This window comes from Eulemur rufifrons, chromosome 7 (assembly GCF_041146395.1).
Source record: "Eulemur rufifrons isolate Redbay chromosome 7, OSU_ERuf_1, whole genome shotgun sequence".
NCBI lineage: Eukaryota > Metazoa > Chordata > Mammalia > Primates > Lemuridae > Eulemur > Eulemur rufifrons.
Genome location: NC_090989.1, coordinates 261,767,073 through 261,839,161, shown reverse-complemented (window position 1 = coordinate 261,839,161; position 72,089 = coordinate 261,767,073).

The following is a 72,089-nucleotide window of genomic DNA, read 5'->3' as shown; positions in this document are numbered from 1 at the left end:
CTGAGTTAAATAATTTGCCTAACGTCACAAAACTAGGATGTGATAGAAATCAGATTTGACTCATTTGCGGCTCCAGAGCCTGCCTGCATTCGTTGTACCAGGAACATTTTGTCTGGCCAGTGTCTGGCTGGCCTTGTGTTACAGGCCTTGCAGCAGTGCCCCGGGGCAGCATGAACACTGAGGGACCCTGTCAGGTCAAAGCACTTCCTCTTTTAGGCAACAGTGGTCAAACTCCACGGGTCCACCTTGGTCCACTCGCTTTCTGAGGTTTCTTGGTCCCTGCGGCTTTACCTCAACCACTTCATCAGTTTTTTTTTTTTTTTGTCTTTTTTTTTTCCTACTATGGGGCTCCAGGACCAGCGATCCTTAACCTTCAAACTTTTGCTTGCTTTTCAGCAGACAGCTATCTTTCCTGAGCCCATCCAGTTTATTTTTCTGACATTTATTTCAATAAAATTCAATGCATTTGGTTCCATTATTCAGACTAAGCTCTAGGCCACTGATAGCAGACTGTTTTCACTTCAGATTTTCTCTCCAATCAATTGACAGTGGCTGCCTGGAGCGCAGCGGTTAGAGGGATTGTGAGGCACAGTCGCTCAGAGGTAGAGCCTGCTGCACTTGATTAATAATGTCTGATGTGAGCACAGGTTGGGAGGGACAGGGAGAGGCAACTCACACACCACATATTGGTCTCTATTGCTCTGTGCTCTGGACACTGCTCACTTTCACCCACTCCTCGATTTTTTTTTTAAAGGATGAAATGTGTTTGGTTTTGAAATTCCTTTCTGGTAGCAGTTCCACAAGGAGAGATGTCCTGCTGGTCATGTTAGGATTCTTTTAAACATGATGCTTAGAGAGAGAGGTTCAGCTGCTTGATCTGACAAAAGAATTTTTTTCCTGAACTGTGACTATTTTTATATGAGAAGCCTAGCAAGGTTACAAAAATGGAATCACATTTAGTTACACATTTAATGAATCTCCATCTTTATTGAAAATAATCAGGTTACACAAAATCAGGATGGTCCCTGAACACCAAGAACATGTCTTTTGCATAAAAAAAGATGTGTGAAAAAGAAAAGTGACTTACATCACTCACTCAACAGTGGCTGTAGGCACATTGAATCAGTTTTTCCTTCTTTTTCTGCCTCTGAGTTGCCTTCATACAAGTCTCCCTCCCTCCCTGCCTTCAAGTTCCTTTTAACAAATTTCTCCTACGTGCTCACTTTTACTTTCTGTGTAACTTCAATTGCTTCCCTCTTGGTGAGGAGTTTCAATCAAATTTACAACTTCTAGTTCTGGAACTTCCAGAAAAGCAGTTTAATGTCTATGAACTTACTTCTTCTTCTAAACCAGGAAAATGTAGTTATTCATTTACCTACACTACGTGGTATCATACATGTTAATCTATGGAAAAATGAAGACGTGTGAAGAGTGGGTGTTATAAGCATACCGAGAATGAGAAAGCCTCGGAACACTGGAACGGGAAGGAAGCATCAGGGGCATATCATTTACCCACCTTTAGGTGAGAGCACAGCGAGTGAGACTTGGAGTCAGGCAGAATGTTAATGTCACCTGGCCAGAAAGTGGCAGGAGTGGGATTCAAGCCGGGCCCCCCATCCAGGTCCAAGGGGCTTTCCTCTGTTGTCATTCTGTCTGTTACAACCGCTGACATTGTTCATTATAGAATATACATCACAAATATGTATTTACTTTTAGATTTATAGGTAAATACTGCTGTCTGGGGATTAGGTTGAGCTATGAGTACCAATAAACAATGGTCCAAAGAACACAGACCTTTATTGCTCTCAAATTTGAAGAAATCTGGAAGTGGCAGTAGAAGGCTGACTTGGCTGCTTCATCTAATTGGCTGTTTCGTCATCTTCAGAAACCCTGGCTGCTTCCAGCTCACTGCTCCACCCACCCTAAGGAGTGGTACTCGTCTTCATGGGCAAAGATGGCTGCTAGAACTCCAGTCATCACATCTACACTCTGGGCCAGATATCTTTTAAGGAGGTTTCCAGAAGCTGCCACATGTCATTGGCACCTCCACTTACACATCACTGGCAAGAATTTAGTCACAGGTCTATGACTACCTTTAAGGGAGTCTGAGAAACATGGTCTTTATTCTATAGATGCCATTTATCCAGCTAGAAATTAGGGGCTCAAGTGCTAAGGGGTGAAAGAAATAAACATTTGAGGAGGCAATCAGCAGTCTGTTTCCACATCAAAGCTCACTCACTGCTTAAATAAGATTTAATAGGTGAAATATATACTATACATACAGATCTTCAATTTACTGAGATTGCTTAAAGCTGATGCTGCATTTAATCCTCAGATCAAGCTTATGAGGTAGGTACTCTAATTTATCACCTTACCTCAGTCAGAATGGTTTTTGTTAAAAGTCCAAAAACAATAGATGCTGGCATAGATGCAGAGAGAAAGGAATGCTTATACACTGTTGGTGGGACTGCACATTAGTATAACCTCTATGAAAAACAGTATGGAGATTCCTCAAAGAACTAAAGTAGACCTACCATTTGATCCAGCAATCCCATAACTGGGTATTTTACCCAAAGGAAAATAAGTCATTTTATCAAAAAGAAACCTGCACTTGAATGTTTATTGCAGTACAATTCACAATTGCAAGGATGTGGAAACAACCCAAGTGGCCACTAATACATAAGTGGATTAATAAAATGTGGTATATGTATACCATGGAATACTACTCAGCTATGAAGAAGGATTATTTAATGCTTTTTGCAACAACCTGGATGGAACTGGAGATCATTACCCTATGTGAAATATATAAAGAATGGAAAAGCAAATACAACATGTACTCACTATTAAATTGGAACTAAGTGATGAGCACACATGTTCATAGAGTGAAGCATATCTCAATGGAAATCAAACAGTGGGGAGAGGAGAGGAAAGGCAAAAATCTACCTGTCAGGTATGATGAACACCATCTTGGTGATTGGCACACTTTAAACCCTGAATCAAGCATTACAAAAGCAACCCATGTAACCAAAAACATTTGTACCCCCATAATATTTTGAAATAAAAATAAGAGTAATATAAATTATAGGTTTTTTGTAGATATTCATTGTCAAGTTGAAACAGTGCCTCTCTATTCTCTGTTTGCTGAGAGTTGTGTTCATAATTGGGTATCAGATTTTATCAAATGCTTTTTCTGAATTAATTGATAAAATCATGTGATTTTTTTTGCCTGTTAATATAATGATTATGTTCATTGATTTTTGAATATTGAACCATCCTTTTATCTCCAAATAAACCTCTTTTAGTCATGATGTGTAATTATTTTTATATATTGCTGAATTCTATTTACTAATATTTTGTTAAGGATTTTTGCCTCTGTATTCATGAGAGATATTTTTCTGTGCCTTTTTTTGGTATCATCTTGGTCTGATTTTGGTGTTAGGGTAATACTAATAATACTAATTTCATAAAGTGAATTGGGCAGTATTTCCTCCTCTTCTATTATCTGGAAAAGATTGTGTAGAATTGGTGTTAATTCTTCTTTAAATATTTGGTAGAATTCTCTGGGCTTAGAGATTTCTTATTGGGAAATTTTTAAATTCAAAATTCAATTTCCTTGAGAGATAAAATGCTACTCAAATTGTGTATTTCATACTGGGTGAGTTGTGATAGTTTGTGTATATTAAGGAATTGGCCCAGTTTTTTCTAAGTTTTCAAATTTATGTTTGTAAAGTTCTTCATAGTATTCTCTTTTTTCAGTCAAAAATTGAATTTATTTCTAAAAAATTAAGAGTTTTCATATAACTTAAGCATGAGCTTAAGAGTGACTGTTCATGACATGCATTGGATACATGTTTTGCTGTTTACTTTGGCTTTTAAAGTGACAACTAATTTGTATTTACATGACACTTTTACCAGTGGCCTGTAAAATATAGAAAAAGCAAAGAAAGCTTTTGATTTAGAATAAAAAGCCTGGGTTTAATTTCTAGAAATGTTATTTCAATGAACAAAAAATAAATTGCATGATATTCTTTTATTATCTTTTTGATGTGTGCAGGGTATGTAGTGATACACACAGTTTTATTTCTTATATTGGTAATTTATGTCTTCTCCCTTTTTTTCTTTGTCAATCTTGCTAAAGGTTTATCAATTTTATTGATATTTTCATAAGGCCAGATATTTATTTCACTGTTTTCTCTATTGTTTTCTATTAATAGTTTCATTTTCATTGATTTGTCCCCTTACTTTTATTAATATTATTTTTGTCTTTCTGTTTACTATGGATATATTTTGCTCTACATTTCCAAAGTTCTTGATGTGGGAGCTTAGATTATTGATTTGAGACATTTTTCTTTTCTAATGTAAATATTTACTACTATAAATCTTCCTCTAAGCACTGCTTTAGCTATGTTCCATGAATTTTAGTATTTTTTATGTTTATTCAGTTTAATGTATTTCTTTTATTTTCCCTGAGACTCTGACTCATGGCCTATTTAGATGTATGTTGTTTGGTTTTCAAGTGTTTGGAGATTTTTCTGTCATCTTTCTGTTGTTGATTTTTTATTTGATTCCAGTGTGATCAGAGAACACACTCTGTAATTTCAATTTCTTTAAATTTATTAAGGTTTGTTTTATGGCCTATAATGTAGTCTACCTTGGTGAATGTTCCATGGGTGCTTGAAGAAAATGTACATTCTGCTGTTGCCAGTGGAATGTTCTATATATATATCAATTAGAATATACATAGATTGATTGGTTGTGTTGCTCAGTTATATATTTTTTGCTGATTTTAGATTTGTTCTGTCAATTTTTTGAGAGTGGGGAGTTGAAGTCCCTGCCTTTAATTGTGGATTTGTCCTATCAATTTTATCAGTTTTTGCTTCAAGCTATTCTCTTAAGTTTTTATACGCAGAAAAATGTTTAATTTACTTTGGGGTTTTTTTTTTTTTGGTATCACTTCTTTTCCTTTATGGTTTCTCTGTTTAATGATTATGAAGTCCCTTTATGACCTCATCTGTTAAACATTTCTCTAATTTTAGAATTATCTTATCAAACTTGATACAAAACACATGTACATTTTCATGAATTTTAGAAGAATGGCATTAATTCTATTGCTTCACATGGAAAACTTAAAATCTTACTAGAATTTGAAAACGTATATTCTCCTCTCTCTAGATAGATAGTTAGATGGATAGATAGATAGAAAGACAATTGATAGGTAGGTAGTTAGGGAGGTAGATAGATATCCATATCAATATAGATATTACCTCTTGATAATATTTTGAAGTTTTTCTTCTGAAAACTCTAAAAATTTCTTGCTGAATAACTTCTAAGCATTTAATATTTTATGCCATTCTTGTGCATACCTTTTTTTCCTCATTATATCTTTTCTTTGGCTGTCAGGAAAAGAGTTATTGATTTTATATATTTATCTTAACTCTAAAACTCTTTTTTTTTTTTAACTTTAAGAGTATTTCAGGAGATACTCTTGGGGTTTCTAGCTTTACAATAACATACATCCTTACTAGCATGAAATAGTTTAAATATAACTAGTTTATAAATTTGATCCTATCAAAGAGGGGCAGCATAGCAAGTATAAGAGACAGAACATAGATTTTGCATTCACGCAGACCTTGATTGCTGCATTTTCTACCATAAACTATTTTTATGTAAGGCAATTAACTTCTCTGAACCAGCTCAGTGATATGGTTTGAATGTGTCCCCTCCAAAATTCAGGTGTTAGCAATGTGACAGTGTTAAGAAGTGGGGTCTTTAAGGGGTGATTAGGGAATGAAGGCTCCTTCCTCATGAATGGGATTAATGCCCTTATAAAAGAGGCTTTCTCAGCATTCAGCTAACTGGCCATCTTGCTTTCTGCCTTCTGCCATGTGAGGACACAGCATTTTGCCCTTTTGGCAGATTCAGCCCTCACCAGGCAACCAAACTTACTGGCACCTTGATCTCAGACTTTGCAGTCTCCAGACTGTGAAAAAATTAATTTCTTTTCTTTATATGTTACCCAGACTCAGGTATTTTGTTATGGCAGCACAAACAGACCGAGATGCTCAGTATCCTTAGCTGTTAAAAAAAGTTTACCTCATAGAGTAATTATGATGATTAAATAAAGTAATCAGTGTAAAGTACCTACCATAGCACTCATAAAGCCGGAATGCTTGGTAAACATTTATTATTCTCTCTTACACCATTTAGCCTCATACATTTTGTTTGTGTAAAATGTATCAGACTGAATGTATATTACAGAGAATTTTGGTATTGGCAGTTAGGAAAATTGTTTATTTGCTGGCTCTTTTACTGGAATGTAGGTTCCTGGAGGGCAGGATTATGTCAGGAATGGCAAATAGCATCAGCTCACACAGCAGCTCTGACTGATTGTGATTTTCTGTCTAGAGATCTGGGTTAACAAGAATGTGTGTTTAATAGATTAGTGATGTCTGCGATAGTATGTATTGGGAAGGTGAAGGGACATGTCCCACATATATCTGGCTTTATGCTTTGTCTGATTCACCTTTAGCAAATGATAAGCACAGAGATTGTCCTTAACAATACTGAATAAAGGCAAGAATGAATGAATCTCCTCCATTCTGGCACAAAACAAATAACAAACATAAATTCATACATGATCAGGGTTAAACAAAAGGAGAGGCTAATCCTCAACTTTAACAAAGACTATTTATTTTCACACATGGACTTTATAAGAAGCAGTATCATGGGAAGAATATGAGTTCTGGCAGTAAACAAATGTGAGTTTAAATTTCATCTTCACTGCTTTATAGCTGTGTGTCCTTGGTACAAAATAACTCTCTGAACTTTAGTTTCTTCTTATTAAAAGAGTTGCAATGTCCAAATTCTCTTAGTTTTCTTTTATTTGAAAATTTCTTGATTTCTCCTTCGTTACTGGAGGATTTTTTTCTTTTATTTATTTTTGGTTTTTGGATATACGATTCTAAATTGACAACTCTTTTCTTTTTGCAAAAAATCACAATCGATCTGAAGATTCCTCAATAGAAAAATGAACAAATTGCATATATTTAAAAATATAATGTAACAGTTAAAATAATGATATATATTACTAAAACTATATAGTATTATTATTCAATAACATATATACAAATGAAGCTTAGAAAAAGAGCAAGTTGCAAAGAGGCATACCTGTATTCCTGTATTTTCTATTTATAACTTTTAAAACATAGAGAATACTATTTCTGTTATTGGTTCATTCATATATAGTTAACAATAAGAGAAGTATTGGAGAATATATACTAAGTTGAGTCATTTACTTAGGAAGGATGACAGAAAAGTACTAAGGTAGAGTACAGTTTTGTCTGTCCTATTTATTTTTAATTTTGTTTCTCAAAAAACTTACTGTTTTACATTTTAAAAGGAGAAATGAATTATTTATTTTAGAAAAATGTAAAAGGTACTTTAACCGCATTCTTTCAATAATGCATATATTTGGATATATAACACTCATGTAGTTTTTTAAAAAAATTTGTAAATTTTAGAATATTACAGGGATACAAACATTTTGTTCACATAAATTACTTTTGTACCATTTGAGTCAAAATTACAAGTATGCCCATCACCCAGATAGTGTGCACTGTACCCATTAGGTGTGAATTTACCTGTCCCCTCCATCCCCCTGCACCTGCTTGATTTCCAATGAATATTATTTTCACATGTGCACATAGGTATTAATCAGTTAGTTCTAATTTAATGGTGAGTAAATGTGATATTTGTTTTCCCATTCTTGTGATACTTCTCTTAGAAGAATGATCTCCAGTTCCATCCAGGTTAATATAAGAGGTATTAGTTCACCATTTTTTATGGCTGAGTAATACTTCATGGTATACATACACCACATTTTATTAATCCACTTATGTATTGATGGCCACTTGGGTTGTTTCCACATCCTTGCAATTGTGAATTACACTGCTATAAACATTCGAGTGCAGGTGTCTTTTTTATAGAATATATTTTTTTCCTTTGGGTAAATACCCAGTAGGGGGATTGCTGGATCAAATGATAGTTCTACTTTTAGTTCTCTGAGGTATCTCCATACTACTTTCCATAGAGGTTGCGCTAGTTTGCAGTCTTACCAGCAATGTATGAGTATTCCTATTTCTCTGCATACATACCAGCATTTGTTGTTTTGGGGACTTTTTGATAAAACCCATTCTCACTGGAGTTAAGTGATATTTCATTGTGGTTTTGATTTGCACTTCCCTGATGATTAGAGATGTTGAGAATTTTTTCATATGTTTGTTGGCCATTAGTCTATCTTCTTTTGAAAAGTTTCTGTTCATATCTTTTATACATCTTTTAATGGGGTTGTTTGATTTTTTTCTTGCTTATTTGCTTGAGTTATTTATAGATTCTAGTTATCAGCCCTTTACCAGCTGTATATCATGAAAATATTTTCTCCCACTCTGTAGGTTGTCTATTTGCTCTAATGATTATTTCCTTGGGTGTGTAGAAGCTTTTTAACTTGATCAGGTCCCATTTATTTATTTTTGTTATTTCTGTGGTTGCTTTTGGGGTCTTTTTCATAAATTCTTTGCCTAGACCAATGTCTATAAGAGTTTTTCCAACATTTTCTTCTAGAATTCTTATAATTTCATGCCTTAGGTTTAAGCCTGTTATCCATCATGAGTTGATTTTTGTGAGTGGTGAGAGGTATAGATCCTTTGCTGTCTTCTATATGTGGCTATCCAATTTTCCCAGCACCATTTATCGAAGAGAGATTCTTTTTTCCTCAGTGTACGTTTTTGTCTGCTTTGTTAAAATTCAGGTGGCAATATGAGGATGGTTTTTATCTGGGTTCTCTGTTATGACCCATTAGTCTATGTCTCTGTTCTTTTGCTAAAAACTTATTATTTTTTTTGAATGGTTAAGCTATTTCTGAGAGAGAGAGAGAGAGAATTTCACAATTGCGGTTCCCCAAAGATAAAACATGAAAATCTGTCAGTTTGGGCAGGAGCTAGTTGGGCAGGAATTTTTTGATGCATACTTTTTTTTTTTGTAGAATAATTCATTTATTTAATCTCTCATCCAGCACAGTCACAGAAACATAGAGCTCTGCCCTGTTCCAGAGGACCACATAACACATTAGCAACTGAAGCTCACCTTTATAAGCCTTCTGTCCAGGGTGGTGTGGGTACCTTTTCCTTCACCTTAAGACAAACTTCACCATTGATTTCCAGTGCGATTTATTAGGAAAATGGCTTACATTTTTTGGTAGGCTTTGAAAAGCTCTCCCTTTCTTTTATTAACTCCTTTCCCTTTTTGTAATCTCTGCTTTTTCACCTTCTTGAGTGTCCTGCCTACTAGTGCAAAACCAAAGTAATTTGATGAGCTCTATTCCTGTCCCTTCCACTTCCTTTTTGGTTAGTTCTTGAGACTAATGGGAGAGTGTTTGAGAAGCCACATCAGCTATTTTTAGATTTTTGAAATTGTGTTCATGTATGCCACCCACATATAGACACGGAGACATGCACGAATCTGTTTTAGCAGGGACTCTAGAAAGCTCATAACCAGAAGTTTTTAGATGAACAGCCATGCATGGTATATCGAGTCCATCACAGCCTGTGGTTGTGATGCTTCTTCAGAGCCTGCACAGACCCTCTTTTCTATAGAAATATGGTATTTCTGGCTGCTACAATCCAGTGCAGCTGAACTGTTGAATGCCAAGCTCCAAGGTAGCAACAAGGGTGGAGAATCAAAGAAGCAAATGTCTTCTGATAGGATTGCCATACATCTATTCCACTTCAGTTGCCAACCAATACAGAAATCATCTCCACAGTCTACACTTATGGAATTTTAGATTCAGCCCAATCCTCTCATTTCATAAGGGAAGATATTGAGTCTCAAATAAGGGGAAATGGCATATTTCAGGTCACCTGATGTGACAGTGGGAGACTTGAGGACAACACACAGGGTTCCCAACTTTAATTCTGGAACTCTTCCCTTGGACCATGACATGTACCCCACAGTCCCAACTTAGATAAGTTCTCATCACTGAAATGTGATGCTATATAACAAAGCCAAACTGCTGTAGGAGGGGATTTTGCAGATCTAGTCAGTGCTAGCTAAGATCAGACATACAGAAGTGAAATAGTGCCTACTTCCTTTCTTTGGGCCATGTCACAGCCATGCTGGCCCAGAAATGGGAAGCAGCACACTTCTTAGGCATCAGACAGTGGAAAGAACCCAAGCAAGCATTATCCTCTCAGTTGCATTTACTACAGAATAAGCATGGCCTCATTGTCTCAAGAATAGGAATCTGCCTAGGACTGAGGCTCAAAAGACCTGGGCCTTCATCCCAACTGTGCTGCTTGCATGCTGTGAAGTCTCAGATGATACCACTTCCCCTTTCTATTTCTCAAAGTCTCCATCTGTTGTAGGCAGAATAATGATCTCCAAAGATGTCCACATCCCAATCACTGGAATCTATGACTATGTCACGTTACACAACGCAAGGGGCTTTGCAGATGTGATTAAGAGATGGTGAGATTATCCAAGTGGGCCCAACCTAATCTCTTGGGCCCTTAAAAACAGAGAACCTTTCCCAGCTGTGGTCAGGGGGAGATGTGACTATGGAACAATGGTCAGAGCGAGGCAGTGCTCCTGGTTTCCAAGAAGGAGGAAGAAGGCACAAGCCAAGGAATGGGAGTGGCCTCTAAAAGCTGGAGAGGACAAGTAAACAATTTGCCTCTAGAGCTTCCAGAAACGAACACAGCCCTGCTGACACCCTCATGGTGGACTTCTGAGACCTATAGAACTATAAGATAATATATTTGTGTTATTTTAAGCCACTTAGTTTGTGGTAACTTGTTACAGCAGCAGTAGTAATCTAATACACCATCTTCAAGTCTGAAAGTAATAAAAATATGTGACTTTCAAAGTCAATTATTTAAGGGCTCCACTCTTCAACCACTGGCACTGTCTTTGTTCATCTTCACCATCTCTCACCTGGTCTAGTACAGCATCCCTCCCACGGTCTACCTGCCTCCAACTCCACTCCCCTGTGCATCCTCCACACTAGCTCTGGAAAGAACAGTCTTAAAGATGTTTCTGAGCTCACCACCTCCTTCTTAAAATCCTCCAGTAATTTATTATTTCCTAGGCTGCTGGTTTTAAATGTCATGTGTGTTTTAGGAGGGTGTGGTGTCAAGGATGTAGTGAGAATAAGTAAATATGAAGATATACCTGCCTTCTCGGTAACATTTACATACACATAGACACACAAAATGCATGTATAATTTCCAGAGGTTTGTGGATCCCTTGAAGTGCATCCATGAACTCAAATATAAGACACTTTGGCCATAAAGATAAAATATGAATTTCTTCATCTGAAGTCATAAGGACTTTGTTTCCCTCTTCCCAGTATCCTTCTCAATCCCCACCGTGCCCTATGCCACACCAAACTCCTTTCAATTGCCCTAATGTGCCAGGCTGACTTAGGCCTCTATGCTATTCTAGCTGCTGGAAAAATTTTCCCCTCCACTCTCATTGCCTAACAGGCAAACAGCCATTTATTTTTGCAGATTTTTTAAAAGTTTGCACTTTTCCTAGCTGCCTTGTTACTCTCTCCCCACACACCCCACAGGTATGACAGGCCACACCTATTGTCACGCCCACACAGCATACTGCCATCAGTCTAGCCAGCCCAGCCCTTCCCTGTGCTGTCTGTTGAAGCCTCTCACCTCTTCTCAACTAGATGGCATGCCCTGGGTTGGGGAGGGAGGAGGCAGAGACCACACCTCACTCTCTCAGCAGTTTCTAGCATAAAACATGGCTCACACTAAGAGTACCAAGCATGAGTGAGTGAATGACTGATTCTGGAATCGACATTTCTTTAATTTACCCAACCTCTTCTCTTTGCAATGCATCGCCTTACAGGCCACCTGGCTTTGTCAAGTTTCCTAAGTATTTATCTTGCTGAACAAAGCCATTTAATTTCAGCACGGGGGCACTAGCTGATGGGAATCCATTTGCTTCTCTTCGAGTTTGATTCACTCAGAGAAACTAAAACCACCTTGACCAATATTGCAAGTTTGTTCTCAATTCATGGCTCCTCACTGAGGATTATCTCCCCATTGACCAGAGTGTCTATTTTCTGCCAGGAACAGATCTGTTATCTGGAACACAACACTGTGCTCTAGATTGTAAAATCATCTTTCATTAACAGTGTTCATTCCATTTGAGGATCTCAAAAGGTGGCCTCAAGAACACTGAACTGATGGCCGAGGGGTCCAGATCTGGTCCGGATGGTCTTAGACAGATCACACACATTTTCTTAGCCTCAATTTCTTCATCTGTACAATGGAAGAATTTGGACTCAATCACTGTAGGGACCCTCTGGGCTGAAATTATACAATATGTATAAAGTCTTATGAGTTCCTAACCCTCACTGTATGTTTACTAGTCTAATATGTTTTTCCTACTGCTAATTAGGAAATGAGTTCTGAAGGTGATGTGACTTGTCCAAAATTATTCAGGACACCAGAGTATAACTTAAATTTTGTACCTAAATCACTCACTCATGTAGTCAGTCAACATGTATTTTCTGAGTGTCTGTTATATGACTGGCACCATGCTGGGGGCAGATAATCCAAAAATGGATGGGAGGAGACCCTTGCTTTGAAGGGCCTGGCAGTCTATTATGAGAATCAGTCCTGTAAACAAGTCCCCTGCAGTGAGATAAACATTGTGTCAGAGGGAAGCTCAGGGGCTTTGGGAGCAGAGGAGAAAGCCACTACGTGCCTGAGTAAGTGGCAGATGGAGTCTGCTGTTTACAAAATCCTTTCACATGCACAATTCTCTTGATTATCATAAACCCCCATGAAGTAGAGGTTTTGTTTCCTTTCTTAAATCAGGAAACTGAAGGTGAAAAGTAAAGTGACTTCCTGGAGAGTACAGAGCTGGTAAGGAGCAGATCCAAGACATGGAAAAGATCTCCTTGCATTCCAGGTGTGCTGGTGTCTCCATCACACTAAATTGCTGCTTCTTTCTGGCCAGCTGCCCCAACCCTCAGACTTTTTGTAACACAACAGAAATTCATCTAGGGTCCAGCAGATGCTTTGGTAAGTATAACCAGGTCTTATTTATCTTTGTATTGAGGAGTTCTAGTGGGACAACAGGTCTCCACCAGAATTTGAGTGGGTTGAGACATTTGTGGTGGGCTGGTGACAATTTGCAGGAGCATATTGAAGAAGGACAGAGAAGTACACGTGCTGGTGAGGACAGCAATTAGGAGAGCCTGAGGTTTGTCCCATAGGTTGCCACTCCAACACCTCCCCAGGAACGATCACCAGGAGCCTGCCATAAGGAGGTGAAGGAACTATTTTTAGCTACAACTCCATGAAATTTCTTTGGATTCTAGGTTACAAAAGTGTGGCAAAAGATGGCTATGGAGTGGGACATTTGTCAACCTTTTATGTGGAAACCATTGGCTTTGGCACGCTGTGGGCTCCAGAAAACATGATCCTTTTAGGAAATTCAAGAGACATCTCCCAGCAGTAGAGGAAATGCTACTATTCAGGAGCAGTTATGACCAAGTCTTGTGGGGTCACTCAATGGTGGGCTTGGGAGGCAGAAGATACAGATGCTCCTTGAGTTGTGATGGGGTTACATCCAGATAAACCCATTATAAGTTGAAAAATATCATAAATTGAAAAATGAACTGAATATACCTAACGTGCTCTACACCATAGCTTAGCCTAGCCTCCCTTACACATGCTCAGAACACTTAACATTAGCCTACAGCTGGACAAAATCACCCGGCAACACAGAACACTACAGAGCATTGGTTGTTTGCCTTCATGGTCACGTGGCTGACAGGGAGCTCCAGTTCACTTCCATTGCCCAGAATCACAAGAAAGTATTGCACCACATATCACTAGCTGGGAAAAAGATCAAAATTCGAAATTCAAAGTAGGGTTTCTATTTAATGCATAGCACTTTCTCACCATCTTAAAGTCAAAAAATTATAATTTGAACCATCATAAGTTAGGGACCATCTGTACTTCTCACAAGGTAGCAGGTGGAGGAGGTCTTGGGAAAACATTTCACTGAGATGGGCCAGTGTAAGACATGTTCATGAGCCTCTGTGTGGTACCACCTGGGTGCCCAGAAAGACTAAGGTAGAATTAGTCGGTGACTAGAGGCTAGTGAAGCACAGGTTACATTTTGTGTCCTCAGCACCTACCACAGGCCTAGTACACAGCAGGAGCTCAATGAATGTCTTTTTTACTTAAAGGAGGTGTCTTTTCACCATAGCCTGAACCTCCACTTGACCACACGCCACCCTGCACATGCTTCCCAGGGTCTTTTCTCTTCCACAGGGTAAAGTTCAACCCTTTTCATTCTCATTTCTCTCAGGTATTAGGACCATCACCCTCTTCATACATCAGTTTAGAATTTTGAATTCAAACGCCATTTGAGCCCCAGTGGTTAATTTTGAATTCAGTAAATGCATGATGCTGAATCTTAGCCTGACTGTTACAGACTTGAAATATCCCAAGTGCCAATGTCACCAGCTTACTTTATCGTCTTCATGTCTTCCACACCCTTCCTTGCTCCCTAAATCAGCAAACATGGAAAACACATACGGTTGTCTGAAGCAGACACCCTTTGAGTTTTTGGACAATCACTTAGAGGAGTTCACTGAATATAAGAGTAACCAGGGGACTTGATGACTTAGTGCGATTCTTGTTTGTTTGGTTTTTAACAGACATTTATTGAGCCTCAGTTGTGCACCAGGTTCTCTGCTGTAATACTTGACTGTGCTGACTGGTTTACCTGTTGTTCTCTCACCTCCTCCCATGCCCGTTCCTCTGAGTCTTTCCCCAACTTTGTGACTGCAATGCCTTCCCATGGCACGAGCAGGTGATTAGGTCTTGACTTCTCTAATTCAGAAGTGACTAAGCTTCTGGAAAGCTCTTCAGAAGTTTTATGACCTCTAAATTCTTCCTCTGTAAAAAGACCCGTGATTACCATGATTCACCTTTTGTGTTAGACAATGACCTTCAGAAAGTATTTCAGTTCTTCTTTTACATTTAATTCAAGAATTTTTTTTTGATTCTCCTCCTCCTTCATTTGAGGTTCTAAGGATTAAAGAGGAAAGGACTTCTGCTTAAAGGAAGTTGAGCTCTTTTCATCTTGCTTTTCCTACATAGCTCTGATCTAACAAGTCTAACAATGCATGTAAACTATTATTGATTGAATTTTTCCTAAAAGATGACTGACAGAGACCATGCCCTAAGATAGGGGCATCAAAATCTAGAGACAAGCAACCTGGATTTGAATTCTGGTTCTGCCACTTGATAGCTGGGAGATTTTGAACAGTTAAACTTTTCCTGCCTCATTTTCCCCAACTAAAAACCAAGGAAGATAATAAAAGTATTGAGGATTGAGTTCATATATGGAAAGGTATTAGTACAGTAGCAGGAGTAACTCCTATATCTGCTTGCTGTATTAGTTATAGCATTACTAATCATAGAAGATATAGAAATATTAATACAAATCAGATATACATTTTATACAGTAATAATGCAAAATTAAAAATTAAATAATTCACGTTCAATACAAACTAAATTTTAGTCTGCATAGAAGCATTAATTGTGTGGCAATTTCTTTGCAAATGAAAATGTTCAAACTCTCTCTCTGTGTTCACTATGTTTCCATGCCCTCCAAGCAATCTTCTGAGGACTAATTCAACGTTCCAGGTAGCTCAGTACTGGAAAAGCAATGCAGTCGACAGAGAACAGGATGACTCTGGTCACAGAGAAGTGGGAAATTAGCATTCCAAAATCAGTTGTGTGTGAAATTAGCATCAGCATGTCACTGAAAATCTCTCCTCTGGAGGAGAATTGATAAGGTCATTTTCTGGACCTCCAAGACTGTGGCTCCAAGACTCTAGACCATGGTGAATTTATTTAAATGACGCTCTAGTGGGGGTTTGTTGTCAGCCTTGCTTGGGAACCATTGCTTCTGCCTCAACATGTGCTGTGCCTCTTCATTGCATTCTGGCTTCAGTAGGCTACATACACATTAGCCCTAGTGGAATCTCTAAACTCTCTAATCCACAATGAAATAATACTTTTCCATGAAAGGGATGCTTCAGGCAGTAGAACTGGAAGCTCCCCAAGATTAGAGTATGCGTCTGTCTTATATACCTGGCACAGTAGGAGGCTTGTAGCAGGCACTCATTTAACATTTGTCATACAATTTCATGCACTTCCAACAATCTTAAGACCTTCTAGGAAGAATTACCCTTTCCTTCTTTTATAAATAATATGAGCAAAATGTAATTAAACAATCTACACATTCTAACGTGTTGCATACAATTCTTCACTCAGAAAACCCATTTAAACTCCCAGTCTGTAAAAAAATAACTAAAATAAAGACACTCACTCCTTTGCACATATCCCATTTCCAACACTTTCAAATTATTTTAAATCTACCACTAGGAGTGGAGAAGGTCATGAAATTTCTCATTCCACGAAGGCAATTTAAAAGAAAGGAAAGCTAGATAGTGTATTCAGAATGAGGGATATTCTGATGTCTGTTTTGAGGAGAATGTCAACTCAAGGTTAGAAGATAATGTAAGGAATTGCCAAAAATGAGAGACTACACTTCCTGCACTTTAGGGATTATGGCAAAACTCTGACCTGCTTGAGATGCCCTTAGAAGTCTGGGACCTCCGGTTCAGCTGATCAAGTGCAGTGTTCAGTTAAAAGATGCCATTTGTGCAACACAGACCACAAAGCAGCTACCCAGATCCATTAGCAAGTCCCAGACACTACCTGGGAAAACCAGCGAGAGCAACGGGCGGGTTTTCTCTTTCATTAATATCTGCTTCTATCCTTATGAATTCTTTCTTTATGCATTTGTAAAAATATGTTTCAAAATTTGTTTTATTGGAGATTTTTTGCACTTAATCAGTTAAATTAAAATCTTCCATTTTGATTTCTTATTAATAAAAAAATTGTATAGAAATAAGTGTATGGGAGGCTTGTTTTTTTATTTGGATGCCTATTTCATTTTGGCTTGTTTGCTTTTAGGCATCTGTCTTTTAGCTGTTAACTTCTAATTTTATTGCATAATGGTTAGTCAGTTTTGCATATATAATTAATTTTTTGAAGTTTGCTAATATTTCATTTGTGCCCTTGTTGATGGGCAAATTGTATGACTGCTGCATATGTGTTTCAAAGTGATATAGAGTCTGTGTTTACTGGGTACCAAGTTTTCTATATATTACATCAAACCTATTGATATAGTGCTAAAATAAATACCTTTATTTTTTGGCTGCTTGATTTTGTTTCTGAGAGGTTTGTTCAAATTTTCAACAGCAATTTTGTTGCTTTCAGTTTTCTCTTATAATTCTCTCAATTTTTGATTCAACTATTTGTAGCTATAGTTTAGGTTTCTAACAGTTAATTCTTCTTGGCTGCATTTATCAATAGGATGTGCACTTCTTTGTTTCTTTCAATTACTTTTACCTTGAATCCTATTTTTTTATACTTTTTAATTCTGTTTTTTAATTGACATAATGTACATATTTATGGGGTACATAGTGGTGTTTTAATACGTATAATGACTAGTGATCAGATCAGATTAGTACAGCCATCATCTCAAACATTTACCATATTTTTGTGTTGGGAACATTTACTATTCTCCTTCTAGCTATTTGAAACTGTATAATGTTATTGTTAACTATAGCCATCCTACAGTGGTATAGAACACTGGAACTTATTCCTCCTGTCTAGCAGTACTTTTATATCCTTTAACAAATCTTTCCCTATCCCTCCCTTCCCCCATCCTTCCTAACCTCTAGTAACCTCTGTTCTACTTTTTACTTCTATGAAATAAACTTTTTTGTTTTTAGCTTCGACATATGATTCAGAGCATGTGGTGTTTAACTTTCTGTTCCTGGCTTATTTCACTTAACATAATGTCCTCCAGTTCTATCCATATTGCCATGAATGACAGGATTTCATTGTTTTTTATGGCTGAATAGTATTCCATGGTGTATATATACCACATTTTTCTATTCATTTATCTGTTGTTGGACACGTAGGTTGGTTTCATATCTTGGCTGTTGTGAATAATGCTGCGATAAACATGGGGATGCAGATATCTCTTCGATATACTGGTTTCCTTTCCTTTGGATAAACGCCCAGTAGTGGGATTGCTGGATCATATGGTAGTTCTATTTGTAGTTTTTTGAGGATCCACCATACTGTTCTCCATAGTGGCTGTACTAGTTTATATTCCCTCCAACAGTGTATAAGAGTTCTCTTTTCTCTGCATCCTTGCCAGAATTTGTCACATTTTGTCCTTTAGATAATAGCCATCCTAACTGGGGTAAGATAATACCTCTTATTTTATAGGATATTAATACAATTATGTCTACTTTATGTTTGTTAACCATTTCTAACCAAGCATTTTCATTCTTATTTTCAGTGAAAATATTATTTTATCTGTCACTTGAAAATAGCAAATGGCTAAATTTTTAAAATACAATCTGAAAGTCTGTTTCTTATAGGTGAGTTTAGCCCATTCATAATGATGGTGCTTGCTAAGCTTGGATTTGTTCCTTCATCAGTCTGTGGTCTCAATTTACTATGCTTTCTAATTGCTTCTCCCTCACTCCAGTTTATGCCTTCCCTTGTCTTCATCAGTTTTTCTTTGTTCCTTTTAAAAAAAAAACATTCCCTTTGTTTGAAAATTATTCATCTATGAATGTTTTCTAGTGACTATCATTATATTTTAACAGCTTTATTGATAAATAATTTTATCAATAAATGCCATAAATTTGACCCATTTAAAGTGTACACTTCAGTAGTTTTTAATATATTTACAGAGTTATGCTATCCATAATCTAATGTTAGAACATTTTTATCACCATAAAAAGAAATCTTGTACCCAATAACAGTGATTCTTTATTACTCTTCCCACCTTCCCCACCCTCCAGTTCTAGGCAACCACTAATTTACCTTCTTTTTCTACAGATTTGTCTATTCTGGACATTTCATAATAATGGAATCTTACACTATCTGGTCATTTGTGACACTTAGCACACTGTTTTTGAGGGTCACCCATGTTGGGGCCTGTATCGGTACTATTTCATTTCTTTTTGTTACTGAAATGTATTCCATTGTATGGATATACTACACTTCATCTGCTCATTAATTGATGGACATTTGGATTGTTCCCACTTTTTGGCTATTATGAATAATGCTTCCACGAGCATTCATGTGCAAGTCTTTCTGTGAGCACATATTTACATTTGTTTTGGGCGCAAACCTGGGAGTGGAATTGCTGGGTCATGCAGTAGCTCCATGTTTAACCTTTTGAGGAAATGCCAGACTATTTTCAAAGTGGCTACACCATTTCACATTACCACCAGCAGTGTATGAAGGTTCCAATGCCTTCACATTCTCACCAACACTTGCTATTGTCTATCTTTTTTATTGTAGCTATTGTGAGGCATTTGAAGTAGAATCTCGTGGTTTTTTTTAATTTTTATTCTTATTTCAGCATATTGTGGGGGTACAAAAGTTTAAGTTACATATATTGCCCTTGCCCCGCTCCCCCCAGTCAGAGCTTCAAACGTGTCCATCCCCTAGACAGTGCACATCGCACTCATTATGTATGCATATACCCGTCCCCTCCCCCACCGACATCTGCCCGACACCCGATCAGTGTGGTTTTGATTTTCATTTTCCTGATGACTAATGATGTCGAGCATCTTTTCATTTGCTTATTGGCAATTAATATGTCTTCTTTGGAGAAATGGCTATTGAAATCCTTTGCCCATTATTTTGCGTTATGTATCTTTTTATTATTTAGTTGTAAGGGTTCTTTTCATATATTCTGATACAAGTACCTTATTAGATACATGATTTGCAAATGTTTTCTTCAAGTCTGTAGGTTTTCCTTTTACGTTCTTGATGGAATCCTTTGAAGCATAAAATTTTCTAATATCGTTGAAGTTAGCACCCTAACAATTATCTCCTTTATCCGTTGTGTTTTTTATGTCATACCTATAATAAGAAATTATTGCCTAACCCAGGGTCAGGAACATTTACTCCTGTATTTTCTTCTAAGAGTTTTATTGTTTTAATTCTTACATTAGATCTTTGATTCACTTTGAATTCATTTTTGTATATGGCTTGATATAGGGTATCTAAATTATTTTTTTTCATGTGGCTATCCAGCTTTCCAAGAACCATTTGTCAAAAAGGCTATTCTTTTGCCATTGAATTATCTTAGACTTCTTTTGTTGAAAATCAATTGGCCATAAATATTAGGGTTTATTTTTGGCCTTTCAATTTTATTCCATTGATTTATGTCCACCATTGTGCCAGTACCACATTGTCTTGATTACTATAGCAATGCAGTAAGTTTTGAGACTATGATGTACAATTCTTCCAGCTTTGCCCACTCCAAGATTATTCACACTATTCTGGGTTCCTTATATTTCCATATAAATTTTAGGATCAGATTCTTAATTTCTGTAAAATACTTGGCTGACATTTTGATAAGAAGGACTTAGAATCTATACATCAATTTGGGGAGTATTGTGATCTTAATATTAATTTTTCTAATCCATTAGAGTTGGGTATCTTTCTGTTTATTTAGATGTTCCTTAATTTCTTTCAATAATGTTTGGTAGCTTTCCAGTGTATAAGTCTTACATTTCTTTTGTTAAATTTATTCCTGAGTACTGTCAATGGAATTTTTAAACTTTTTATTTTCAACTTAGTTTTTGCTAGTTATAGAAACATAGTTTAATTTTTTGTGTTGATCTTGTAACTTGAAACCTTGCTGAATTTGTTTATTAGTTCTAATAGTTTTTTTAGTGGATCCCTCAGGATTTTTTTTAGGTCAATATCATATCATTGATAATAGACATGGTTTGATTCTTTTCTTTCTAATCATATGCCATTTTTTCTTTTTTTTCACCTAGTTTTCCTGGCTAGAACCTCCAGTACAACACTGAATAGAAGTGGAAGAGTGAACATTTTGTTTTGCTCCTGATCTTAAGGATAAAAGATTGAGTCTCTCACTATTAAGTATAATGTTAGCTGTTGGCTTTTCTTAGGTATTCTATAAAAATTGAGAATGTTCCTTTCTTTCTTTCTTTTTTTTTTTTTTTAGTGTTTTTTATCACGAAAGTGTGTTAGATTTTCTCAAATACTTTTTCGGCATGTGTTGTATTGTCATTCAATTTTGTCTATTGTTTTATTAATAAGGTCCATTAAATTGATTGATATTAAACCCACCTTGTATCTTGCTGGGATAAATATCACTTGGTCAGGGTGTATAATCCTTTATATATCTTGCTTAATTCAGTTTGCAAATGTTTGAGTTTGTTTTGTTTTGGATTTTTTTTTTGAGAATTTTTGCATTTTTATTCATGAGGGACATCAGTCGTTAGTTTTCTTGTGATGTCTCTATCTAGTTTTATATTAGACATTTAATTTTTAACATCTATTTAAACATATTTCAATATATTTTTGTAAAAACTACTATGTGAATATTTATATTCTGCCTTTTTGTAAACAAAACAGAAATATTAGTGTAACTTTATGTCCCACTTTCCCTCTCAATTCATATACCAATCTGTAAATCTACATTGAAACAAATACTTACATTAAACCTTAATAGCAAGTTTTACTAATTTGTTATTTCTTCTATTCATCATTGCTTCATACATCCCATCTTCTAACTCCTGTATTAATTTATTTTTTCTTCTTGTAGGATATTATCTAGTAATTATTATTTTTTTCAGAGAGTGTGGGTTATACGTGTTCTGAGGTCATGTATCTCTGTATTTTGCCTTTAATCTCTGGTAAAATTTTGGCTGGCCATAGAACTCTTGGCTTGAAGTAATTTTCACCTAAAACTTCTTTTCATTTTCATGTAGCTAAAGCAATGACTGATGGTAATCTTACTGTTCTTCTTTTGTGGGTAAATTTTCTTTTCTTTTTCTGGATGGGTTTGTTCCGATTTTCTTTCCCCACCGGGGTTCTGACATTTCTATATGGGGTTGTTTGATTCTTGCTGAGAATTTTCAATCTGTGGAGTCTTGTCTTTCTTTAGTTCTGGGAATTTTTATTCTTTCTTTAAAGAGTCATTTCTTCTGGAACTCTTATTAGATGGATGTTAAAATCTGGAATCTGTTTCCATGATTCTTAACCTTATTTTAGCTACTATAATGTCTTTATTCCTTTTTGCCACATCCTGTGAGAATTCCTGGACTCAATCTTTCAGGCCACTAATTTCCTTTTCAGTTGTGTCCATTCTACCAAACAATTGACCTGCTGAGATATTCTTTTCTTTATGTTCATTGACTAAATTTTTAATTTTCATAATCTCTAGTTGATCTTTAATCACTCTAAATACTTTCAGATCTAACTGTGTAATTTTAATTTTCCTTATTCTAGAGTCATGTTCTGTTCACTGTCACCCGTCTGATTCCATAGGTATATGGGATCTGAATTTAAGTTTGCTGTTTCTCTTTCATCGTGTTGGCTCTCCTCAAATTATTTGGTGACAGGAGGTTATGTGTCCATATTTGCAGCTGAGTTTTTCTGTTTGGCTCTGCTCTATTTTTTCCCACAGCCTGTCTGGGAGGAGGAGTGGACATGCTTCCTGGATGTACCCACCCTTTTTCACTGAGGTTTGGGAAGTGGTGGGACCTGTGTCTGCATAGCTTTGTGTGGTGACAGCATTCTGAGTGTGAATGCTTTCCTTTGTCCTGCCCTGCCGTATTTCCCTAATCCAAATTCCTACAACATCACTTCATCTGGAGGCAAGCACCCCTGCAGGGGCCAGCTGACCTAGGGGGAGGGGATGAGGGTCACATTGATGCCCCCCATTGCATTAGGCGAGTCACCCCTGGATCTCCTCTTCTTTTCTGTATCCACCCCTTCTGGGCAAGTAGAACTTTTCAAATAGAACTTACTTTCTCTGTGCCTTTTGGGTTTTAGTTTCCCTTTTATTACCCATCCCACTTGCTTTCTGCTTTTAATAAATTCTTCATTGTTTCTGGACCCACTGGAAGCTTCACTGTGTGGTTTGGGAATTCATTTTGGATTTTTTTTCCTTTATATTTTTTTCTATAATTTTAGAGATTTGGTATGGGAGAGGATGCTGTAGCAAAGTTGAGATCGTCATCTTGTAACAGAAATGTTTGGCCCTTTATTGGAACACAGAGTTCTGTGGCCACCATCATCCTCCTTGTTCAGTTGAATCCTCTGGTTGAAAGAAAGAGGCAGAGCAAGAGAGAGCAAGAGAGATTAACTGGGAAAGCTGTTTGAGACTCATTTGAGGAAGGGGCATCTCTTAAGTAGCCCAGGGCTGCTTATTCTATTTACATGCCCTGTTATGACAGGTGCCACCTGCAGTAAAGGAACAAAGAGGGTATTTTTCAGAAGGATGGGACAGAATCAGAAGCTCAGCTATAGACAAACCCCAGCTGGCTTCTTTTTCCCCTGTCAATAAAAGGCCCTGTGCTTGCACTGTGGCTCCATTATCCCCTGCAGCATCAAAGCCAGGACAAGCCTCTCCTATCTCGGGTGCTGACTGCAGCTCTTCAGCTGAGCTCTGCTTCCTGGTGCAAACGCAGCTGCGCACACTCCACATGTTCTTTGAGTGTCTTCTCATTCTTTCTTCATGCTCACCGAGGGCAGCAGAACATTTCTTCCAAATGAGTTGTTTTAGAGCTGAGGCAGTGTCTGAATTTCCAGCTTGCCACATTATTATTCTTTTTCTTTAATTTTGATATTTTTTTAATTTTCTTTTTTAGATATGCCAAAACAATCATCATTAAGCATTCATTGAGGAGATGCTACATGCAAATCCCTTGAATAAAGAGAAAGTCAAGAAATCCATGATGTTCCCAAAGAGTTATCCAAGGTAACTCTGGAGGAAGAGAACCCACAAATGAAGAGGGCATCGATAGTTCTGGCTATATAAAACCTTTCCCCATCTTCTGATAACAGCCATCAATCTTTCTTTAAGGAACTACTCTTCCATTGCTCTAGCATGTAACTTTGTAGAGACCAGCAACCCTAGAGCCCTGCTAGTCTTATTACCTAGGCCTGCTCAGGCATGTTCCCCATAGTGGTGACCAGGAGTTAGTCCTGGAGGGAGGCAGGTGACAAGCAGACTAATCTGAGTCTTTTTTCAGGATTGATATGCTCAGAAGCTATGGACTGAAAGTTTGTGTCCTCAGAAAATTCACATGCTGAAATCTAACCCTCAGTGTCATGGTAATTGGAGGTGAGCCATTGGGAGGTAATTAGGTCGTGAAGGCAGAGCCCTCCTGGTGGTACTAGTGTCCTTAGAAGAAGAGGCCAGAGAGCTAGCTCACCCTTTCTACCCCATGAGGATACAAGGAGAAGCCGCCAGTCTGTAACTGAGAGGAGGGCCCTCAGTAGAACCCGGCCCTCCTGGCACCCCGATGGCAGGCTGCCCAGCCTCCAGAATGGTGAGGAACACATTTCTGTCATTTAACCCGTGCAGCCTGTGGTACTTTGTGACAGCAGCCTGAACTGACCAAGACAAGCAGTGGGAAAGAAACTCTGTCCTTTGAGTTCCTTCAGCTGCGATGACGTAAGCCCAAAGCAGCCACTATACATAAACCTGTTTTCTCCTACCCACTTCACAAGGAAGACCCTGACACCTCATCCACATAGAGGAAACGAGACCAATATCAGCAAAGAAAAGACAAGAGAGATGGGGGTGGGGGGAGAGAGAGAGGTCTGATAACATTCTGCAAGGTCCTGTGTCCACCTAAATCTCTCACCTTGCCCCATCCACTCTATTCAATTGTGCCTGATCTAAACATTCCTCACCCTGGGTCTTCCACAAGCCCTTGCGCATGGTTTATAACACAGAGAAGATTCTTTTAGCTCCTTCTCTTCTTTTGTTCTGGGGAAATGCCTAACCATCCTCCAAGGACTGGCCCAAATAGCCTCAACTCCTCCACATAGTTAGAATCTCTGGCCTCCTACCTCTGCCCAGAGCACTTTGAGCAGATTTCCAGATAGTCTTGTAACAATGGTCTGTTTCTACTTTTTTCTCCATCAGACTGTGGGTTCCTTGAGGACAGGGACTGTGTCTGATTCAGCCCTAAGTTGATGGAGCCCCATATCGGCCTGGGCATAAGGCAGTGTCTCAGTCACTCTGTGCTGTCTAGGACTGACTTTCCCGTGAGAGGAAGGAGGGGCATGTGTGGGTATGGGAAGGAAGGTGATTGTTTTAGGAAGAGGACTTGCTCCTGCCATCAACCTCTGTCTCCTGAATCATCTCTTTGCCAGAGGTTCTTTGACCCACATGGTGAGTGAGAACAGAATTCCCTGTTGGGGTGGGGGGAATGGCTGCCTTCGGGCAGCAGGAAGGCATTTAAGGAGGTCTTGCATGTCATCTGAGGGGCTTAGATTTTACACAGAGTAGTAGGGAGCCACTGGAGGTTTTAATCAAGGGCATCTGAGTTATGGTCAGGTAATTTAGAAAGACCACTTGGCAGCAGTGCAGACACTGGGCTGGGCACAAATTGAGGCTGAAGAGAGTTGGGGAACCAGAGAGGCTGCTTTGGTCCAGAATAGGGGTGATAAGTATTTGAGCAGTCCCATGGGGGTCGAGAGAAGGGGACAGAGGTCTTTCTTACCGTCCTCCTTGTTCGCTCCCTCCAGCTGAGCTGCTGAGACCTCCACTCTGGTGGCCTTCCGCCCTGGCTTCTCTCATTCTTTTCTGTCGTGTCTGCAAACCCATAATACCTCTAAATCAGGAGAGAACGATGCTTTCTCCTTGCCCCATAGAATCCTTGGGAGTTACATCTTTGTCAGCACTTCTGCTTCCAGCTCCCGTCAGATCGGTTAATGTTTCTTTTATGAAGCGAGGACACCTGATTTCTGTCAGTGCAGGGCTGAAGACTGCCTTGTCAGCACCGTCTTCCTGGCCGGTCATATTGAATAGACAGGAAGAAGCAACCAAACCAGCGATCAGATTCCAAGACGATGATGCCAGGGCTGCACACTGTTTGGGAAAGTGGAGTTAGACGGAACTGAGGGGTCCCGCAGTGCTAGGATGACAGAGTTACTCGGAGCTGCCTGTTCTGGCAGTGTGGGAATAGCTGGGGACCAGCTGCTGGCCATTTGACCATCAAGACAAGCCCCATTCCCTTATCTGGTCTCAGTTTCTCATCGAGAAGGTGTCAGTGACCACTGAAGGTCTCTTCCAGGTTCCTCCAGTCCAGACTAAGGGGTACAAGGTGTCTGTTCCTTGCTACCACCTGCGGTAGTCCCAGGAGTTAAAGCAGCCTTCACTTGACTTGGTACATTTATGCACTCATTCATTTAGCAAATAAACTAATCATTCATTCATCAGCAAATAACCACTCAGTCCCTACTCCTTGCCAGGCTCTTTGCTCAGTGCTGTGAACACAGATAGAAATAAGGGGCATCTGGTTCTTCAGAGCTTGCAATCTACAGAGAGATTCAGAAGTGTAAACTGATAATCACCACAGAGTGACAAAGTCAGGAGAAAGTGCAGAGGGGACAGAGGCCAGTGTCATTACCAGAAGATTTTCTTTTATTCATCCTCTTAGCATCTGGCACTTTTCCTGGAACACAGGCTGGGTTCTCAATGAATGAAGTGGCATTTTAGCTGGGCCTATGAATGAGTAACTTTCCCAGGTAGGGAAGGTGAGGGGGAAAGCATTACAAACAGAGGGAACTACATGAATTGTGACTTGTAAGCATGAAAGAACTTGGCCGTCCTTGAAGAGTGAGCAGTTCTGCATTCCAAGGTGTCGTAAAGTCCAGATGAGAGATGAGGTTGGGGAATCAGAGGAAGGAGGGTTGTGTCCTGTCAGAGAACTTGACATTATCCGGGGCAATAAGGCACCGCTAAAGGTGCACCACAGCAACTTTTGAAATGTTCTCCCAGGCTTGATGTGAGTAGGCTGGGGCGGGAAAGGCCCCAAGTAGGGTGTCTCATCAGAGACCTTCAAGACGGTGTTACTCTTGGCTCAAGGCCAGCTGGAATGAACAAGGGGGCTCCAAATCTGCATCGTCTTTCATCTCAGCAGAGCAGATTGAGTCACTGACTCCTGGAGATCTTGCTGGGGGAGAAGTAGATTATTTGAGGAGCATCTTGACCTAAGCAAATCCCTACAGACCGAGTATATCAAGAAAACAACTGACATCTGTCAGAGACCAAAGGAAACAAGAAAGCACTAACCATTTGAAATTCCAGACTCATCTTTCCCCAACCTCTCCTAACCTAGACCTATTTGATTAACAGAAACTGCCTTTATCACTATGTTAAATGTAAAAATACACAAAGCATTTTGGCTAAAAACAAATCAAAGTAACCACAGAGAAGTGACCTCACAGAGAAGCACAGATTTAACTCCTGATTGTTTGCAGTGGGCAGTGAAGGACCACAGAGGGGGAAGGATCTGGCCAAGGTCCCCCAGCAAGTTAGTACCTGCAGATGAGTCAGAACCAGGGTCCCCTGGCTGTCAGGCCACTGGGTTCCCCAGTGTGACCCAAGGCTTCCTGCTGTACCTACCAAAGAAAGAGTTAAATCAGTCTTGTCTTAGTAAGCACAGGTGGTCAGGCATTCTGAGAAGATGAAGCCAGAATTTCCCCTGAGGCTCAGCCTACCAAAGCTTTGCCATCTTGCTGACTCATTTCCTATAAGTAAGGTCACTTCTCTGTTTAAAAACCTTGCATGCCCACAGGGGAAGTTCAGACTGCTTAGAGTAGCATCCAAGGCCTTTCATCTGTGTCCTTCCTTAGGCTCAAGACTCATCTCTCACCGTAACCCAGATATACCCTGGGTGGCACACCAGTGGTTCTCAACCTCACCTAGGGAATTTTAAAAAAGTATATTGATGCTCAGACTGTACCTCCAGAGATGTTGGGACGTTGACTCCAGGTATCTGTATGTTTTAAATAACCTCTGTAATTCTAATGCTCACCTAGAGTGGAGAACCACTATTCACCCACAGTTGACTATTCCAATTATCCAAATCCGCCTTGCCTTCTCCAAGACCTTGAGGATGGCTTCCTTACTCTACCCTGTCCCACTTCTCCACTCAGCCCTCCCCATAGTCCCCCAAGATGGACATCCCGTTTGCTTTGGACTTTTATGTACCATCATAGCATTTATATCGCTTTGCTTACATGTCTGTCTAGCATCCTAAGGACACTGTACTTGCAAGGAAGATGCTATTCTATTTATTGTTTCCTCATTGTCAACATCACAGGACCTGACACCTAGCACATGCTTAGAAAGTAACTGTGGTCTGAAGAGGAGTTGCTGAACCCCAGAGTGACCTCTGCTCAGAAAGCTGCCCATGTTCCCAGGGCTGGGAGTTATGGGGTGGAGCTTCTGAGAGATCCCCAGGGTGCTGTGCTCTAGCAATTGGTCCTTTCCATCTTCTGTCTCTAAGGAAAGGAAACGATCAAAGAACTTCTTACCTGCAACTGAAAATGGGAGGTTGAGCTCCTTTTTGTGTGGCTGGACAACCCCATAACTAAAAGAGGGAGGTGCAAATATTTGGATCCAGAGAGCCCTTGGTTGGAAATTGATTGCCCTGACTAGCTGCAGGACTTGCATGACAAGTTACTGGAAGTGTGTAAGCCTCTGTGAATAACATACACAGAGTTCAGCACACTGCCTGCCATATAGCGAATTCTCCACAGATGTGAATTCCCTTCCTTCAAGAAGAAATGATTTCGGAATCCCCCAATGCTCCTTCCAATTATCCTCTAAGTGTGTTTGTCCTCTGCTGTCTTTCTCACTCTCCCTCCCTCCTTTCCTCCTTCTCCCTCTTCTGACCCTTTCCTTTTTCCTTCTCCTGCACGCTTGCTGACTCTCTATCCCAACTGGTTCTCTTAGGATTCCTACCAGGAGAAGGAGTGAATTCCTTTGGCACCGTTACTTTCCATGTGTCATTCACAGACAAGATGAGCACGTCCAGCAAAAAAAAAGCAAGTTGGGAGGAAAGTCTAACACAACGTTTGCTACGATGCAGCTCCAGAGTAGAGAGGGCCCGGTTTCCTTGTGCTGGGGCAGGAGGCAGGGAAGGAGAGAAGTGAACCTCTGACATAAATTCTGTGCAGTGTGTTTTTATTACCGCATAATCCATGCTCGTGCCACTGGTCCGCATACCACTGGTTAATGGAAACCTCATGTTCTACTGATCTGAGCTGCCTCATGGTTAACTCTTGCAGGGCCAGATATTCACCCAGGCCAAAGGAAATCCTTTCCAGAAGGAAGCTGGGTTATCAGACAGGCAGGCGCTGCCTCACATGTTGAAGGAAGTCACCATGGGGTGCGGTTAATGATAAAGGCAGGAATGTGACAGGCAGGCACTGGTCCGGACCTGACTGCAGAGCTCCTTGTGAAATGCCACATGGCATCTGGGTGCACTCATCACCCAGAGCCTGAGCTACCCCTAGATTCATGGGGCTGGCTGCTCCTGGTTTGTCTCTCATTCTCTTGGAGCTTTGATTCATCTAGGACAAAGGTCTAAAGATTCTTCACACAGAGCCAGCCAAGAACAGAATAAATACGTGGGAGGCAGGGCTGTATTACAATACAGTGTGTGCTGTGGGTTTGTGCAGGACTGTGGGAGCTCCAAGGAGAAAGCCACAAACTGTGCCTGAAGGTGCCAGGAATGGCATCTAGAGAAGGCGATATTTGATCTGGAAGGTCTTGATGAACAAAGAGATATTTTTTAAATCAGGCAAATAAGCAGAAAAGCTAATCAATCCTGTGCAGGAAAAAAAAAAAAAAAAAAAAAAAAGCAATGTATGCAAGGAGTGAGGGTATTTTCTCATCCAGAAAAGGAGGCAGGGGGTGATACAGTGATTAAGGGCTGGCCATGGAATCACACTGCCTTCTAATCCCAGCCTGCTTAATAGCTTTGTGACCCAGTTTTATAACCTCTATGCTTTGACGTTCTCTGCTGTAAACTGAGGACCATAACAGTGTCTACCTCAGAGATTGCTCTGAAGATTAAACGATCAGATGCATAAAGCACTTAGCCCAGTTCCTGGCATTTTTAAAGGCCTGGATAAATGTTGGCTATCATTACCATCAGGGAACAAAGGACAGTTTGGAAGGGCTGGAACACATGTTGTTTGGGTGTTTGGGAACAATGGAAAGGCCCAAGGTTATTCAGGGGCCAGATGGTGAAGGATCTAGAATCTGCACTAAGGATTTGGACTTGATCCTCTGGGTCATGGGAAATCACTGAAGGTTAATTCATTCAAATACTATCCTCTGGATGGCTTCCCTTCTTGGAAGATCTGCCCCTGAAAGCCTTTTTAACCTTCCCGTCAGGGATGCAAACAGTCCTGGTGATGTCCATCTCCCTCTGCAGAGAAACATCAGCCTCATGTGGTCCATCCGATGCTCCCTGCACTCCCTGCCACCATCACACCGCCTCGTCCTGACACGTTAGCCCTGGCATATCAGATTCAAGAGGCTGAACCGGAATTTTCTTCTTATCGCTGCCAATGAATGTCCATGATTACAAAACAAGGAGAAGGAAACATGGCTGGGTCTCCCGAAAGTTCTAGGCCCCGAAGCAAAGTTTGTAAAACAATGTCTCCTTGTCCCAGTTAGGACGAGTTGCTTGGCATGTGAAAACCCCTGGAAATTTGCCACAAAGTGGCGACGCGTCCTGCAAGTAACGCTGATGGGATTTGAGCAGTAGTTCGCCAATGGAGGCTGCCGGTCTGTTTGTGGGGTTATCAGGGTAATGGATCCTGGCATGCTGCTCACACCGTCTTTACAAACGTCACTTTCACTTTATTGTACATTAACCCCAATCTCTTCACAAGCTCCAAAATAAAACTTCTTTGCAAACAACCAAGGTCCATCTGCTGTGCTGTTAAAAATACCTCAGCATGAAAATACTGAAGCGTTAGATAAACCCATGATCAGAAAGAGCACAGTGGACTCACCTGAAAATGTCTGCCCTCGGTTAGGAAAAATCAGTCTTTGTTTCTCTCTTAGGTGAGAGATTGATACCTCCCACTCCCATGGTAAAAACAGAACCCCAAATTCCCAACACTGATTGGATTTCAAATATTACAATCTATTGTCTTTAGGAACCGATAGTTACCTACTACCATGTACCCTCAATGGTGCTCATCACCTCAGCCGCTGACAGGTTAATCCTCCAGTTGAGAATGAATGAAGGAACCAATGAATGATTAGCAGTAAAGGTTCTATGTCTCCACTTAGTGAACATGAATTTTGTTCACTTCTTTTTCCATTCCTTGATCAATTATTCATTGCAGAGAGAGAACACCGCTCCATATTACTGCCAACAATCTGCAGGTTGGGTCTCACTTCCTCCTCTAAAAGAGCAACCCCCAGCAGTGGGTATTTAAATTGGTCCAACTCTGCTGCCGTACTGCACAGCTCATCTATCACAGCAATTTGTACAAATGCCACTCTAGTATCCAGGCCTATGTATCATGTATTTTGAGATTGCACAGTTCCTGAGGCCTTTGTAAAGCAAACCTTTCATGAATAAATCAGGAAATACCCTGATGCATGCTTTATGTAGAGGAAGATATTCTATTTAGGTCACGCAGGGAAGTTCTGCCAAGTTTGCTAAAATGCACAAATCCCCTGAGTGCAGTCTGCCTCTACACATTCTGAAACACAAGCAAGTATCTCCCAGGCACCTCCTCCCCTACCGCCCCCCGGCTGTGTTGTAGAGACACCGAGGGCTCCAGGTCTATAAAGTGGTAGTTACATCACCTGAGGCTCCAAAGACTTTCAAGGCAGGAGCCAGGCAATGAGATTTGCTGGTCCATGGGAAGAACTCTGCAAATGGAAAATTTGTCCACTGTGGAGCCTGGGGCAATGGAACTTCTGCAAGCAAAGGAGCAAAGAACAACCACAGCAAAAATTACAGTGAGCCTGTTGTCCCAGTCTGTTTTTTGAATCCACTTAAGAAAGTCCCTGACTTTGTTTGAGTCCAAAGTATTGCAATTGACTCTTTTGAGCCTCTCCCAGAACACAGGATGTGGCCTAGTGTGCCCTCCCCTTTAGCAATGGAAATTCTCCTGATAAGAATAAGGATTTCCAGATTTCCAGCCAACCTCAAATTAGAGAGGGTTATCTGGGGTAGAAGAATGCAGAACAAAATGCTGAATAATTCCCTTCCTTTTAACAAGGGTAGGCAAACCCAGCCCCTTTTGCCCAGAAAAAGCTGTGGGAGATTGGAAGATCTAGTTTAAAGAAACAGATGGAGCCGTGGACTTGGATGCTGGGTGGTCGGAGCACACACAGAAGTCAAGGTGTCATCAAGAAGGTGGGAAGGATGCTTGGACAGGCTCTAAGATAATAGAACTTTGTTTGGATCGGAACTGATCTTTGCTTTGTTGGTTCCCAGATTTGTCTCGGGAAGTGCAGTTAATGTCAATCAGCCACTTAGGGACCCATTCCTTCCAACAAAAGTCAAAAGAAACAAACTCAAAACAAAAAATTTCAAGCAGTTAAAGTTGTTGCTAGGAGCATATCAGCCTACACCCTGATTCTTTGGGAAGTTAAAAATAACCCGGAGGTTACCTGTGAGTATAGAATCTGAACAAAGGGACTTTGTTCTTATTGATGCCCCTAACCTGAGATGGGGCCTCTTCTGCAGCTTTGCTGCTTTGACTGTGTTGAATACAGATAGACTATCCCCTCTTCTGTTTCCAGTACTCTCTTCCAAACATCTGTCTTTGGTTGAAGCTTTCTTCCTTAGGTTCATGATCGCCCAGTTTTAAAAAACTATTTTGAGGGCACTCTTTAAAGGTTCATTTGGTGTTCCCCAAATTTTTAGCCTCCATTATCATTTGTTGCTACAGTGGAGATTTTACTTACAGTTGGCCAATTTACAGCTTGATTTCCCAATATTGCCTTCTCAAAGTGCTACTGATTTTCAATTTCTTAGGAATGCTGATTTTATTTTATTTTTATTTTTAACCACTCATATGATTCATAAATTTGAGTTTAACTTCATCCCTAATAGGCTGAGTGACCTTGCGTAAGTTTCTTAATTCATAAAATGTTGACCAAAATATGTATTCCCCCTGATCTAGAGAGAAGGACCGATTGAGAGAATTCATGTGGAAACATGATGTGAACCGTAAGTTGCTATACAAATGGAAAGTGATTTTGCTGAAGATTTTTCAAATAACATCTTTGGGTTTTCCTTTGATTTCCTAGCACTCTCCGCAGTGTCTGGCATATAGGAGGCAATCAGTAAAAGCTGGTCACTGATGGTTGTAAATGGGAGCTGGAATCTGAGAACCAGTTCTCTGAGGAGGAGGAAACAGGAGAGGACTTGAAGATGTACCTTTTTTTCTCATTATAAAAGTAACTCAAGCTCAAATGATAAAATTTAGAAAATGCAAGGGAAGAAAATTGAAATACTCCATATTTGCAACCTGTTAGTGTTTTGCTATGTTTTGTTAGTGTTTTGCACAGAACATGGGCCTGGAATATCTCTCTCTCTCTTCTTCTCTCTCTCCCCATCCCATCCACTTACACGCATACACACGTGTCCTCAAATCACAGTGCTGTTCCTTTAAGTGCTGACTATAGCTCAGACCTAGAAATACATTCTCTCAGCCATCAAAAGGATAGGAGATTAGTTCATTAATTAATAAAAATCTGAGAAATGTCAGTAAGGGCTTGTGAAGTCCCATTCTCTCTTGGTTTTACTCTTTATGATGATAAAAGTAATAATATCTAACACTTATTCTATGCTTGCTATATGGCAGGCACTGGTCTAAGCGCTTTATTCATAGTGACTTATTTTATCCTCATGACTACCCTAAATGGCAGGTATTAAAGGTCTACAATCCTTTATCTACAACTCCACAGTCCAAAGAGCACTGCAAATGGGCATGTTTTGGCAAGTTTGGTACAAACATCTTCGACAGCAAAACCTTATCTGACCTGACATGAGGCTTTTCATGATTTTTATTTATCCCACTTATGAACAGTCAAGATTCATTGAAAAATAAAACATTAATGTGTCTGATTATAGGGTGTTGTCCCAGAACCTTCTGATGGTTTTATATATTAGTATATATACTTTATTACCTTTATAAAATTTGAAAAATTCTGCATTCTAAAACATATTCCAATCCAGAGATTTCAAGTCTGTGATTTTGAATATGTCTTAATATGCACATTTTACAGATGAAGAAATTGGATCATGGAGACATTAAAGAACTTGCCCAAGCTAGATCAGCATTCTACCTGAGACTGATGACTGGCTTTCGAGTGTGTATTAAAAGTCTTCACGTTTTTGTAGCACTCAGAAACTTATACAACCCTTTCCAGCACACTAGCTTTAAGAGTTCTACTTAGATTTTACTCATTTGACAGTCAAGACAAGTGAGATTTGGGAAAGTTGCTTGACTTGCCCAAGGTCTAATAACTCTAACATGGCAGAATTAGGACTCAAGTTCTAAGTCTGCTGGTTCCTACCCCATGTTATCCAGTGCTCTCCTGGCTGCCCTAGGATTACCTGGATAGTCACCAAACTCATGTCATAGCACAGTGCTACTTTTTCATTTATATCAGCATGGCTACTCAGGCAGGCTGCACACAAACGATCCTACCTCATTCCAAGCCACCAATGACTTGCTTGGAGTAAGAAAGCTTGGAGCTGTCAAAAGTAACTGTTTGCTCCACACATCAGTAGTTCCTGGCCAAAGCTCTTGGCTTTGCCAGCACTTCTTATACCAGCCACTTCCAAAATCAAGGCACAGATTTTGAAGCTAACAGGTGCTCCCTGCTAGAAGAAATAATCATAAAAATGAAAAGGGTAGTAGAACATCAGGCTAAAAATAGGAGACTTGGGTCTGCCTTCTCCACTTTGGACAACTCATGACCTCTTTGAGCCTCTCTGGGGACATGCGCTTGTCCTAGCAATGGCACATGAATACTGTGTGAATCTAGAAGGGGTTGTATGTAATGGAGCCCAGAAACACACTGGTATCACCGAGAAATGTAACATGACAATTAGCTGGGGTCATGTCTTACTTGGCCTTAGGATAGTCTAATCTTATGAATGCAGCTGGATTGTGTAATTGACAAAAGAGTATTGTCCAGGTGCTAAGTCTAGAATATGGAAGGAAAGGACGGTTCTGTCCCTCTGTGCTGGGGGCAGACACCTGGGGTGCTTTTCCCAGTTTTAAGCCTCATACTCTAAGACAGATGGGACAATCCTAACGATGCTTAGATTTCTAATGGTAAAAATAGCTTGACACTCTGTTGTCTACCCTGATAGTGAGCTCTAGACCTAGTTCATGCTCTTCCCTCTGCTTGAATTGTTTCACTCAGATATTATAGAGATAATGACCACAAAAATGAGCTTTGGACATCGCAGCCCAACTCTTGGCAAAAGTCCTTTGCTTCTGCTTTGCTCCCAGGACCTGGCTCTATTTCTGTTTGATCCTGGCTGCTGACCTTGACTTTATCTTTATCCCAGGCCATACTTGCCCCTTCTAGTCCATGAGGGATGCAGTGTCACTGGCTTTGACCTCTGTGTTCTCTTTTTCTGCCATGGCTTCTTCTTATGCTCTGTGCATCCATGTCTTCCTTTTCAGGGTAATGAATAGCACGTTCCAACCCTGGGTTTGCACAACCTAGCCCAGCACCTGTCCACTTGGCTGAAGTCCCCCAGGTCCAGGTGAGAGTGACTTTCCCAAAGAGCTTGGGCATATGTCTGAAGCATTCCAGAACTTTATGTCCCTTCCTCTCCTCCACATCCCCCCAGGTGGGTAAGGGTCTGCATCCCTGAGTGCTCCTCTATTCCTTCATGGTGAGATGCTAAAAAGGAATTCAGGCCCATGAACATTTCTGCTGTTCTGTAGAATATCTGGGACCACTATCCCTCTGAGACCCTAATGGCTACAAACTTATTGTGGGCAGGAATGTGGAGGTCGAGGTGAGAGAGGAACGTCAGGAGTAAGGTGAGGATGGGGGGGAGACTTTTCCAATTCCTTTATGGGTTTCCACAACCACCATATATATCTCCCAATACTAACTATATCGAGCCCTACTCCTTTGCACACATTCCTCCCTCTTTCATTGGGCTATGAGAACCTGTCAGGCCAGTACTGCTCCTGCGTCTTACTTGTGTCTAATTCTCCAGTGCTCCTTCTCCTGGTAGGGGCTCAAAGTGGCTGCTGAACAAATAAATGATGACCAAGTGACTGAATCATTCAACATTACTATTAGGAGCAAGTATTGCACTAGATATACCAATTGCAGGTACCCAGGCCTGCTAGAGAGGGTTCACAGAATTCCCTTATTAGAGTAATTTCATAAAGCTAATATGCTCTATGCCCTGACTGGATGCTAAATGGCTACTTAGTCTGGGCATGAGAAAGCTGGACTGCATGAGCTATGTTAAGATACAAAACTTGCACTCCAGTGGTGCCTGAAGTCAGAAGTTCTCATTGCTGGCTGCACATGGAATCACCCAGGACTTTAAAAACAGTCCCTGGACCCCACTTCAGACTAATTGAGTCTAAATCTGATGTTGGGGTGCAGGCATTGGCATGTTTAAAAGCTCCCCAGGTGATACTGTTGTGCAGTCATGGCTGGAAACCACTGTCTAAATGACAGCTAAGCACTAGGGTTATGTCTGAAATCTTATTGCATCACTACCAGCTGGGTGGCCTCAGTTTCCTCATCTGCAGAGTGGGAATAATTATATATCCCACCAGAATTTTTATGAAGATAAAATAAGATAATGCATGTAAAAAATAAGTCTTTGTGCACTAGTGCTTGCTATTATTTTAATTTGCATTATTTTTGTTGTTGTTTGATTTCAATGCCTTGAAATGCTTAAGTAGCAAAAAGAAAAGTTCTATTTAGTTTAATTAATCAAGATTTATCTTATGCCTAAAATGTGACAAGAATTGTAAAAAATACAATACAAACATGAATTAGATCCAGCATTTGGGCAAAGGAAACCATGCATGCTAAATTACCTACTACGTGCTAGACTCTTTATGTACATTCCCTCATTTAATACTCCCACTTACCCTATGAAGAGGTCATTGCCATTCAAGTTTACACAGGAGGATACTGACGCTCAAAGAGGCTAATCCCAAAGCCTCACAGCTCCAGTGTGGGAGAGTCTGGGTTCGAACTCAGGCTCTGCTGTTACCAGGTTTACTGTGTCAGCATCGAGTACCTAGTAAATATGTGTTAGGTGTAGCCTTCCTTCTCTCAAGAAATTTCAAGTAAGAAGAAGAAATGACTTGTTCTGAGTGCAGAAAAATCAAAGAAGGCTTTCGGAGGGAAAGAAGGAAGGCAGGAAGGCAGGAAGGAAGGAAGGAAGGAAGGAAGGAAAAATCCATTTGGGATTTTGAAGATGACAGTTCCACCAGGTCGGAAGTGGGAGGATAAGGACATTCTTGACAGAGGAAACCAATAGGAGCAAAACCAAAAGGACAACAGTGTACTCTGTTGAACTGGGCTGGGTGTGTCTTATGCAGTTGGCTACATCAGCTTTATTTTTTACTTCCTGCATTATTCCCTTAAGAGAAAATTCCTTCCTCTGAAAAAGGTTCCTGGAGGGGTTGGAAAGTAGTGTCAGTAACGTTTTTCTCTCCACCTGTCTTCTTACAACAGCAAAAATGTCTTACACATTCTGAGGTACTGTCCTATTGATGTCTGTGGGAGTTTTATATGTCAATCAAATGCCAAATGTGCAATAGGGAGCTATGGCATAGACAAGGGGGCTCCTCTCTCCCCTGCGTGTCAGACACAGCAGGGGTGTGTGTATATGCACATGCACACACACAAACACACACAGAAATAGCAATGAGGAAGAGACTGAAGAATTCTATTGGGTCCAGTTCTTGTTCTTCAAACACTACCAAGGAGGCTCAGTTCATTTTTCTTTGCTAACCAGACTCCAGGTCCCATCTGCTCCTTGCAAAGCAGCAAGGTCAATGCCAATTTCCCTTTCATCATCCATGTTTGTGGCTGAGCTGTCTGTGGTGGCAGAAATGAATGTTCTCCATGGCTCTCAGCTCTGGGGTGGCCACTTCCAGCCTGTCTACAAAACGTGATTAGGCTACATTACAGCCAAGCAAAATACACACTGCTGTGTCTGTGTCCTTTGCATGGCAAGGCCACGGGAGAGGAGAGCCTCCTTCAGAGGAAGCTGTTCCACCACCCAAGGTCTGCTTGAGCCTGTTAAGAATTGCAGCTAAAAAAAAAAAAAAGACTAGTATATGTAATATGAACTCTGTGGTTTTCCTCTGGTGCTTGGCGTAGCTGAAGCTGTTACATTTCAGATCTTCAGCTCTATGGAAACAAAAAGACCATGTGTGTTAACCACGCTGCCCCAGAGATTAGATCAAAATTCTGATTGGAGAATAAGGTTAATCATGGGTTCATCACACGGTGACCTATGCAGGTAGGGCTGCACTCAGGTTGTTGCTGTGCAAAGACGCGATTCAGAAGAAGCTCTACAGGTTTCTGTAGCTCTGCTGCCTGGATTCCAAGGGGAGGGGGCTCCAAGCTCCAGGCTGATGCCTGCAAGGGAATGGGGGTGGGGTGGCGCATGTCACAGGAAGAGAGTTTATAAACTCCGTCTCCATAGAACTTCCCCGGGTCAGTCAAATTTAGTAATGCTGTATTTAGTAATGGGAAGGAGAAAGCAGCTCTTAGCAAGTTGGCTCGTGGGCTTGTTGTTGAAGGAATAAAACCTGGTGTCTCCTCTTTGGCTGAAAGGCTTCGGCTCCACTTGGAAGAGCACAGAGAAACATGACTTTGTAATGCAGGGTAAAGAGGCCCCCATCAGGGATCAAGGAAGAAAAATACTTCAGGAAGCTGGCATGGTGGAAATGGAAATGAGCTCTGCTACTTTGTTTATAATGATCTGGGGTCCTTTGGGTGATAAATGTTGGCTCTAGTTTAACTCAGTCCTCTCAGTGGAGAATCGCCTCCTTAGGCTCCTGTGAATCCTGGCTCATCAATGTACTGTTGGTGTCACCTTGGACTAGTCATTTACCCTCACTCAGCCTGTTTCCTCACCTGTAAAATGGAGTTAATAATAAAAAAGGAACCACATTTTGTGAGCAAATCATGGAAAGGCCTAAATACTTACTATGTATAAGCTAGTAATATCTTTCCCAACCTCTCAAACCCAACTCTTTCTACCCCTTTTATCCCATCTCCTACCTTTCTTGCACTTATTTTATACTTGAATCACAGAGAGCTGCCGAGGGTCTCCCTCCTTCTTGTCTACTGCTCTCCTGTCAATGTGTGTGTGTGGGGGGGACACACACAGGGAGGGAGGCGATTCTGGTCCAAGGCTCCTAGAGCGCTATAGCTTGACACATACTGTTTCCTGTGCCGGGAAAGCCCTCCCCTATTCCCAAATGTCTTCAAAACAGTTCTCAGGCTTTGTTCTCCCACAGGCCTTCCTTGAAGCTTTAGTCCCCCAACACAACGGAGTTCACATGTCCTGTTTCTCTGCTCTTTCTTCTGGACTATAATAATATGATTATTATTCCACGAATCACATTCTGTTGTATTCATCTGTACATATGTCTCTCTCCCACTGGAAGCCAAGGAATTTGACGGTAGGGTCCACATCCACTCTCTGTCCCAGGTTCTCTGCATATTGTCTGAAACATAATAAGTGCTCATAAAATATTTATTAAATGGAATTGAATTTAGCTCAGTGGGGCAACTGAGAAGAGAATGGTTTTGATTAAAACATTTATATAGTATTTTAAGGTTAACCAAATGTTTTTTTATTGGCTGTCTCATTTAATTTTCACAATAATCCTCTCAGATCAGAACAGCTTGAGATATTATTGCCGTTTTTGGATATGTGGGAACCAAGGTTCAGAGTATAAAAGCTGTGTACATGAACATCCCACTAGCAATTGTAGAGACAGGACTAGAACCAAGGTCTGTCTATACCTAAGGTATTTTTTTCCCACTAAGATTTGGTGGATCCAAAAAGCAATCGGGGCATACTTCTGTCTTCTCCATAGCACTTCATCCACACCTCTATTTGCCCACAGGCCATATTGTAGATCGTCCTCTGTCTCTCCCTCCGTAGTCACCATTTCTTAACCTCCAGTGTCCCTTGATGTGCAGGAAAAATGAAGTTCACCAAGATTGATGTGAAGAATGAGATGGGATATACATAAGGTGTAGATGATGCACTATTTTTTTGGCACAGGGTGAAATTCTACCTATTTTCCTCCATTTAAAACATTATAAATGAGTGCAACCAAAAGTAATATTATCATAGTGATACATTCAGTTCTTAATTTAAATTAAAAGCCATTTACAAATAATATTTATTTAAATATCATTAACAAAAAAATGATTTGCCATTTACCTTACAATTATTTATGTCACATTAATGCATCATTGAACTGTAGCTGAGAATTGCTGAACTTTCATACATATCTACAGAGCCCAGAACTGTATGGCTGGCCAGGGATAAATGTTGAAAGAAGATGGGCATAGGTTTCTATCCTTGTGGAGCCTGAAAACATATAACAAGTTAACAGAAAAATAAATAATTGCAAATGTTTAAATAATTATAAATATAAAAATACACAATTGATTCTTGAACAACATGGGGTTAGGAGTGCCAACCTCCATGCAGTTGAAAATCCACATATAACTTTTGACTCCCCCAAAACTTAACTACTAATTGCCTATTGTTGACTATGGCTGAAAACATAAACAGTCAACACAGATTTTATATGTTGTATGTATTATATAACATATTCTTACAATAAAGTAAGCTAAAGAAAATAAAAGGCTATTAAGAAAATCATAAAGAAAAGAAAATGTATTTACTATTCATTAGGTGGAAGTGGATCATCATAAAGGTCTTCATCTTCATCATCTTCATGTTGAGTAGACTGACAAGGAGGATGAGGGGGAGGGGGTTGTCCTGCTCTCTCAGGGGTGGTAGAGGCAGAAGAAAATTTGCCTGTAAGTGGACTACACAGCTTGAACCCATGTTTTTTAAGGGTCAACTGTATATTATAGATAAAAATATATGTAGAGATATCATAATAATTGTGAATAAAGCACATGAGGCAGGGAAAAGTGACCTGCTTCAGGCAGGTGATCATGGAAGGCATTTATTTAGAGGAGGTGACATTTAAGCTGATAAATAAGTAGTGTTCTCCAGAGAGAGGACTTACTGACAAATGGCTGTGCCAGAGATCTACTGAGATATAGAAAATGTGAACCTCTATTGATATTTTTTAATCTAGAAATAAGAAAGAAGTTAAATTTTACTCATATCTACTGATGATCTCTCTCTCTCTCTCTGTCAATTTGCGAGATGACCACATGTCACACATAGTAGGTTTGAGTCTCTTGAGAGGGAAAATGGAATTCCACAATGTTTGGGGGTCAGACAGCAGAACCCCTCTTGTTCTTTCCCCTCGCATGGACAGTCATACGTAACAGTTTACAATTGCATGGTTAAGTGGATTTCCAGATTATATTATCTGGAAATATCTGTTTTATCTGTTATATTATCTGAAATATCTGTTTTAAATACATAAACACTGACAAAATTGACAAGTGGCTTTAGTAGATTCCTCCAAAGAAACCATGGATAGAAAATAATTATAATAAGGCAAATTCAAGCAACAATAAGAAAATAGCAACTGATGCCTCTTTTCCTAGCATAAGATCTTTGCTCATTATGGAGTTAAATATAGTTGAGTGTGTATTACTTGAAATAAGTATTTATATCAATTATCATTAACAATGTACTATTGATAAAGTGAAATAATCATTTATTTAAAATATATTTTATCTTTAATAATGTCTCCCTTATGCACCTATATTTTCATATATTTTATAATGTACATAATATATTAGCAAAATAGTACTTGTGTATATTTATAAGTAAATAAATATGGCTAAATTGGGAGTGTAGATTCAATGTTTACCCCCATAATAGAGAATCAAAAACATTTGAAGACTGTGGATCTAATGGATGAGAAACAATTAGCTATGTGACATGTAGGGAAATAGACAATCCAGGCACATGGAATAGAATCTACAAAGGACTGTTCAAAGAACTGAGGAAAAGCCAGTATAAAATCCAGTTGCGGTATAAGAAAAGAAAACGTGGAAAAGAAAAAGTGATGCATGGCGAGATGAGGTTAGAGTGATAGGCAAGGTCAAGTTCATAGAGGACCCTGGGGTAGGTTAAAAGATTAATATTTTATTCCAAGGCCTTGTATGTGCTTAAAGCAGTGGTGGAATGATGACATTTAATATAAGTTTTAAGAAAATTCCTTTGGCCACTGTTGAATGATGGAATCATTCTGGGTGGGAATGGAAATGAAGCAACCAGTTAGGAAACTGTATAGTAATTCAGGCAAGAGATTATGGTGTCATGAACAAATGTAGTAACACTGTAGATAAAGAGAAGTAGACAGATTTTAAAAGCATGGTAGACTCAACATGTACTTGCAGATGGATGTAATGGTGGTGGGAGGTTGGTGAGGAGAAGGAAGAAATCAAGAGAAATTTCCAGATTTATTGCTTGAGCAACACAGTGTAAGTTGGTGCTATTGATTAAGATGGGGAGTAGGTTTGATGATAGAATCAAGATTTCTGTCATAGGAATGTCAAGGTTGAGATTTCTGTGAGACATCCGAGAGAGCATGGTAATGAGGTGGTTGGCTGTGCACGCTGTATAGAGCTCACAAGAGAAGTAGCATTGGCTGTCTTTAGCAGCTTGTATCTTCAGGATGAGATCTAATGTCGCTAAAGCTTTAGGACTTAGGTCATTACCATGATAGGTGCTGAGTAAATGCCTGTTAAATCCAGAAGTTTGGAAGAAAGGGAGTAATGGGAAGAGCACTTGGCTAGAACTTGTACTGTGGGGTGGCAGCACTAGTCCCAGGACACAGTAGACATAAGACCTTCCATGGCTAAGAGTACAGTCATTCCCAATGGAAAAAGAGCAATAAGGCATGCCAAGGTCAATGGCAACAGAGACAAGGGGCTTCAGCCAGCTCTGGGGCTGACTCTGAAAAATCCTAAGGCAAAGGTGCATCTTCTCCTTGGACAAGTCCTTAGGTCTTTTGTCTTTGTTCTGGAAATTCTGGCTGATGAAATGGAACAATGGAGGAGGAAATTTGTTTTTTATTTTTGCTACACTCTGAGTATTAACTGAAAAAAAATTTAAGATCTATTAAAAAATTTAAGGAAGTGGCTGAACATCAGATAAATTTTTAAAATTCAGCTTCCCTGTATATCAAACAGCGCCAATTAGAAATATAAATACAAAAATTACTCAGGTTCATCATGAGCCAAGAAAAAAATTATAAGAATAATCTGCATGGGAAATGTTCAGGAAGAAAATAAAGTAAACTTACCAAACTATACTAAGAAATATAATATACATTAGTATTTGAATAAATGGAGAGGCAGATTGTGTTCCCATACACATATTATCTTAAGTATTTTAATACTGTAAATTCTTTCAAATTAGTGCATAAGACTAAGAAAATGTCAATCAAAATTTCATGGAGTTTATTTTTGGAACTTGGTGAAATCATTCAAAAATTTATCTTGAAGAATATATGTGTGAAAATAACTAGCCAGTGGGTAAAGAAGGAGGAGAGAGCAGGACCAGTCTGTGGCCCACGGAAAACTCAGAGGGATTAGGATAATCTCTCCTTACCCAGCAAGGGTACCTACCTCTCCCTAGGTGCTCAGTACCAGCCACCCATCTTGGTTTGACTACCAAGGCCAATCTCAGAGCTTCCATTTAATTGTACCAGCTTCCTCTCCATTGTAATGCAGGCTTTCATTCTGGCACTTAATCCATTGTTTTTATAATAAAAAAAAATGGCTGATTCCTTCACTAGACTATTTTTTTCACATTTATATTCCTACTGTCTATCGCAGTGTCTAATACATTGAAATTGTTTCACAATATTTTTTGTGAACAAGTGAATAAATGTTCTGGATCATTTCTGCTTTACTCTTAGATCAGGAATTCATTCAGCCAATATTTATTGCTAATAAATTAGCACTGACTAATACTGTGGGAGATGCTATTAGAGGAGCCAAAAACCATTCCATTGATGAGAATTATTAAGTCTATTAGAGGGAATTATTTCTAGTACCACTGAGCAGAGATTTCTCCAAATACCTGAATACCTGTTTCTCAACCCTCTGACACTTTACAGAGACCACTTAAGAACGAGAAGATGCTTCCTTGTTTTACTTCACAGAAAGCATTTTTAAAAAGACCAGCCAGGAGTTCAAGGCTGTAGTGTATAACGATCACACCTACAAATAGCCACTGTACTCCAGCCTAGGTGACTTAGTGAGAACCTGTCTCTAAAATAATAATAATAACAATAAATAAAAATAAAAAGACTATCAAAGTTTAAAGGTTTGGAATGATAAAAAACGTTCTAGCGTTTCTTCACAGATAGAAATCTGGAGCGGAGTTTTACTGCCTACTGTTGACTTCCTGCTTTGACACAAGGATGAAGAAGCTGTTGCTGTTTATTATTGCTGGTTCACCTGGCAGTCACTTCTCAGGCCATAATGGATAGTTATTGATTGATGTTCATTTTAAAAATTATTTGAAAATCCTGACACTGCATTGTTTACCTGTGAACTCAAAATGCTGTTGAATGAACCTCAATTAACAGTAAAAGTAGTTTAGTTGTCTCTGCTTTGTGCTATATTATATTCACTGGTGAGCTCATAATTCAAAAGCAGACATTTTGAGATTATTGTATAGTCCCTAGCCCAAATGCTCCTTTAAAGAAAAATAGCAGCTACCATTGATAGTTTACAAGTATGCACCAGACATTGTATTGGGTATTGGAGATTTAAAATAAAGAAAACTGCAATAGCCCCTGTTTCCATGTTGGGCCCTATGGACTATTCTCCATACAACAGCCAAAATAAATGTTTGAATGCAAAAATATCAAACCACATGTCTCCCTCGATCAAACTTTGCAATGATTTTCCATCAGTCATGGCCAACACACCCTACTTGAATTGGCCGCTGCCTACTTTTGTGCCCTCACCTCCTGTTACCCTTGACATTCATTCCATTCCCATTACTCTGATTTTCTACTTTTTCCATGAACCATCGAGCTTCTGTACTTCAAACATCTGCACTTACTATACCCTCTATCTGGAAATCTTTTCCCCATACTTTCATATGGTTTTCTTTCATACATCTCAACTCAAAGTTATTTGAGAAAACTTTCCTGACAACTATTTCAAATTAGTAGCATCACCACAATCATTTTCTAGCCTTTATCCTGCTTTACTTTGCTTCACAGTTCTAGTAACAACCAAAAATTATGTCGCATATTTATTTATTTATTGTCCGTCTCAACCCCTCTATAATGTAAATTTCACATGAGCATAAACTTACTTCACCTGTCTACAACTATATCCCTAATGCCTCAGGCCATAGGTGCTCAATAAACGTTTTTTTAAATGAATGAATAAATGAATGCCTCAATCCTCTCCTTGGGGAGCTTTTGGTGTGTACAGACATATGAATAGATAATTATTTTTTCAAAAAAAATCACAGCAACTCTGCAAGATAGATATTTTTGTTTATCTTCAAGAATTGAGAAAATAGGCTCAGAGAGGCTAAGTAATTTGTTCAGGGTCTACCAGCTAGTAAAATGATAAAACTCATATTTAAACCTATAACTATTTTACTTGTAGTGAATCCATCAGTTTCTTCTGAATAACAGATTAATCTTTCCTAAGGTCATGTAGAATTTGCTTATATCACATAAACTTCCCAGTTGTTGGACACACAAATTTTAGCAGTTGCTCATATATATACACTATATATCATACACCAAAAGCAATTTTGTACATACAAAATATAAACATGTCTAGGGAAACATATTAGAAGTCTTTTTTGTAACCTAAAATAACAAAATAAGTTAGAAGTATCCTGAAAACTCTAATCTCGGGAAATTGTTAGAGTCAATTGTGATATATTCTTTATAGTCACATGTTATATAGCTCCTGAAGGTTACATTTTTAAAATTGTTTTCAATAGCATAGAAAAAATGCTCCCAATATATCATCTGGTGGGAAATGCATATCATAAGATTAAATGCAAGACTTACACTTCTGGCTGAAAAGGAGTAGCTTATATAAGACTAATCTTCCCACAAAGAACAACTATTTATAGTTGCTGGATAACATACAAAAAACAGCTGTTTAATGGAGAGTAACCAAGGATTCCAGGACTTGACAAGCCAAGATCCCAGGGAAAGGAAAGGAATTTAGGTAAACTGTATGTACATTTGCTGCTACTTCCTTCCCACCCCTGCCCCCACACTTGGGCCATTTGTCAATTTGCAATGAGGACATGGCATTAAAAAAACGAAAGAGTAAATATTGTGGCAGAATTAAGGGGTTGGGGAAATCCAATCAAAGCTTAGGCCTACCAATGCAGCCAGCAGTTAAGGGGCTAAGATTCTGCGGAAGGAGAAACAGAAAACTGAACTCAGAATACTGAGCACAAATTCTTCTAGAGGCACTTATCAATACCAAAGTAGTATGCAGAAGTTCAAAACAGCTTCCAAGGAGCTAGAAAGCTAAAAAGAGATTTCATTAGACTCACGGGGCTGGTAAAATAAAAATAAAACTTCAAGAAGAAGGTTTCTTGGTAAACCATCTACAACATCAAATTATCTTACTCCCTGATTGGACTGAGGTAATCTGTGTTCAGAAGAAGTAAGACCATATCTGGAGGAAGATAAAATCATCCAGTGCCTCTAAAATTTTTCAAACAAAATGTCTAACATTCAATCCAAAATTACTAGTTGTACCAGGAAACAGGACCAAATGACAATTCCCCAGGAAAAAAAAAAAAAAAGAAGAAGAAGAAAAAGAAGACAACAGCAGGAAACCTAAAGGTAAGCTATCAATTAGAGTGATCAAGCATGGACTTTAAATAAGTATGCTTAAAAAAATAAAAAAGGTGGAGAATTCTAGTATGAACTGGAATTCATAAAGATAATCAAATAAAAATTCAAATACTGAACATAAAATAAGGTACTTTAACATAACATAAGGCGCTGTAAATGAGAGATTAATAAACAGGTACACAGGTCGGTACAAAATATAGATTGAAGCACAGAGAGATAAAGCAGAAAATATATGAAATAGCATAAAAATGTATAGGATATGCTGAACATATTTAATATATATTAAAATAGAATATCAAAAGGAGAAAAAAGAGAAGATAAGCAGAGCAACATTTGAAGTGGTAGTAGCAGAGAATTTTCCAAAATGAAGTGATGACAAGCCCTATATTAATATTCAAAGAGCTCTATGAACCTGAAGACAAACACACAGAAAACAGATATAAGCATGTCACAGAAAAACTTCTGGAAATCAAAGACAAATAGAAAATGAAAAGTAATGGGGAGGGGCGGGGGGAAAGACATAGTATTTTTAAAGACACAATAATAAGAGCTATAACTGACTTTTCAATGGAAATTATTGACAGTAGAAGACAATGGAATCAAATCTTTTATAGGGTAAAAGATAATAGCTCCCAAACTAAAATGGCCAGTGAAAATATTTCTCAAAAATTTGGATGAAATAAAGATATTTTTAGGCCAAAAAAAAATTGGCAGAATTCATCATCATCCAAACAGTACTAAAAGCAATACTACAGAGAGTTCCACAGGAAGAAGAAATGTTATTTCAAATGGAAGCAGGTAATTCCAGAATAAATGAAAATAAACATGAATAAGTTACATTATGATAGCATAGGTATTAAAAGTGAGTGAATGGAGCTAAGATTTTTTTCAATCTTTTCATTGTTCAGGCAGGGATAAAAGTTAATTTAAGGGAAATATTAATAACTCAGTGATGCACACAGAAATCTGTAAGATGACTACTAAAAATAATAAATGTGCATTCAAAGAGAAAGGAAAATAAAATAATTTTTAAAATAATTCGTATAATAGAAAATTTAAAATAAGACAAAGAAAAAAACTAAAAAGGACAAGTAGAAAATAAATAAAGATATTTAAACCCAAATATATTAGTGATTATAGTAAGTAGAAGTGAACTAAATAGTACAATTAAAAACCTGTGTTTGTCAGACTGAATAGAGAAAATAAAACCAACTATATGCTGAATATAAGAGACAAGTGTTAAATATAAATACACAGAAAGTTAATATGCTAATACTAATATTAAATAAAGTAATTTTGGAAGCAAGATGCATTATTGCAGATAAAGTGGAATATGTCACTCAAGTAGATTGAGTCAAAAGGAAGATATAATGAACCTAAATTTATATACACCTAATAACACAAAGTGAAATACGTAAAGTGATAAAGGAAAAAAAGTAGGCCTGAATAACTTTACATGTGAAATTTTCTAATTAATTTTTAAAAATCCAAATTTCAAAGTCTTTCAGAAAACAGAAAAAAATAATCTTATTTTTATGAAGTTAGTATATTCTTGATATCAAAACCTGACAAGAATATAATAAAATAAAATTATAGGCAAATTTCTGTAATGAGCATAATTGCAAAATTCTTAACCAAAATATTTCTAAATGAAATCCAGTGATATATTTAAAAAGGTAATTCATTACAACCAAATGGGTTTATTTCTGAAACTTAAGATTGATTTAACATTGAAAAATCAGAGTAATTCACGATGTTACTCACATAAATAAGGAAAAATTGTTTATGATTTAGAAAAATCATTTGAAAAAAATTCAGCACTGTTTCATGATTAACAATAGATTTGTATACAGAAAATAAAAAGAAATCCCACAACTCAATAAGAAAAGGAGAGACAATCCAAATGGCCCAAAATCATTGCAAAAATTACCCCACAAATTACTGTTATGGATTGAATTGTGTCCCTTAAAAGGACATGTTGAAGTGCTAAACTCCAGAACCTGTGACTGTGACCTTATTTGGAAATAGAGTCTTTCTAGATGTTACCAAGTTAAGATGAGGTCATATACAGTAAGGTGGACTCTAATCCAATGGATGGTGTCCTCATAAGAAAAGGGAAATTTGGACACACACACACACAGAGAACACCATGTGACAATGGAGACTGAGATTGGAGTGATATGTTTGCAAGCCAAGGATTGTCAAAGATAGCTGTCAACCACCAGAAGCTAGGGAGAGCCAAGAAAGGATAATTCCCTAGAATCTTCAGAGAGAGCATGGCTCTGCCATATTTCTTAACTTCAGACTTCTAGCCTCCAGAACTGTGGGAAAATAAACTTCTATTGTTATAAGCTACCCCATTTTTAGTAATTTGTTATGACAGCCCTAGTAAGCTAATAAAATTAGCTATAAATGAAACACAAAACTCTTAATTCAAAACCATTACATACTCAACATAATAGTTAAAATGAAAAAGACTGCAATATTTAGTGTAGGCAAGGAGGTGGAGTGATAAGAACTCTCATATGCTGCCAGGGAGTGGAGGTGGGGCAGGGGGTAGAGTATAAATCAATATAATCTATTTGTAAAAATGTTTGACAGTGTCTGCTAAAATTGATCATATTATGCCCTATGAGTTAGCAATTCCACTCTCAGGTGTATACCCACAAATGTGTGACTATATATGTATCAAAAGACATGTAACCAAAAATTATTTTAACAGCCTCCAAATGGAAAGTATGCAAATGTTCACGAACAGCTAAATAGATAAATAATTTTGGTATATCCATACAATGGATATCATAAAATAATGATAATGAATAATCAACAACTACTTGCAATAGTGTGGAAGAATCTTACAAACATAATGTTAGATCCCAAATAGTAAAAACTATTTGCTTTCATTTATATACATTTCAAAAGCAGGAAACTCTGATGACAGAAATTAGAATAGTGGTGCTTTGGTAAAGAGGATGATAAACTCAGAGGGGAGTATGAGCAAAAATTCTAGGGTACTAGTAATATTTTATTTTTTTATCTTAAAAGTGGTTACGTGGGTACATTGACTTTGAAAAAAATACCTAGAACTGTACACATAAAATTTATATACATATATTAATATATATGTATTTTACTTCATTAAAACACCTTCTAAAAAACTGAATGCACATTGTGATTTCTACCATATACAAGTAGAAAGCCTAGAAAAAGGCTTAGTAGTGACTATATGTATGTTGTAAGATTATGTGTGATTTTTATTTATTTATTTTTTTCCTCAGATTATTGTGACTTTTTCAAATTTTCTGCAATGATTCAGTTTTAGTGTTAGATGAAGGAAAAATACCCCACAGTTGATCTATTTTGGAATTATGTGGTCAATTGCACATTTTATCAACCTGGTAGAAGGGCAATGGGTAGATATTTTTATACAGTTGATAAATATTTTTCATTCCTCAGCATATTTATGTAAGCTCTTAGGTTTTCCTAATGAATGGTTGTATTCAAGTCATGTTCCCAACTCCAACAGGTAAATAATGAACAAGAATTATATTGTCAAGTAGAAACAAAACAAAACAAAAAATAGGCACAGACCTAGTAGTACCCCAGTTTCATTGTCTTTGTACTTTAAGGCAAATCAGCAAAAAGAGCCCATTCATTCAGGAATCAAAGTCCATTTTTCTAACTACATTGAAGATAAGGCATTTTTATTTTTAATATTTTGTTACCTTCCTGCACTGTTTGCCATATTGACAGTAACCTCACAAATGCTTTATGAAGTGTAGCTTTTATTCCTCAAAGTCAACTCTGTTGAGATAGGCTGATATTGAACAAGGGCTTTGCTCAGAACCTAGAGCCATTCAGAAATTTCCAAATCTCTACCTAAGGAGCTCTTCTACCTAAGGGTCATCATCCATGCTGCCCTGACTTCTAAAAGGGTCTCTGTGACCCTCACAGCACACTGCTAGGACATTATCAACACCCAAGGGAGAGGATGTCTGTCCTCTCACTGTCTTGCAGTGATATAAAGAAAAAGCACAGGCTATGGAGTGAATCATATCTGAGTTTAACTGTGAGATAAACCACACACCAGCTATGTAACCTCGAGCTTGCTCCAAGACCCTCTTGATCTTCAGTCCATTCACTTCAACTTAATTTAACCTATCAAACATTAATTGAAGATCTTGAGTATATTAGAAATTGTGCTCAATACTGGAGATAAAAAGGAAAGTATAGAAAGTTATAGTCTCTGTCTTCAAGGAACTAATAGTCTGCAAAATAGAAAGAAATGCCACACCATTCACCCAGTTTTGTTTATTTTGAGAGTTAATGCAATACTATTTAAAAGGGTAGAGTAAAACTTGTCCATATGATGAATGTTCAGTGTTGGGTCCTTTTCTATTTTTTCTATACTGCCAATCTGTCCTAAACTATGTTATTTCAGCCAGTTATTTTACCTCATGGCACTTCAGTTTCCCCTACCTGCAAAATGTGGAGAACAATAAAACTTTTACTGGACCTCTCAAGATACGTAAGTTATCCTTTAATAACAAACAACTACAAAGTTTTAGTGGATTTATTCTAGTTATCAATGGCTTTGTAATGGACCACCCCAAAACTTAGCAGCTTAAAACAACTACATTTATTTTGTTCACAAATCTGTAATTTGGGCAAAGCTAGATGGGTACAACTTGTTTCTGCTCCAGTCAGCATCAGCTGGGCTGGCTCTAAGACTGAGGACTGCATCATATAAAGATACACATGTATTTATCTAGTGGTTCATGCAGGCTGTTGACTGGACCTCAGCTGGGAATGTGGCTGAAACAGCTACATATTGCCTTTCCATTTGGCATTCTTACAATGTGGAGCCTAGATTTCATGGGCTAGAATCTCAAGAGAAACAGACAGAAGTTGTATTACATATTTTTTTTCTTTTTGCTTTTAAATTTTTTTCTTACTCTTAGCACTACTCATTGAGTTGTATTATATTTTATGACTTAGATTCAGAAGTCATATATTGCTAATTCTGCCATGGCCACAGGCCCCAGATTCAAGAAGTGGGAAAATGGACCTTACCTCTCAATGAGAGAGTGCCAATGTCATAATGTAAGAAGCACATGACAAAATTCAACACCCTTTTATGATTAGAATGCCTAACAAAATAGGCATAGATGGGACTTACCTCAAAATTATAAAAACCATATATGACAAATCACAGCAAATATCATACTACATGGGGAAAAATTGAAAGCATTCCTACTTAGAACTGGTGCCAGACAAGTTTGGCCACTATCACCATTTCTAGTCAACATAGTGCTTGAAGTCCTAGCCAGAGCAATGAGGCAAGAGAGGGAAATCAAGGGCATGAAAATGGGGGCAGAACAGGTCAAACTATCACCCCTTGCTGATGATATGATCTTATATCTAGAAATCCCCAAAGATTCTGCCAAGAGACTACTGAAATTAAATAAATTCAGCAAAGTCTCAGGTTACAAAATAAATGTACACAAATGAGTAGCATTCCTATATGCCAACAACAGTCAAGCTGAGAACCAAATCAAAGACTCAATATCCTTCACAATAGCAACAAAGAAAATAAAATACCTAGGAATATATTTAACTAAGGAGATGAAAGACCTTCAGAGGGAGAACTATGAGACACTGAGGAAGGAAATATCACAGGACATAAACAGATGGAAAAGGATACCATTCTCATGGATCAACAGAATCAACATTGCTAAAATGTCTATAGTACCCAAAGTGATCTACAGATCCAATGAAATCCCTATTAAAATACCAACATCATTTTTCGCAGATCTAGAAAAAATAATTCTATGCTTCATATGGAATGAGAAGACCCTGTATGGCCAAAGCAACCTTAAGCAAAAGAACAAATTGGGAGGCACCAATTTACCAGACTTTAAGCTATACTACAAGGCTATAGTAACCAAAACAGCATGATACTGGCACAAGAACACAGGTATAGACCTATGGATCAGAACAGAGAACCCAGATATAAAACCATCCTCATATTGCCATCTGATCTTTGACAAAGCAGACAAACACATATACTGGGGAAAAGAATTCCTATCCAATAAGTGGTGCTGAGAAAATTGGATAGCCACACGTAGAAGACTGAAACAGGATCTGCACTTCTCACCGTTCACAAAAATCAACTCACGATGGATAACAGACTTAAACCTAAGGCATGAAACCATAAGAATTCTAGAAGAAAATGTTGGAAAAAGTCTTATAGACATCAGCCTTGGCAAAGAATTTATGAAGAAGCCTCCAAAAGCAATCACAGCAACAACACAAATAAATAAATAAATAAATAAATGAGACCTGATTAAATTAAGAAGCTTCTGCACAGCCAAGGAAACAATTAGAGTGAATAGACAACCTACAGAATGTCAGAAAATATTTGCATGCTATACATCTGAGAAAGGGCTGATAACTAGAATCTATAAAGAACTCAAGCAAATCAACAAGAAAAAAATCAAACAACCCCATTAAAAAGTGGGCAAAGGATATAAACAGAAACTTTTCAAAAAAAGGTAGACTAATGGCCAAGAAACATATGAAAAAATGCTCAATATTTCTCATTATCAGGGAAATTCAAATCAAAACCACAATGAGATATCACTTAACCCCAGTGAGAATGGCTTTTATCAAAAAGTTTCAAAACAACAAATACTGGTGTGGATGCGGAGAGATAGGAACATCAGACACTGCTGGTGGGGCTGAAAACTAATACAACCTCTATAGAAAGTAGTATGGAGATACCTCAAAGAACTAAAAGTAGCACTACCATTTGATCCAGCAATCCCACTATTGGGTATTTGCCCAAAGGACAAAAGACATTCTATGAAAAAGACACCTACACTTCAGTGTTTATAGCAGTACAACTCACAATTTCAAGAATGTGGAAACAACCCAAGTGCTCAGCAATTCATGAGTGCATTAATAAAATGTGGTGTATATATATACCATGGAGTACTACTCAGCCATAAAAAATGGTGAACTAATAACTCTTGTATTAACCTGGATGGAACTGGAGCCTATTCTTGTAAGTAAAGTATTACAAGAATGGAAAAACAAATGCCACATGTACTCACCATTAAATTGGAACTAATTTAACAACATTTATGTGCACAAATGGAAATAACATTGATCAGAAATCAAGAAGATGTGAGATGGAGGAGGGGATGGGCAAATTCATACCTAATGGGTACAATGCACACTATCTGGGGGATGGGCATACTTTGACTCAGACGGTACAAAAGCAATTTATGTAACCAAAATGTTTGTATTCCCATAATATTCTGAAATAAATAAATTAAAAAAAGAAGAAGATGAAGATTGACTGTATTAATGTTGCTATCTTGAGAACATTCTGACATGGGTTTTAAACAACAAAAATTTAATTTTTGCTTATACTACATAGTCATTGGAAGTCAGCATGAGGGCCCCTAATCGTTAAAGTCACTTGGGGATCCAGTGTGACATATATTGCCATAATTGATGAGGCAAGAAAAAAGAGTGTAGTGTATTCCATAAAGCTTCTACAAAAAGTTACATTTATCACTTTATTTCACACTACATTGGCAATAATTTCACAAGGCTGAGTTTAAACTTCAAAGAGGGTAAAGAGGGGCAATCCTACCACATGTCTGAAAGAAAAGAACTGGTTTATTTATGAACAGCCCTAATGACCAACACGTCCACTGCATAGGGTTGTTATGAGGATTCAGTGGGATAAAGAACATGAGGTATTTAGTACAATCCTAAATGACTGAACGTGTTCAATAAATCTCAGCTATTACACTTACAACTATGTTGTTTGTAAAATGGCCTGGCATTTTTCTAGCTGTACCTCCCAACACAGTGGATGAGTCCATGAACTTAGGACATAGGATTGTTAGTTTACCCAAGCTTAGGTACCACTTCCAAAGCTTTGTCATCTCACTGAGACTCAGAAAATGACTGCAGTGTAGGGGGTGATTCTTGGTATGGGGACATGGAGAAAACAGGCCTCGCCCAAGTTTCATAAGGACCCAGAATTTAAACTTTTTTTTTCCATTACTGTCACTGACTTAGTGCTATCATGGGGAGACAGTTGGGTACCAGGCATTCACTATTTAAACAAAACAACTTGACAGCTTTAACAGGAAGCAGACTTAACCTTGGAGGAGAGAGCGTGAAACTTCAAAAGATCTCTACATGCAAAGAATGATGTGACCACAAATATGTCTCTCCAGAAACATCACTTTGTCTTTCCCCTCACAAAGTAGTGTTTCTGCACTAGTGACCTCTCTTCTCAATCTGTCCTTTGCCCAACTTTGATGTCTTGGTGACCTCCTGAAAAGCTTTGAGTAGGCAGGGCTGTCTTCAAATCTCAACTTCACTATTTACTATCTTTGTGATCTTTGAGCAAGTCCCCTAAAGTCTCTGAACCTAATTTCTCATCCGGGCAAATGGAGATGAAAGCAGCTGTAAGAATGCACAGACAACCCACATAAATCTTGTGGCTTGATTCCTGCCACAGAGTAGACACTGAAATGTTACCTGCCTCTTTCCACGTCTGGGTTCCCAGGTCCCCAAGGGGAGCTTAAGCAATGCTGCCCCCTTCACTTTGTGCTCTTCTCTGACCTTTCTTCTTGTTACATTCATCACTAACATCCATCCAGTTTGTGGCTTCTAAGGAGAGGATGTGTTCGGATCCAGGTTTTGTTCATTTCGCTTTTTCATGTATAAGAGTCAACTCTCAAGCTAGCTATTGTATTAATAATTATTACAAATGTTAAGCCAGCTCTACTTAGAGAAGGAGAATTATTATTTTTTATTCTTATATCTACTACTTGCTGTAGAATAACGTAGATCAAATGAGAATTATCATTCTTTGAAAGAATCAAAGAATACATCAGTAATCCTCATTTTAGTCGTGGAGACAATTTTGTTCTTTAGTAAGATGTTCAGTCTCTCCTATGGTTTTTGCTTAATTCACCATTTTACTTCTTTAACCAGTTGGATACTTTCCCTAAAATTCTTCCATTTCACTGATACTCTCAAATTTTATTAAAATGTAATATATTCTCTGTGCTCTCTGTTTTAAAACCAAAATCTATACCACAGGGATTTTTATAGTACTTTTCTCATTTTTTAAGATTAATTATTTAGTTTTTCTCTATTGACTGGTTAGATTTTTCAAAGACTTCTCCATTTGGTTGTTTTTCCAAACAATAGGGCTTCAATTTATATATCATTTTAAATATTTCCTAAAAATCAATGTTTTCTGCTTTATTGTTATCATTTTTTGGTTCTCTTTAGGATTGTTTTATTCTTTAATTCTTTCGTATTTAAGAACAAAAAGCATTTAGATTTTAACATTTCTTTTTGAGAACAGCATTGGCTACAGTTCTTAAGTTTTTTGTTTGTGTTTTCTCATTTTAGACACTTTAAATAGTTTATATTCATGGGTTGCCAAATTTATCTTTATCCCAATAGTAATTTAGAGCAATGATATTTAAATTTTTGATATTGAGGAATATTTAAAATTTATACTTTTAAAAATATTTCTAGTTATTTGGTATTATGGACTGAAAATGTGGCCTCTGCAATACCTGGCTATTGGACTATTCATTTTTTAGGTGTGTTTATGACATAATTAAGAATCATATTTTCTTATTGTTCCATTAGACATATAAAGCAAGTATATTTTCTCTTTGTGTAGGCAAAAACGTCAATGTATTTATGAAGTATATAACTAATTATATATGTACATATACAGTTGACCCTTAACAGCACAGGGGTTAGGACATTAACCTCCTTGAGCAGTTGACCCTTGAATAATGCAGGAGTTGGGGGCACTGACTCCCTGCAGTGTCAAAAATCTGAGTATAACTTTGATTCCCCCAAAACTTAACTACTAATAGCCTACTGATGACTGGAAGCCTTACTGATAATACAAACAGTTGATTAACATGTACTTTATATGTTATATGTATTATATACTGTATTCTTGCAATAAAGTAAGCTAGAGAAAAGAAAACGTTATTAAGAAAATCATAAGGAAGAGAAAATATATTTATTATTCATTACATAGATCATCTTAAAGGTCTTTATTCTCATCATCTTCACATTGAATAGGCCAAGGAGGAGAAAAGGAGGGGTTGGTCCTACTGTCTCAGGGATGGCAGAGGTGATGAGGTGGAGGAGGTAGAAGGGTAGGCAGGAGAGGCAGGCACACAGTGTCACTTTATAGAAATAAAATCATAATTTCTATCTGACTTTTTTGATTTTAATTCATCTAAAAATATTTCTACACAGTACCAATCCTTCTTCCACAATCTGTTTTAATTTCAGTGCCTGTATCATAGAAGGGTCTATGTCATAAAAGAAGTCAAAAGCAGTCTTGAATAATCACAACCTTCTGCCAGATAGTCTAATGTCAACTTGTTTTCTGGCACTGCTTCTTCAATGTCTTCTTCCTCATTGTCTGGCACAGGTTTGGAAGCACTCATCTCCACTAAGTTGTCTTCTGTTAATTCCTCTGATGTGGTGTCTATTAGCTCTTGAATTCTCCAAGAACCATATCTTAAAACCCTTCACCTCCCACCCTTTTGCTGTATCCACAATCTCTTTCATGATTTCCTTGATTGGTTCTGTCATACATCCTGTGAAGTCATGTACAACATTTGGACACGATTTTCTCCAGCAGGAATTTATTGTTTTGGGCTTGATGGATTTCATGGCTTTTTCTATAACAATGATGGCATCTTCAATGGTGTAATTTTTTCAGATTTTCATGATGTTCTCTCTATTGGAGTTCTCTTCCAAGGCATTGACAATTCTTTCCATAGGGTACCACATGTAATAAGTCTTAAAGGTCCTTATGACCCCCTGATCTAGAGGCTAAATTAGAGATGTTGTGTTTGGGGGCAAGTAGACTGCTTCAACACCTTTGGTATTGAACTCACGGGGTTCTGAGTGGCTAAGGCCTTGTCCAATATCAAAATAATTTTAAAAGGTAGTCCCTCACTAGCAAGATACTTTCTTACTTCACGGACAATGCATTGATGGACCCAATCCAGAAAAAGGTTCTCATTGTCCAGGACTTCCTGTGGTACAGCCAAGACTGGCAGATGGTGTTCGTCTTTTCCCTGCAAGATTCGAGTGTTAGCAGCTTTATACAAAATAGTATTGTGATCATAAACCCCACTGCATTTGCACAAAACAGTGGAGTTAGCTGATCCCTTCATCCCTTAAATCCTGGTGCTCGCTTCTCTTCCTTACTAATAAATGTCCTTTGTGGCATTTCCCATCCCCTCCAGAATAGGGCACATTTGTCTGCATTAAAAACCTGCTCAAGTAGATATCTTTTCTCCTCAGTGATTTTCTTAATGGTGTCTGGGAACTTGTCTGCTGCCTCTTGATCATCAGAAAGCTGCTTCTTTTGCTATCTTGACTTTTTTTTTTAAGCCAAATCTCTTTCTAAAATTATCAAGTCATCCTTTGCTGACATTCAATTCTTCAGCTTTTGATCCTTCATGTTCTTTTTAAGTCGTCATATAATGATTTCATTTTTTGTTAAATTATAGTAATCTATAGGTTTGACTTTCTTATAGCAATTCTGCACCCCTATAAAAGCTGCATTCTCAATAGGAGATTAAAAGGTATTTCCCCAAAAATGTAAGGTTTTCATACCTACTGGCATAGCCACAGTGACAGTGTCATGAATTTTGTTTCCTTTTTTTCTTTGCAGTAGTCCTTATGCTGGGTTTATTTGTCTTGAAATAGTGTGCAACCACAGCTACAGATCTCAATCTATGCTATATATCAAGCAATTCAGTTTTTCCTTATAATGCCATGACTTTTCTCTACTTCTTGGGAGCACTCTCAGCATAGTGGTACTTTATATGGGTTCCAAGATGTTATTCAAGGTTGATGGTGTTGTGCTGTGATGGTGATGAAAAATATGCAAGAACCACAAGAAATCATGTTTCGCTGCAATACACAATTTACTGAGAGAGAAACTGCTCACACAGAGACGATGAATATCACATGGCATTTTAAGTGGATACTCCCAACACTTGAGTTCACCACAATAGCAACAGAAGGTGACTACAAAAATAATACAATAGTACAGTGTGTACTGCAGTCAATTTTATGCAGTTAGTTAATGATTTAATACTGAATATTTATGTTTGTTTATGCTTCTCTTGATTGCAAATGTAAGGTTTGTAGGTGCATAAGTTTTGATAAATTTTAAACCTTTTGTAACAGATCTGTGTATATTTTATAGTGGTAAATGATAGACTAGTTACCTACATGTATTTTATACATTCATGACATATCTAACTTTTTCTTAATCTTTTTGATATTTCTAGGCTACATAGCTCATCTGTGAGTTTTTTCAAATTGTCACAAATCTCAAAAAAATTTTCCAATGTATTTATTGAAAAAAATCAGTGTATAAGTGGACTTGTGCCATTCAAACCCATGTTGGTCAAGGGTCAATTGTATATAATTAATCTTAATATTTATATTATTTTAATTATAGTATCATTTTCCCCATGACAGATCTATGACTAGAAATATGGATTCAAGTATTCTAAAAATAATCAAATCATTACATTTATCTTCTCTCTTACATAAGCTTTTTTGTAAAAACTTGAATTCTATACTGTCTGAAACTATTATTGCTAGTTCTACTTCTTTTTCTTTACATTTTCCTGCTATATATTTAAAACTCAATTATTTTATTTTTATTCTGATACATTTTAAGTTGTCTCTTGACTACAGCAACATCTTGTTCAATGCTATAGATTCATTTTTCCCAGATTCCAGGAAACTTTGACTTTAATTGAGTCAGTTTAGCCTACACATGTACAATGTCATAACTGAAATATTTACTGTCTCTTCAATCTTCTGCTTTTGTACCTTCTATTTTTTCTGCTTCTTTGAGATTTATTTTATGTCTCCTATGGTTTGGCCTATGCCTCATTTGTTTTATATTTTCTATTAAGGTACTCAACACACACTAATTGCCTCCTATATGGCAGGCACTATGATAGGTTTCAGGTACAAAAATAAAGAGAAAGAACAGCTCCAGTCCCTGCTAGAGTGAGGCAGCTGATTAGTAGGGAAAATAGATATTAATCAAATAATTGCATTAATTAAGCCATGATTATGCACTGATAAATGCTCCAAAAGAAAGGAATGTAGTTCTATGACAGCATATGACAAAGAGAGCTGACTTAGGAAAGTCTTGGAGAATTCCCCAAGAAATTAAATATGACCTGAAATATAAAGAATAAGTGGGTGTTAACTCATTAATTCCACAGTGCCGATCAAGGTGGAACATTACATCCAGAGGGAATAGTAGATGACAAGGACCTGCAGTAGAAGGAAGCCTTTGAGAATTCAAAACATAAACCAACAGCAACATTAAAAAAAAAAAAATACACTAAAGCTAGAGCCTAAAAAACTTGCAAAATCTTGGTATGAGATGAGGTTTATGGAGGTTGGATCAGCATTCGTCAGCTCCTGTGTTTTTAAATATCAAAGTTAGAAATGCAAGCAGTTTAGATGAGGAATTAAGTCAGAGTTTTCTTCCCACTTGACACATCTCAGTTTAAAATACAATCTTGGATTTGGCACACCAGACTGTGTTTATTAAATTATTCTTTTGTGTATCACATATATTCCATGTCAAGAATTTTAATTGGCGTTTGCATTCAGTTTTGAGACAATATTTTCAATAATCATTTTAAGCTAGATTCTATGACTACATGTTTACCTTCTTTCCGTCTCACCAACAGCCCCCGTTTCTCACAAATTCCCCAAGTTTGAGATTTTAACTTTGATTACTCTTCCAATCATTTAGAATAGGTATCTGTCTTCAACTAACTCCTTCAGGAAGGGTGTGTGATGGCATAGTTTATGAAATTGTTCACATCACGGAATACCTTCGTGCTGTTAACTTCATGTATGAGCAACAACATGGATGGTTAAACAATTTGCTCCATAACCAGATTTCCTGCAAACTCTGCAAGATGTTTTCATTGTCCTTTGGCATTTAGCATTCCAGAGAAGTCTCAGGTTAGCCTGATTATTGTTCCTCTGTAAGTAATTTTTGTTCTCTTTTGTTTACAGCTTGAATGCTTGTAAAAATTGTTCTTTATCTATTCAAATATTTCCAGGAAAGTTTTTGAGTTGGCTATCTTTTCATCAATGTTGTCTTTTTTTTTTTCTTTTTCCACCATTAACTGTTGATACATTGATGTTATCTTGATGTAATAAAAAGAAGCCTAAAATTTGCACATGTAAATTTAAGAGGGTGCTTTCACTAGATACTATGTAGCTTTAGAATTAAGAGCCAGACTGTCTGGGTTCAATCCAACTTTGTCCTTCCTAGTGAACTTTGTCTTTCTGTGAACTTGAGTAAAATTTTTAAAAGAAAGCTAAAGATTAAAAACATCCTTTCCTCTCAGTTTTCCCATGTGTAAAATGGGGCTAATATAGTATCTATCTCATAGGGAAGATGTGAGGGTTAAAAAAGTTAGCACAGATGAAGCATCTGGAAGGATGCCTAGCCTATCCTTAGTGCCCTGCAAGCACTTCATAGGCCTGACTCTTTCTCTCTCTCTCTCTCATTCTCTCTCTTTCTTTCTCTCCCTCCTCCCACCTCCCATCTTAGAAAGTGTTCTTTGAGTATTTGCTTTGCTTTACACTGTAATGTTCTGATTTCATGCAGTTTGAGATTTGATCTCAACTCTGTGTCTCAGATCTATACTTCTCTCCACTCTCAACCCCATTTCATGATTTGCTTTCCCACAGCATCGTATCTACTCCTTACTGCCTCCAAAATAGATTATTTTGATTTTGCTATTCACATTTCACTTTCTTTGGACTTCTACCTCAACTACCTTTTCATCTCAGATTACCTGTTGTATCTCACTTCGTTAATTTTATTTGTAAACTTGTCTCCCTTAAAATGGTTTCTCTCCCAGAATGCAAGACTTCTTGGGGATATGAAACAATTTCTAAACATTTCTCCTGTTTTCTGTAGTTAATATTTTCAAAATTGTATTGCACAACTCTTCAGAATGGCTTTTTTCCCTTCTCCTGCTAAACTTTTGATAGGCTTTCTATTGTCAGTGTTATATTTTCTATTTATTCTTTTTAAGAGAAGGGAAGAGCCAGACTCAATCAGTATTTACCAGTGTCAGGGTGTTTGCATTTCCGATGACTTCATTCATTCTCCATTTCTTTGCAAGTCAAACTTACTTCTAACAACTGAGCCAGCGGTTAAATTAGGGTTGCCAGATTTAGCAAATAAAAATACAGGATGCCAGTTATGTTTGCATTTCAGATAAGCAATGAATTTTTTTGTATAAGTACATTGTAAATGTTGTATGAGATGTATTTATGCTAAACTAATTTTTAAATAATCTAATATTTAAATTTATTTGGGCTCCCTGTGTTTTATCTGGCAATCCTTGATTAGGCTGGGAAGCACCAAACCCAGCCCAATGCCTTCTGTGCTGCAGGTTTTTATCTGCTGCAGATCTATTGATCTTTTCCTATTCTGCCCACTGGCTCTTTGTGAATGCTGGGGTGTTCCAGATGCCCTGCTTTTCCTGCTTTTCCTCTCTCCTCTCCTTTCTACAATGTTGGAGGGGACTCCATTTCCTGGGATATTATGTGCCACTGCCCTTTCTCCTCCTACTTCCTTTCCATCACCTTGGGAAACTTCCTGTTCTCTGAGAGATCAAGTTTCCAAAAGGATGGAGTACAAATAATAAATATTTATTGAATGTTTACTATGGCTCAGGCACTGTGCTTGTTGCTTTGCATGAATTAACTCTTCTAATTTAATCTTCCTGGCTACTCTTTGAAGAAGATATTCTATGAATCCCATTTTTCAGATGATGAAAACAAAACTTAGCAAGGTTAATGACCAAATAGTAATAACAAGATGCTAACCTGGGAGTCTATTTGCTGCTGAGTACAAGCTTTTCTCTTCTACAAGATCTTCAGGTCTCTGGACCAGGAGGTGGTTTGTGCAATAGACACGATGCATCTTCCTATCTTCGTTCTGCCTTTCTGTGATACCACCCCTGCCCAGCCGATTGTTTTTCCTCTCCTAATCTAGATCCAAAAGCTATTGCGTGAGTGAAACTTCTACCAGACTCTAGATATATATTTCCTGTCATTTTTGTTTGTTGTGTGTTTTTATCTATTGTAGTTTTGTAGTATTTTTAGTAGAAATCAGGGACAGGCTGGGCCACGACTGGTAGCCAGTTTCCATTTTAATCTGGAGGACAGAATTTCATTTTTTGTTTCTCTCAAGTTTTCAGATGGCAAGTTCTACTTTTTAAACTTTTTCAAAAAGCTGTTTTTAAACTCAGGCATTATGACTATATCCAGTGTCCCCGCATTGTCAGTTTTCCCAATGCTTTATCAAGTCCACTTTGGTATCAGTGTTTCCCTTCTTGCTCCTAGTTACGTCTTAACTCACTCTTTTCTTTGTTGACTCCCTGGTTTTTGGGGGAGAAGAGTTTGTCCCAAAAAAGTTACAAAAAAGTATAATGCTCTGCTTTTGTAAAATGGAGATTTTCAGAAAACATGAGAAATGTCAGGGTCCCCTCCCTCCAAGGCCAGCTTTGTCCCCCTTGCGGAACAGCGTCATCATTTCCTCCCTCTGCCCAGGTGGCTGGTGCTAGAGTTCTTTGGCTGTATCACATCAGTCCCACTTCCCTTTTCTCTTCCATTTCATCCCCTTCAGATTCTAAACCACCTTACAGCTCAATACTGTCCAGACATACCCCACGACTTCACTTCTCTTACTATTTTTTCTATATTTCTACATCTTTTGAATATATTTAACTTTTTATCGTCATTTTTCATCCTTGACCCCCATTGCATCAAGTTGCACAGATACTTATGAAATTTGGTTTGGCAGCGTAGTGCTTTCTTTCTTCTCTTTATTGATCCCTGTCCTGACCCTGTTGGCATGTACACAACCTGGTGGGCTAGATTTGTTTCTGAATGTACTTTTATCTGACAGTGCCTGTGAGACTTCACACCACGACGCTTCTTTCTCTCAGACCTATTGTCCTCCGTGACATCTGCTTTTGCAGTTTTATCTGGGATTTCCTTCCCTCTCTCTAAAAATCAGCTGCTTAGGCCAGGGACTCTCTTGCCAAACACATTCTTTACAATCTTTGTGAAGTTCCTCCAGGCCTGTAGGAATCTTCCTTCAACTGACTGGAGTGGTGAGATTTTCTGAAACTTGGAAAATAAACTGCTGTATAATTTCCTTGACTCTCCCAGGTTGAGGTCATACATAAGGATCTCATATTACTTGTGACCTTGATCTCACCCTGGAAACATTTACTATATGCCTTTTAGTTAGACAGTCGTTTACACACCATTTTGTTTTGGGATGAAAAGGGAAACAGCTGCCTTAAAGAGCTGAAAATAAAGAGGGAAAAAATGAAGGCAAAAAAACTTAAGAAAAATTACATTATAATGCAGTGTCTACCTCTGCACTAATTAACGAAGCCAATTTTTCTTTTCTTTGACCTTTTTCCATCTTGCCCATATAATGGCATCATATTCATATAAGTAAATACAGATAAAATTGTTTTATTTTCTCATATTTTCACAATTATTTTATGACATTTTAAAATAAATACATCATAAGTCCATTGAGTATATATACCACACTAGTTACTTAAATGTTCTCCTACATGTTGAATATTTTCAGGAGGCTTAACATTTTTTTTTTGTATTTCATCCTCTTGGCTAAAGTAGCTGTTTTTTTTTCTTTGGATTGGTTCCTTGAGAAGTATTTTCAGATGTAAAATTACATGGCCACTGATGTTTGTTAAAAAGTATCCCCAAATCTCCTTTCTGACAGTGTTGCATCATTTTATTCTGCCATCAACATTGTGAGAGTTGCCATCTCAAGCCTTGCCAATGCCAGTTAAATATTATATTAATGCTTTGCTAGATTAACATGAGAGAGTGGTATGGAATAAATTTAAATAGAGCTATTTAATCTGATTTCTCTCCTGGCCAGAATGCTGGGAAGGATTCTCTGACATCAGCCCAGTGCCAGGACAGAATTTTAAAATGCCGCTACATGTAGTAATGTAGGTAGATACTTGCACATAGATCCAGTAAGAGTAGAAATTGGGTCAATCATCCTGAATGGCAATTCGTAAAGGTATATCTAATACTATAAAAATAACTTCTGCTTTTTGACTAGGAATTAGTTTTCTAGGAATCTAGACTAATTTGAAATATATAGCATTATTTATAATATCAAAAACTTGGAGAATCCAAGTGTCTAACAGAAAGAGAATTATGAAGGAAAAAATGCAAAGAAAAGTCTGAAAAGTAATATACCAAAATAGTGATAATGAGTTGATGCTGAGTGGTAAGCTTATAATTTATATTTGTCCTTCCTTTTAATATTTTCCAACTTACTGTAAATGTCCATCCATTATATCAACAATCAGAGAAGTAAAAACAAAACAGAACAAAAGAAAAACAGAAAAAGAGAAAAGACCCTCTGGTATCAAAAGACAAACACGCACATATGGAATTTGAGGCAAGTAACTTCTAGACTCAGTCTAAACTCAGCACTTCCTCCCCATCTGTCAACCTTTATTCCACTGTATTAACCGTATGCTATCTCCAGCTTCCCCACTTGACGTAAGCCTCTTCGGGAACACAGATAATGTCTTCCTCATTTGCAGATTCCATCTCCTGTTATATCCGGTGTCCAATAGGGTCCCTCGTACAAAAACCAGTGCTTATTCTTCATTCATTTATTTATTCACTCAGTCACTCAAGAAACGTCTATTTAGCACATAGCATCCCAGGCACTATGCTATAAAATGGGGAAACAAATATAAACAAGGTAGGATTTTTTCCTGCAAGGAGCTTCAGTAAAATCTAAAGGAGGTGCTGATAACTTATAGTTCCAGGAAGGAAGTGGTAACAAAGAGCCATGTCTTGGGTCGGCCACACCAGCCAGGACACTAGAATGTGAGCTTCCATCCCCTGCCCTCCACAGCGCTCTGGTATTAGGGGGTCTCCCAAATTCCCCTTCATGACCCCATCCAAGCCAGACTCACCCTTCCTGCTGCTGAGGCCTGGGCACTGCTGTCGGCTACTCCAGCATCTTCCGCTGCCACCCTCTCTTCTCACAGCCCCAGCTACAATCCCCACCTGTAGGCTTAGCCTCTCCAACAAGCCAAGACTGTGAGGGCCTCAGCAGATGCCGTTTCTATACTCTTAAATTTCTCCTTGTTCTTTTCTGCACTACAAGCCCAGGAGAACCTAGCACCCTAGAAATAGGTGGAGCTACTCACCTCTGCCTCCAGGGTTGGAGCCATTATCCCTAACTCTGTTCTCTCCACGGAAGTGAAGACTTTATTCACAAAGTCCTCCTCACCAGTCAGTGTGAGAGCCCTTCATTTCTTCTCTCTCTCCTGTACTGGAGAAGTTTCCTTCTGCCTGACTTTCCTACCCTCAAAACAGGCCCATCTGAGGGGAAGCCCACTTCTAGTTCTTTGTGGTCACGTTTCAGAAAAGCCCATCCCTCCCAGGACAGTGACCTTCAAGATAGGTGACGGAGATGGGGAGGCTTAAGCGTGGAGGAGGAGTGTGGTAGGATTGATATTCTGGAGAGAAAAGTCTCCATAGTAAGTTCTTTCAATTAGCTTATTCCCATCTGCCTGTTCCTTTTGATTTAACAGATACGTCCCAACAAATGTTGCTCTTCTATAAATATAGACTTTCAGTTACACCAACAGGAAAATTAAAATGTATCACCTCATCTATTTAGATTTTAGTTCTTTTCTTCCCCTTTCCCCTCTTTGTTTCACACACTCATAAAATTTCTGACTAGAAAAGAGCTTCACAGCCATCAAATAAAATGCCTCATTAGGTCATTGAAGTTCCTCTATGACACCTCACCAAGTGGTCCTCAACCTCTGCTTATATCTTTCTGGGAAGGAGAACCTCATCACCTAACTGGGAAGCCCATTGCATCTTTATACAGCTCTGGAAATTGGAATGTTTTTATTCCCAGTAATAAGAACTATTTCCCTGTAGCTGTCTTCCCTTGGCCCTGATTCAAGCTCTCACCATGAGACCAAACAAATCTAATTCTTCATGCACATGGAAGTCTTTCTAACACCTCCACTCTTCCAATTTATGCTAGAGTCTTTTCTAGTTTGAACTTTCTTGTTAGAACATTATAGAAATAAAATAAATAAAATGTGCACAATCTAATTTTCCTAGCAATGTCAGGAGATAATAAAAGTAAATCCTAATAAGATAATTTTATTCATTTGTTCTATTCATACAACATGCATTTGCCTGCTGTTTTCATTGTTCTGGGCCTCCTGCAAAGACATGGACATGTACAGGTGGATGAGGTTCATTCTTAGCTCTCAATAAGCTCACAGTCTCGTGTAGTGGTTAAGAGTAGTCATTCCGCATTCAGATAGCTCATTTTGAATTCCTGCCCTACCACTTGATGTCTATGTGACCTTAGATCGGCCACTAGGTCTTAATTTTGTCATATGTGAAATACAGATAATAGTAGTATCTACTTCATAGAATTGTTTTGAGAATTAAATGAGACAACCCATATAAAGCTTATTAAAGGGCCAATACATTTTGGCTGTCATTATTATTAGGAGTCATGTGAGAAAGAGATAAGGTCTGTTTCAATACCGAGGGTAGATGGACGAAAACTGAATGTGCTGTGACAGCGCAAGGAGGGAACCTAACCAAGGCCCAGGGAAGGCCTGGAAGAGCAGGTGACTTTGGGGTGAGTCCGGTGAGATGGAGGAAGTAGGTGGATAAAGGATTTGGAGAGGGATATCCGGGCAGAGAGATCAGGCCGTGAGAACATTTAGATCTATGGGAGCTCAAGGGGTGTTCGGAGAACTACACACAATCCAGAACAACTGGAGCACAGTGGATTGTGTCATCAGATGAGAACACGGAATTTCCAAGCATCCTAAAACTGTAAATCTTGTAAGCCAAGCTAGGAGAATGAACTTCGTTCTATTGGTCATGGGGGTGGGGCATAAAAGATTTTACGTGAAATCTTCAGTGTGTGATTTCAGATCACTTCGGAAGAAGGTGAACTGGAGAAAGACAAGGTTAATGGATTCCACAGGAGGCAGATTTAGCTCATGCTTAGGGTGCCAGTAGTGCAGGAGTAAATGCGCACATGTCAGCTGAATGATTTATCCAAAATTTTACAAGCAGTGAAATATAGAAGAAAGTTTACTTAATATCAGCATATGCATAAGCTTGGGGCTTTATGGTTTGGTGTTATTTTCCTTTTAGTTTACAGATAGCAGCAAGGAGGTTGCAATGCCCAGAGCATGGAAGGGCCTTAATCCAGCTATGAGTTAAAGGAGAAAATTGCATTAGAATAGACAAGGGATAGCAAGGCCAGAATTAAGGCAACAGCACTGGAGACAAAGACAGGGGTGAAATTCAAGGACACAAGAGTCACAATGAAATCCTTCTCCCCAAAAGTGGCAGAGCAGGGACTATGGGTTTAAGTTCAAAGTCTCTTCCTGACAGTGACAGAGTGTGACAGCATAATTGCCACCGACAAATCAACTCCCAATGCCATAGATATTTTCTCAATTCAATTTTATAATTTTCCAGAAAATAGTCTCTAAATCCTCATTTGTTTATTTTCATGCATTCACTTAACAAATATTACTAAGCTTTATTGTGAACTGATAAGTGTGTCAGGTCTTGGGAATACAGAAGTAAACAAGATGTATTCCCTGATCAAGAAATTTACAACCCAGCAAAGTAGACAGATATTTTAAAAAATTATCATTTACAGACTTTTTTTGTTTTGTTTTTTTGAGACAGAGTCTCACTCTGTTGCCTGGGCTAGAGTGAGTGTCATGGCATCAGCCTAGCTCACAGCAACCTCAAACTCTTGGGCTTAAGCAATCCTACTGCCTCAGCCTGCCAAGTAGTTGGGACTACAGGCATGCGCCACCATGCCCGGCTAATTTTTTCTATATATGTTTTTAGTTGGCAGATAATTTCTTTCTATTTTTAGTAGAGACGGGGTCTCACTCTTGCTCAGGCTGGTCTCAAACTCTTGACCTTGAGCAATCCACCTGCCTCGGCCTCCCAGAGTGCTAGGATTACAGGCATGAGCCACCGCGCCCTGCCATTTACACACATTTTTGATAGAAACTACTTTCTTTCATAGCCAACTCCTAAAACAAAACAAAACAAAACAAACAAACAAACAAACAAAAAACTTGTTATACACAGTGTCTGCACATGCCATTGACCAATAACCACCTTGTTACCAATCCAATGGACATCATCTTCCGTGGGCACATTACTTGAAATCTCAGCAGCATTCAACACCCCTTTCTTCTTGACACATTCTCTTACCTTAGCCTCTGTGATATCACAATCTCCTCTTTCTGTCCTTTGCTTCTGCTGCTCAGTCTCCTTTGCTGAGTCCTCTTCCTGCTGTGGTTCATAAAGTCTCTTCTCATCTTACCTTGTTTCCCTAGGTGAGCTTATCCGCTCTCATGGCTCTGTATATCCTGTTGATTACCTAAAACCTTCACAATGATGCCTCCTGGGCATCCCAGCCATGACATGTCCAAAACTTAATTCTTCGAGTTTCAGCTCTTCCTTTCCCAAATATTGTCCTCTTCTGTTGCTATCCCTCTTTTAAGGCATCATCATCTACCCAGCTGCCCAGGACAGAACCCATCCCTGACATTTCCTCCTTCATGAACTCTGAAACCTGTCTCCACCTCTCTTCATTTCTCGTGCACCCACCCTCATGTAGACAACCATTAGCCCTCATCTGAACTACTGCAGTATCTTCCAAACTTATCCCTCCAGCGTTACTACTGTTCTCTTTCCAATCATTTTCTACACAGTGATCAGAAATTTAACATACACACACACACACACACACACACACCCCTAATCTTCTACTCCCTGTTTAAAAACCATCAACAATTTTTCTTGCACTTTCTTAATGCAAATTCAACATGGTTTTCAAGCTCTGGCCTCTTTTTGTGACACTCTGATCCTCATCTTCTAACCATAGAAGGCTTCTTTCAGTTCCTCAAACCTGCTTGCTGTCACCTCACACTCCTTGGGGACCTTGTCTGTGTTCTTTCTACTTTTTGAACTACTCCCTACTGTTTGCCACTGAACGTCTAGTACATCCCTCCCAAGATAGCATCTATTTCCTTGTTTATTTATTGTCTCTTCCCTCCCACTAAAATGTAAGCTCAATGCTGCAGTGACTGTTTACTTACTGTCATGTACTCAGTTCTTAGAAGAGTCTCTGACACATAGTGTTCAGTCAGTGCATATTTATTTAACAATTAATGAGCTAATCATCAGACTGCTGATTTGGTTAGCTTTCTTTATAATATCATGGGCTCTTTTTGTACCGCCTACTTCTCTGTGGCATCTGTCACAGTCATAATTCTTCATTTACTCATGATGACAATAGTGGTTATGACTGAGCAGGAGTTTGAAGGATGAATGAGGTGCTGAGTCACTTGACCCTTCTAGCTCTCAATTATCTACTAAAAGAGGAAAAAAGGGGGCAAGGTGGGATGGGGCTTCTTTTAGGTTCTTTTGAGCTATAGAAATCTAGGTCTAGGTCACTCAAGATTCAAGAAGCAATAGGTACGTAGTCGCTGAGGCATGCCAAAGGACAGTGAAGCGAAAACTGTTAGAAATGAGGGGCTCGGATTGTGGTTTTCGAGGTTAGTGTTAGCTGTGTGACATTTTTGTGCCATAGTAGCTCCCTCTGTAAAACTACAGAAAATAACACCCTGCCAAGACTGGAAATAGAATCCTGAAATTTAACTACTTTTTAGATTCCATCTGTTAACCATCCATCCTTTCTATGCAATATTTATGCAATTAACTGTCATTATTCAGCACTGTACCCGACACTGTCCTAGGCACAAGAGATTCAAGGATCCAGAAAGTACCTGATCGTGTACGTAGATAATTATTTATAATTCAATATTTTAAGGATAAGATAGAAATATTGACACCACTCTGAGATTAGTGCGATCAGGGAAAGTTTCTAAAGGAAATGAGAACTGAGTCATTAACCAAAAAAAAAAAAAAGTTGCCCCGGGGGGCAAGATTGAGAAGGACATTTTAGGGGTCTGTGTGTGTGAGAGAGAGAGAGAGACAGAGAGGGAAGGGAAGGGAAGGGAAGGGGAGGGAAGGGGAAAGCAATATAAGCAGGAGGTGAGTGCAGGACGCAGAGGGTAAAGTGGGAGGTGACGAGAGATGAGCTGGAGAAGTCAGCTGAGGCAAGGTCATGGTAGGTTCTGGGTGGTTTGGGTTTTAGCCTTTCAATAACTGAAGACATTGAGGTTTCTAAGCAGGAAAGAGAGGATGATATGGTCAGGGTTATGTTTTAGAAATGCCATTCTAGTAGCTGCGTAGTATTTGAAATGGATATCGAAAAGATGGTCAGTAAAGTGGAGACCTACCTGTCCACTCTAGTACCCTAAGCCATCATTTCATTGTGTGACTCTGATTATATACAGAGTCATATAATCTGAGATTTGAGTAGGGGCATCTGACCAACAGTGATGTGAATCTAGAATCTCGCTGCCGAGTCCTAGCCACATGGCTCCTGTACACACGCACACACATTCACCCATTATTGTACTGCACAGCGGACAGCTCTCTGGGCATGCAGACATTGGCAATTGCCTATGGTTTTATTTCCCCACGTACCTGGTGTAACACAGCCACTGTCTGACAGATCTAATCACAGACAGGGTCTCTTTCGCAGTCACCCCAGAGTAAAAGCTCAGCGTGTTCCCAAGGAAATGACCGAAACATACAAATCAATTGCCCTTTTCTTCTCTCTCTCTTTTTTTTTTTTTTTTTTTACCCCATTTTGAATGCAAGTATGAGGTTTGATAACAGTACCAGGAGAGAAGGTGGATTTCATACATCCAGGGACTC